The 72,089-nt window shown below is 28.9% G+C and overlaps 6 protein-coding genes across 6 annotated transcripts; 3 read left to right on the top strand and 3 right to left on the bottom strand.

Moving 5' to 3' along the window:
- The first annotated feature begins 24,122 nt into the window (after nucleotides 1-24,122).
- On the top strand, nucleotides 24,123-24,757 carry LOC124940087 (pathogenesis-related leaf protein 4-like). Its single transcript, XM_047480568.1, has one exon. The coding sequence runs from the start codon at nucleotides 24,150-24,152 to the stop codon at nucleotides 24,645-24,647; it is 498 nt and encodes a 165-aa protein (XP_047336524.1). The 5' UTR covers nucleotides 24,123-24,149; the 3' UTR covers nucleotides 24,648-24,757.
- Nucleotides 24,758-29,203: 4,446 nt separating this feature from the next.
- LOC124940223 (pathogenesis-related protein 1B-like) lies at nucleotides 29,204-35,610 on the bottom strand. Its single transcript, XM_047480713.1, has 2 exons — nucleotides 35,400-35,610; nucleotides 29,204-29,493 (listed from the first exon to the last, which is right to left on the bottom strand). The coding sequence occupies exons 1-2, from the start codon at nucleotides 35,608-35,610 to the stop codon at nucleotides 29,204-29,206; spliced, it is 501 nt and encodes a 166-aa protein (XP_047336669.1).
- An 8,155-nt stretch (nucleotides 35,611-43,765) lies between these two features.
- On the top strand, nucleotides 43,766-44,266 carry LOC124940245 (pathogenesis-related protein PR-1 type-like). Its single transcript, XM_047480743.1, has one exon. The coding sequence runs from the start codon at nucleotides 43,766-43,768 to the stop codon at nucleotides 44,264-44,266; it is 501 nt and encodes a 166-aa protein (XP_047336699.1).
- Nucleotides 44,267-46,181: 1,915 nt separating this feature from the next.
- Nucleotides 46,182-46,697, top strand: LOC124940111 (pathogenesis-related leaf protein 4-like). The gene has a single exon (XM_047480596.1). The coding sequence runs from the start codon at nucleotides 46,182-46,184 to the stop codon at nucleotides 46,695-46,697; it is 516 nt and encodes a 171-aa protein (XP_047336552.1).
- A 2,323-nt stretch (nucleotides 46,698-49,020) lies between these two features.
- LOC124939000 (probable xyloglucan endotransglucosylase/hydrolase protein 10) lies at nucleotides 49,021-50,544 on the bottom strand. Its single transcript, XM_047479519.1, has 4 exons — nucleotides 50,355-50,544; nucleotides 50,189-50,289; nucleotides 49,906-50,099; nucleotides 49,021-49,405 (listed from the first exon to the last, which is right to left on the bottom strand). The coding sequence occupies exons 1-4, from the start codon at nucleotides 50,542-50,544 to the stop codon at nucleotides 49,021-49,023; spliced, it is 870 nt and encodes a 289-aa protein (XP_047335475.1).
- A 3,039-nt stretch (nucleotides 50,545-53,583) lies between these two features.
- LOC124938111 lies at nucleotides 53,584-55,295 on the bottom strand. The gene is made up of 2 exons (XM_047478486.1): nucleotides 54,617-55,295; nucleotides 53,584-54,524 (listed from the first exon to the last, which is right to left on the bottom strand). Exons 1-2 carry the CDS (start codon nucleotides 55,141-55,143, stop codon nucleotides 53,762-53,764), a joined length of 1,290 nt encoding a protein of 429 aa, XP_047334442.1. The 5' UTR covers nucleotides 55,144-55,295; the 3' UTR covers nucleotides 53,584-53,761.
- Between the last annotated feature and the right edge of the window lie 16,794 nt (nucleotides 55,296-72,089).

The raw sequence follows: 72,089 nt of genomic DNA, 5'->3' as shown, positions 1-72,089 counted from the left end.
GGTTTAGGAGTTTAAAAATTTTGGACAGCGGCCTGCTCGGAAACAGGGAAGAACAAGGTGGTAGGTCACTGTTTTGTCCATTTTCGAAAATATTTAAATTGCAATTTAATCCAAAATCTAACAAATCAAACTAAGTATAGAAAGATTATTAAGGTATGTTATCAAGTTAAGACTCAAGATCAAAGAGGAATCCAAACAAGTTCCAAATATAGATTTCTTGTGTAAGTTGAAAATATTTTTTTTACTTAAATTTCTCAAACGAAAGTGGTGATAAACTCAATCGGTGAATGGGTGAGTTTGAATTTAAATAATAAATTATATATCGTGTATATATATATATATATATACGAGATTTTAAAATATAAAACTCATCTAAAATAAAATCTATATCTCGTTAAATGTAGAGAGTCAAGTAGTTTACAATAAAATGATCCTCTATTTTATTGTGAAGTTTCGTATTCTCCTCTATATTGTTGAAAATGTTCACTCAATAGTAGCGGTAAAAACATATAATGTTAAAAAATATGAATCAATTTAGTCAATTTAATATAAAATTTTGATCATCCATTTTTGATCAAATTATTTATACAACTCAACAAAGGTAGAAACTTTTAAATTTGTGGAAACAGTTTTATCGTTTCACTGAAATGAATTTCGTTATTAGAACATAGAAGAGAAAATTGAAATATTTTCAGTTAATTGATTTTGAATTTTAGAGTATGTGGACGTGGACAGAGTTTTCACTAGTTTAATGATTTTATATACCTATATATAATTTATTATAAAATATTATTTAAATAAATAATTTAATGTTAAACTCTCAAATTATGTTTATAATAAATTTTAAGATAAATTTACTATTAAATTAATTGATTAATTGAGTATTTTAATAAACAATTGAGGTAAAAATTACAAAACTATAGGAAAAAAATGAAGTAAATATTTTTATCAAATAATTAGAAGGCGCCAATGATTAAAAATATAATAAAAATTAATTAATGTTAACTTATAAATTCTCAAGGTTGTACATTCAATAAAATTTAAATATACATAAAATCAGTTATAAATATTATACACATAATTAAGTTAATGATAATACTAATTAAAAATATTAAATTAGAAAAGAAAATTAAAAAGAAAAAAAAATATTAAAAAGGGAATAAATTTTACCTAAGTAAAAAATTAGAAAATAAGTATTATTAATTTAGATGGAAATAATTAGTGTTAAATGAAATTAGTGAAATAAAATAATATAAGTATGATATTAGGGTATATATATGGGAAACAACTTATAAATTAACTATAGAAGAAATAAGACTTATGAAATTTGAATTTGAATTAGCAGGAGCAGCTATTCACGTGGAACACTATACACAAAATTATGGTACATCAAAAAACAAGAATTAAAAGAAGTTGTTGACTTTTTGAATTTATTTGATTTTATGATGGGATTTTAACCATTTCTTTTTTAAACATGCAAAACAAAACAAAGATTAATTTTCGGAATTTTATATCATTTACTTTTATCTATTTATTTATTACATATGATTTATTTATCTAATTTTGGATCTAATTGTTACGAAGTCGAATCAAATTAATTCTTTATTTTAGTTTCGTGTAACGAGTTCTTATGGAAATATTTTTACAATAATACATTGGTTTAAGATTCTTCAAAATTAAAAATTATGGTTAAAAAAAGGGTGTCTTCAGTTATGAAAATATTATTTTCTCAAACATTTCGCCCAATCGTTGATTATGTTTTTTTTTTGTGTGGATGCAGAAACATAATTACTTCAGTTATGAAACTATCCATAAAATATAGATTTTTTTAATATTTATTACCAAATATTTAGATATACTCATTTATATATTTTTCTTCCACTATTTATATATATTTTATTTATTTACCACTTATTAAATAATAGAATTTTTGTTCCTAAAATTATGCATATGTAGTTTAAATAAACTAAAGTGTCAATACTGTAGATAATATTTTTTTTTGGAAAATTAAATATTATAAACATTGTATCCAATTATAGACAGATTTCTCTTATACTCGAAATTCATTTTTGTTAAATGAGTAAAGCATTTGAGAGGCCTACCAAATTAAGAAATGGAGACTTCCTGATAAAATTACAGTACCAAGTATATATACAAATAGGTTGTAAAATTTACATTAATTGTAACTATAATGTTAGTTAAAAATATGTTATACATATATAATAAAAACACAATATTTGATGCAAATTTGATTACAAAGTCAAATAAGAGATTCACAATCCATGTTTCCTATATTAAAATTATAAGAAAAAGAATAATCAACTTATAATAAATACTTATAAAGGTTACAAAATGATTGAGAGTAATATTTGTGTTTTTAAGATAGCCAAAATCACATGTGCACTTGTCCATTACTAGTTTGTCTTGTTTCTATGGCTTATATTATAAATATGTATAATGTTAGGTGATATATATACCAAAGATTAAGTCTGTTATTTAGTTTGTATTAAAAAAAAAGTTTAAATAATAAGTTTATTCTTTTTTATTTTTTCTGATATATTAATAATTTTATTAAATGTTCTATAAATTAATCTACAATATTAGAATGGTGTATTTTTTGAAATGTTTTTATATGATGTATTCACTCTATTTGGTAAAGATAATAAGCTTTCTAAGAATTAAGAAGAATTGTTTATAAATAGAACAAATTATAATATACTACAGACTGACATAATTGTAAATTTTAATGGAAATGGCAGAATTGTGAGGGATGTGATAAAATACTAATAACAAGATCATAGAAATACGGATGTCGACTACCCCTCAAATCCTCGTTCAACTACTTCCCCTAAGACAAGTTCAAGCACAATAATATTTGTGTTAAAAGGTGAAAACATAATCGTCATTCTAATAATTTAAATTATGAGGACATAATAACTTAAATTTTGTATTGAATATAAGAACTTAAATTCAACACCAAAAATAAAAGAATGAACAACAATTATATATATATATATACAACATTACTAGGGTTTGTATTGAGCCAATCACATTTGGGATTTGTCGAGAAAGTTTGTTAACTAACAACTAACTTTGGAAAATCAAAGCATATAAAGTAGGGAAAAAGAATTACAGTTAGATTGTCTAATATGGAATCTCTCCATATATGTTGGAGAAGGACAAATCAAGTTGCGTTTGGGTCGTGTCGACTCGTGAGTGTCACGATCATATAATTTGTGATCGTCTCATGATCGTACAGTCTCTTGGTTGTATCGTGTCTAATCCATAACTCGAGAGAGATAACAAGAGATAAATGCATGTAAAAGAGAAACATAAACAAGAAACCATGCAATAAATTCTTTAGTTTATAAAAAAATATGTTACGAATTAAGAAAGTTAGGAGGAATTAGGATCATTTTATACTTCCAATTATTTTTGCATTAGAATTTGAGAACATTGCATATTTTCTTTTGAGAAAATAAGATAATTAAAATTGAATTAATATTACAAATAAATGATAAAATTAATTAAACCAATATACTGACATTAATAATACAAGCACGATCACATCCATGTGTATTTGTGTCGTGTCGACACGTGTGTGTCACGACCATATGAATTTGTGATTGTGTCACGATCATTATATCAATTTGTGATCTTGTCGTGATCGTATAGTCTCGTGCTTGTATCGTGTCTAATTCATAACTTGAGAGAAAATATTTTATCGTATCGATTCATAAGAATATTGTTTGATCATACTAATTCGTATTGATCCAACCCATTTTCATGTAATTTAAAAGTTTGAACCTACAAATACAATAGCTTTGTTAACAGATTCATATCGACTGATAGAGGTCAACCAAACTATTGTTACGCAATCCACCGACAAGTTCTAGCACAACGATGTTTGTGTTAAAAAGTGAAAACATAATCGTCTTAATGTACATTAAATTCTAATAATTTAAATTATGGGGACATAATAACTTAAATTTTGTATTATATATAAGAACTTAAATTCACACCAAAGATAAAAGAATGAACAACAATTATATATATATATATATATATATATATATATATATATATATATATATATATATATATATATATATATATATATATTACTAGATTTTGTATTGAGTAAATCACATTTGGGATTTGTCCAAAAAGTTTGTTAACTAACAATTAACTTTGGAAAATCGAAGCCTATAAAGTAGGGAAAAAGAACGACAGTTAGATGGTCTAATATAGTATTGTATCTTACAAGTTTACTGTCGTCAAATATCCAATACTTAATGGAATCTCTCCATATATGTTGTAGAAGGACAAATTAAGTTGCGTTTGTGTCGTGTTGACTCGTAATCGTGGCACGATCATATCAATTTGTGATCGTGTCATAATCGTACAATTTTGTGGTTGTATCGTGTCTAATTCATAACTCGAGATATAACAAGAGATAAATGTAAGAGATAAATGCATGTAAAAGAGGAGCATAAACATGAAACCACACAATAAATTATTTAGTGTATAAGAAAATATGTTAAGAATTAAGAAAGTTAGGAATTTATACTTCCATTATTTTTGCATTAAAATTTGAGAACATTGCATATTTTCTTTTGAGAAAATAAGATAATTAAAATTCAATTAATATTAAAAATAAATGATAAAATTAATTAAACCAATATACTGACATAAAAAATACAAGCACGATCATATCCATATGTATTTGTGTCGTGCCGACTCGTGATCTTGTCACGATTATATCAATTTGTGATTGTACGTCACGATCATCATATCAATTTGTAATTTTGTCGTGATCGTACAATCTCGTGCTTGTATCGTGTCTAATCCATAACTCAAGAGATAATAAGAGATAAATACATGTAAAAGAGGAACCTAAACAAGAAACCACACAATAAATTATTTATTATTTATTGTATAAGAAATTATGTTACAAATTAAGAAGATTAGGAAGAATTAGGATCATTTTATACTTCTATTATTTTTGCATTATAATTTGAGAACATTGCATATCTTCTTTTGAGAAAATAAGATAATTAAAATTGAATTAATATTAAAAATAAATGATAAACTTAATTAAACCAATATAATGACATAAAAAATACAAGCACGATCATATCCATATGTATTTGTGTCGTGTCGACTCGTGATCGTGTCACGATCATATCAATTTGTGATTGTATCACGATCATCATATCAATTTGTAATCTTGTCGTGATCGTACAGTCTCGTGCTTGTATCGTGTCTAATCCATAACTCGAGAGAATATATTGTATTGTATCGATTCATAAAAATATCATGTTTGATCATGCTGATTCGTATTGATCCAACCCATTTTTCAAGTAATTTAAAATTTTGAACTTACAAATACAATAAAGTTGTTAATAGATTCATATCGACTGATAGAGGTCAACTAAACTGTTGTTATGCAACCCACCGACAAGTTCTAGCACAATGATGTTTGTGTTAAAAGTTGAAAGCATAATCGTCATAATGCACATTAACTTCTAATAATTTAAATTATGGGGACATAATAACGTAAATTTTGTATTGAATATAAGAACTTAAATTTAACATCAAAGATAAAAGAATGAACAACAATTATATATATATATACTCACAATATTACTAGGGTTTGTATTGAGTAAATCACATTTGGGATTTGTCTAGAAAGTTTGTTAACTAACAATTAACTTTGGTAAATCGAAACATATAAAGTAGGGAAAAAAACTACAGTTAGATTATCTAATATAGTAAAGTATCTTACAAGGTTACTGCCAGCAAATATCTAACACTTAATGAAATCTCTCCATATATGTTGTAGAAGGACAAATCAAGTTGCATTTGTATCGTGTCGACTCGTGATCGTGTCACGATCATATCAATTTGTGATCGTGTCATGATCGTACGGGACGGGTTGTGTCGTGTCTAAACCATAACTCGAGATATATAACAAGAGATAAATGCAAGTAAAAGAGGAACATAAACAAGAAACCAGCAATAAATTCTTTTGTGTATAAGTTATTATGTTACGAATTAAGAAAGTTAGGAAGAATTATGATCATTTTATACTTCCCATTCTGTTTGCATTAGAATTTGAGAATATTGCACGTTTTCTTTTAAGAAAATAAGATAATTAAAATTGAATTAATATTACAAATAAATGATAAAATTAACTAAAACCAATATAGACATTAATAACATTAATAATAGCACGATCATATCCATCTGTATTTGTATCGTGCCGACTTGTGATCGTGTCACGATCATATCAATTTGTGATTGTGTCACGATCATCATATCAATTTGTGATCTTGTCGTGATCGTACAGTATCGTGCTTGTATCGTGTCTAATCCATAACCCGAGAGAAAATATCGTATCGTATTGATTCTTACAAATATAATGTTTGATCATGCTGATTCATATTAATCCAACATATTTTTCAAGTAATTTAAAAGTTTAAACTTACAAATACAATAGTTTTGTTAACAGATTCATATCGACCGATAGAGGTCAACCAAACTGTTGTTATGCAATCCACCGAAATGTCTTAATCGAGTTAAGAAAGATTAGAGCATAGTTGTTTTAAATTGTTAGTTTAGTTATCGACTAGATTAATTGTAAAAAAAATTCATTTTTAAAATGCTCACCTGAATTGTAGTAATTGGCTCTTGTAGATAACCTGTGGTATATATATAATTAAGTTGTTATAAGATAATTCTCTGTAAAGGTTCTCAATATTTAGTTAAGTTGACCGGAGATCCTTAAATATTTAGTAAACCAACAATACTTACATAAATTCTCAAATTTGGTATATCAGCCCATCTCGAGGGAATTAATTCAGTCAAATTATTGTTCATTAAATCTCTACAAAATAAAATATCTATAATAATAATATAAAAAATAATTACTAAGGAAGTAACTTATATATGTCGAAGTTGTATCAACTTCGAAATGGATTGGTATATCTCCATACAATTCGTTCAAAGATAAGACTCTAATATATCATTATGCCTGTTGTTATTTTGAATAAGAAAATTAAATAAATGAACAATTGAAATAATTAACTTACAATCTTTTCAAAGAAGAGCAGTCACTGAAATCAGTATTCATAAAACTCAAGTTAAAATAAACCTAAAATAATCTTTGGAAAAATAAGAATTTTCAAATAGGTAACACTAAATGTAAACAAATAATAAAAGCACATACATGGATTCTAAACTTTTTAGTTGCCCAATTGCATTAAATATAGTCACTTAAAGATTTACCCTGATAGATTGCTTAAAAGAGGAACATAAACAAGAACCACACAATAAATTCTTTAATGTATGAATAAATTAGGTTACGAAAGAAATATGAAAGTTACGAAGAATTAGGTACATTTTATAGGGAAGTATTTTGCATTAGAATTTGAGAACCTCTCATATTTTCTTTAGAGAAAATAAAATAATTAAAATTGAATTAATATTACAAATAAATGATAAAATTATTTAAACCTATATACAAATATTAATAATACAAACACGTTCATATCAATCTGTGTTTGTGTCGTGCCGACTCGTGATCGTGTTACGATCATATCAATTTGTGATCGTGTCATGATCATATCAATTTTTTATTTTGTCGTGATCGTACAGTCTTGTGCGTGTATCGTGTCTAATCCATAACTCAAGTGAGATAATAAGAGATAAATGAATGTAAAAAGAGGAACATAAACATGAACCACACAATAAATTCTTTAATGTAATAAGAAATTAGGTTAAAAATTAATAAAGTTACGTAATAAATAAGTTCATTTTATACTTACCATTATTTTGCATTAGAATTTAATAGCTCTCATATTTTCTTTTAAGAAAATAAGATAATGAAAATTGAATTAATATTACAAATAAATGATAAAATTAATTAAACCACTATAAGAATCATAATAGTATTTTTTTTTTTTAAACTGATCAAATATTACTTATATGTTTAAAAAAAATAAGTAAAATTAATCAAACCAATATACAAACATTAATAATACAATCATATCAATATGTGTTTGTGTCGTGTCGACTCGTTGACACGATCATATAAATTTTGACCGTGTCGTGATGCTTGCATCCTAGAGTAGCCCTATTATGCTACTTGTCTTTTCATATTTATTTTCTATTTGTATGATTTTTAGGTTAAAAAAAGAATGAATTAACTAACAACATTTAATACAATTAAAATTCAGTTCTAATCAAATATATCAATCAATCTTATTTGTTTTAAGATTTTAAGAAAAATGAATTTATAGAAATAAAAGTGAGAATTTGTGTGTGTGTTTTTAAAAAAAATGTTCTTATTTTATAACTTAATTTATTCACTTAATCTTTCACAACAAACATTACCTAATTTGGAAGAATATTTTTTTTTCTTTTTCTCTTTATATTTACTCCACCCGTCTTTATTTTCTATTCTGAAACAACATTTCATAATCCTTAACTTTTTTATCTTAATAATTTCATTTTTATTCTGTCCAAATAATTTAGTCATGTTTTACTTTTATAATAAAAAAATCCAAACAAACCTAATATTGAAATTTGCTCTTTGTATATAATATGTTATTACTTATTAACAACTCAAACTCTCTTTCTCTTTGTCTTTCTCTCTTTATATATAACCGAATTTCATAGAATGACTCTTCAATATTTTATATTTTTCTATAGTTTGATCGGTATAATTGAATTGGACCAATTATTTCTCTAAATTAGGTAATATGTGTTTTAAAAGAATAAGTAAAATTAATCAAACAATATACAACATTAATAATACAAGTATAGTCATATCAATATGTGTTTATGTCGTGCCGACTCGTGATGGTATCACAATCATCACGATAATATAATTTTGTGATCGTGTCAAGATAATATCATCAATTATTTGAACAGAAATAATTAAGAAAAAAAGTTACAGATTATGAAATATTTTAGTGAAGAAAAATTTGTTTCAGTTAGAAAATAAGTTCTTATGGGTCAGTTTAAAGAACTAAAGAAAAAAATTATATTTCTCAAAATTAGGTAATATTTATTTTTAAAAGAATAAATAAAATTAATTAAAACAATATACGAACATTAGTAATACAAGCACAATCATATCAATATGTGTTTGTGTTGTGTCGACTCGTGATCGTGTCAAGATCATATTAATTTGTGGTTGTGTCGTGATCGTACAGCCTTGTGCTTGTATTGTTTCTAATCCATAACTCGTGATAGATACTATCGTATCGTGTCTGTACAAATATCATGTTTGATCATGTTGATTCATGTTGATCTAACTCATTATCTAATTCATAATGATTTGTTGGAGAATTAATCCATTCAAGGAAGGGTAATATTATATATAAAAAATGAGTTCTTTGTAAATTAAAAGATTATTTAAGTAAAACAATATTACCCTTGTCATAAGCTGAAGAATTAATATAAAAATTTCTCTCAAACTTGGCATTACAAACATCAACCTAATCTAACAAGTGTCACATTTAATTTTTTATTTATTTATTTCTTAATAACGGTTGGGTCAAATTATTTTGACTAACGGTATTTTGATGATAAACTTGTGTAAAACTTAAATAAGAAATGAAACTAAGCCGTCTAATTGTTTTTGTGTAGGTGCATCAAAACGTGCTAAGTTAGACTTAGTTTGAATCAGGCTCATTAAACGTATTAGATGTTAGACGCGCTGTCAGTTAGACGTGTAGTCTAACAAATACGTAGTTAGACGTGCAATCTAACATATACGTAGTTAGACGTGCAATCTAACAGATACGTAGTTAGACGTGTAGTCTAACATATACGTAGTTAGACGTGCAGTCTAACAGTTGAACGTCTAACTCCTTCAGACTAGTCTGAAGTGACCCATAGTTAGACGTGTCGTCTAACTCCATTAGATTTGGTGGTCTAATGGATTCTGCTATTAGACGTTGACGTCTAACTCTATTAGACTTGGCAGTCTAATGGAGCACGTCTAATGCCTTGTTTCATCAGTTGCTTGAAGTCAGCATTCGTCTACCCACGATCAACTAGCTGTACGCTACTCCTGCTCCACTCATCCGTGCAGATCAGTACGACAGTCAGTTGCATCCAATGAGTAAATGCCACGTAAGTAAAATTTTCTTCCCACTACTTGTTCCTTATAGAATAATCCTAGAAGAATATTCGGCGCACTACCAAATTGGTACGACCACAATCTTTGTGCATAGAGTCTGTTGTACTTGTCTACTATGGAGGCTCTCCAATGGGTGCTTGCCACGTTTCAATGCAGAAGATTCGACCGTTGGTACATGTTCTCTATTTAAAGATCTTCAAGGACAACGGACGAGCTGTCGGACTGATAATCTATCTTTCGAATTGCTTACTTGCTTACTGAATTTGTATATCAAGAGAGAGATAAAATCAAAACACTGTCTAGCTGAGTGATATTCTTAAACTTTCTATAAGTTGAACAAAGTCTATTCTGTTCAACAATTAGCTAGCTCCGAAACTGTATTTAATTCAAAGAAAAGTATAGTGAATCCTTCCGGTGGTTGGAAGAAGGGATGACGTAGGAGAGTTTGTTCCGAACATCCATAAATAACCTGTTGTGTCTTTTACATTCTGTCTTATTCTCTTTCATTGGTTCGTAGCTTCAAACTTGAGCAAACGTTTCCGCACTTGAATCACTTCAAGAGTTTGCAAAGGTTTGTGAATAATAGAAAGTGATATAAATCACTAACAAGATTTCTATCAAATCGTTTTTGCAAGAAGTTGTCATCAATAGTTAGACCTCTGTCTCTATTGGTTCCACCGATCCTTTCAATTAGTATCAGAGCTCTGTTTATATTCTCAATCTATCATAAAGAATGTCAACCATAACCAAAGATGTCAGTGCTACCGCAATCCCCACATTCTTAAAAGAAAACTATATTGTATGGAAGAAGAGAGTTCATGCTCACCTTTCCTCTCTTCATGACGACATGTGGAGTGTTATCACAGATGATCCCATCAAGATTGAAAAGGAGAAATCCAAATGGACTAGTGAAGACAAGAGAAAAAAAACCTCAACAACAGGGCATTAGACGTCATGTACAGATCTATTGATGACAGTATGTTCAACTACATCATTGAGTGTGAAACTGCCAAGGAGATCTGAGACAGACTCACTCAACTATGTGAGGGTAATAAGCAAACAAAGGAGAACAAGATTATGGTTTTCACTCAACAATTCGACAATTTCAAAATGCGTCCTGGAGAAATAATGACCGTGTTTGACGCAAGGTTCAGCAAATTTGTCTTCACTCTATCTATTCTTGGCAAGACCTATAACAACAAGGAGATTGCTATCAAGGTCATGCGAGTTTTACCAAGGGAATGAGACATAAAGACGATGGCTATGAGGGAATCTAAAGACCTCAACAAGATCGTGCTCTTCGATTTATTTGTTGATCTCAAGGCCTACGAGTTTGAGTTGAACTCAAGGATTGAAGAAGATCAATCCTCATCCATCATCATTGCCAAAGCCTTAGTGACCGCAGAAGAGTCACCAGTTACTCGTGATGTGAAGACAGCTGCCCAACAGCTCAGCAGCGATGCCATGTATCTCTTCGTGAAGAAGTTTGGCGACTTAATGAAAAATAGCAACTCTAACTCAAACTCTTCAAATTCAAATGATAATAAGAAATCCAAAGTTAATGTTAAGTGTTTTAACTGTGACATCTTAGGTCATTACCAATCGGAATGTCGGAAGCCGAAGCGTGATGAGAAGAAGAAGGACGAAGAAAAGGAGATAAAAGCTCTCTTGGTAGGGGACGGAAAAAACAAGCAAAACTATAATGATTCTTACTTTTCATCCAACGACAGTGATGATGATGAGGTTGCCTGCTTTATGGCAAGAGAAGAATAAGAATATAATCCCTAAACGAAATAAAATCTTCCTTTAAAGTGTCTCAACCTGTTTTGTCTCAAACTCTAGAATCAAAAACTCTTAAAAAAGAAAAAAAGTCGAGATCTCATTTGAGAATGAGATGTTCAAGGAACAGATTCAAACTCTTTTTCTGAAAATAAAAAGTTAAACTATATTTTTAGTTCTTGGACAAAGTCTGAAGAAACTGTCAAATATCAGATTAGTCTGTTGAAGCCTGCTGGAACAACTAGTAGCTGCACTAGATGACATGGTCATAGAGTACAGAAAGCTAGCAGAATTCCTAAACGAAATAAAATCTTCCTCTAAAGTGTCTCAACCTGTTTTGTCTCAAACTCTAGAATCAAAAACTCTTGAAAAAGAAAAGGTCGAGATCTCATCTGAGAATGAGATGCTCAAGAAACAGATTCAAACTCTTTCTTCTAAAAATAAAAAGTTAAACTATATTGTTAGTTCTTGGACAAAGTCTGAAGAAACTGTCAAATATCAGATTAGTCTGTTGAAGCCTGTTGGATCCAAATCCAGTTTAGGATTTGATAACAATGACCCAAACCAGTCCTGTAAGCAGTTAAGCTCAACAACTGACAAGCTTAAGCCAATAAGCTTTGTCAAAGGGAGCCTAACTGACATTGAAATGGATCCAATTCATGAAGAGTTAGTTTTGAAGAATGAAATAACTTATGTTCTGTCAATTGTTAGCTGACTGAAAATTAAGTTAGATGCAGCCAACAAGTATGACAATTTAAAACCTAACTCAAAGTCAAGTAGTTTTAAAAGAAAATAATCTTCAAGAGCTAAGGGATCAGTGGCTAGCAGGAATGCGTCTACTAAGTCAAAATCATACGCATTAATTACAACACAAAATGAGAAATCCATAAGAATAAGTCAAATATGGATTCCTAAGGGACTGATTCATCGAGGACCCAAGTGAATGTGGGTACAAAAGTTTGTAAATATTTTTCTGTGTAGGTGATACGGGGAAGCTGCAGGAAGAAAGCATGGAGTATACTCTTCTGAGTATACATCCTAGAAGATCAACAATGGCCTTTGCCATCACTACGGATTAAGTGTTTTCTGTCTTAGGAATATTTTCTCAAAACATTTATTTATTCTTTTTATACTTGCATAAATTGAAAAGGAAATTTATTGTAAAAATAAAGATGCACGTAGACAAAATGCTTTAATTAGTCTATTAGACGAGGTCGTCTAAAAGAAAAAGCATGTACTTAGACGTATTTTTACTTACACACTCTATGCATATAAGTCAACGTGTCTTGGTTAATAACCTACGCGGTTAGACGTCGACGTCTAATAGACGTTTATAAGACAAGAGCAATTGGAAGCTCACGTCTAACCAAACATACGTCTAATACGTGTTGTTCATGCGTAATTAGACGTCGACGTCTAATAGACGTTAGACGTCTATAAGACACGTGATTAGACGCTTGCGTCTAATAGACGTTTAGATCACATAGATTGTAAGAGTAAGAAAAACGTCTAACTACGTGTGTATTAGATTGATCAAAGACAGTTGTCCCACTTGCCGTGTCATATAATTTTTCCCGTTCAAACATAAAACAGTCATCTTCAAATAACATGAAGACACATGTCTTTCAAGTTAAGAGCGAATGACTTATATACTCCGAAATTAATGATGACTCTATGGGAAAAGACGTATAACATTAATTAATGGGCCTACCCTTAGAAAAAGTGACGGTTAAGCCATGCGACTCTTCGAAATCTATTTAAGAACATCTTGCATGTGATTGAAAAGTTTTTCACTCTCAAATCTCTCAAGAACCCTAGATTTCTTCTAACTTCTCTCAAAGAACCTTTGTTCATCTTGTGTCTGTTCATGTTCTCTCAAAATGGGCAACAAGTAGATTACCCTCGGTCATTGTACTTTGCAGGTGGACTTTCCCTCTGTGTATACATTCGATCAACAGGAAGTGGTCGACACATTCAGATCTCTGGAATATTCTAGTCTCGGAAAGTATCTCGACGGTCCGTTCATTTTCTACGAGAAGGAAGTCCGGGATTTCTTTAAATCGGCAACCATGGTTGGCGATTCTATTACAGAAACGGTGTACGAAACAATTATCTCTTTCAATGAGGCGTCATATGCGGAGTTTTTCGAACTTCTATCGGAGGGCCACACATTCAATCTACATCTTCCATCAGAAATTATTTCGGAAATGAAGACTGTTTTCTCATCCGACGGTTCAGAAATCAGGTTAAATGGGAGTAAGAAAATTCTCAAACCCCATTTCATCATATTGAACGATGTTATTACGAAGGCTCTTCAAGGAAGAACGATATTTTTCCATCTCTATACTGAGGATCGTTTTGACTACATGATGGCCATCTCCAAGGGCATTCAAGTCAACTGGGCTTCAACGCTCTTCTTAAATCTGTGTGGGACGATTGACTCCAAGGATAAAGAGAGCATGAGCTTTGCTGCTCAACTCAGTCGATTGCTGGAACACTTAGGAGTTCCTATGGGGGATAGAGAGGATATAAATTCTTGCTGAGTGTTCAACGTCTTCACCATAGTCAACACTCTCACTCGAATGAAGAACTCCAAGGATTCCCTTTCTAGAGCATCTAGCCAACAGACGGGTGGAAGATTCGTCACCAGTTCTAAGTGACCTACTACATCCATTCTTTCGACGGGAGCCAAAAGAGCAAGAACAATAAATGAATCAGAGGCTAGTTCTAATAGCCAGAAAAGCTCTTCGAAGAAAGACTCTAGGGTAGTTGATTCTAGAGTAAAGCAAGGTCCTTCCGCACTTGCTGATATCCCGATGTCTCCCCTGTCTCCCTCTGCCAGCTAGTTAAAAAAGTCGGCAAAGTCCTCCGTTTTTAGAGGAGAAAAGTCAAAGGCGCCTAGGGCGTCTAAGACTTTGAAGGCTTCATCTAAGGTAACCCCTACTCCATCTCAGGCCGAAGTGCCTAAGTTTAATGTTCCTGTGTTGGAACAAGTTTTGTCTGTTTTTGTTCCTGAAGTGGAACATGCTGCCGGGCCAACTGTTGAACTAGTTGGTCCAAATATTGAAAATCTTGATAGGATTTCATTCCCTGTTCGTCAAATTGATCCAGTATCTACTGAAGCTACTGTTTTTGCTGAAACAGAGTAGGGTGCGGTTCATACCCCTGCTCCTATTGTCCTGTCTGAACAGGTTCTCTCTTTTCCAAATGAAGAGCCACCAACATCTAAACGTATTCAAGAAGAGTCTGTCGTGATAGGAAAGATAGTCCAGTCCAACGTCTCTTCCGGACTTTCCGCAAAACCCCTAACTCCCCACGAGATAATGAGAACCACCAGAAGAGCTGCTGGCATAACTATCGGAGAACCGAGGCCCACTCCAAAACCTGTTGAGGTTATTGGAAACGACAAGGCCATCGCAACCAACTCCAATGAAGAGATTTCAGAGACGACCTGTATCGTGAATTTAATGAAGGATTAGGCCAACGTGAAAGCCGTTGTAAAGATTAACATCTTCGATACGTGGGTTATGAACAGGATGTCCAACAAATATGATCTGGTCAACAAAGAAAAGGGTATGAGCGAAAAGTGGTTGAAGTTAGTCAACATAGAAAAGTGAGTCCTGAAATGGGCTAAAACTTCTGAGGTATATAAAGCTCTAAAGAGAAAGGAGCTAGTTGAAGCAAATCTCAGAGGTCAGGCTCTTTTTCTAGTGCTCGAAGCAAGAAAAATTAACTTCAATCCAATGAAAAAGAATGTTGATGTAGAGGAAAAGGATTTGAAGAAACTTGACGAAATCATGCAAGACTATATCTCAATCATACTCAGATATGTTCATGAAGCAGACTACTCAGGGGTAAACCCATTCGGAAATTCTTCAGATGAAGACAATCCGATGCAACTTTCTGAAAATTTTTATCTGATCCTACCAGAAGATGAGAAAGCCGCTACTCATCTCATTGAACTAGAAAATTTGTTTGTTGAAGAAAAATTCTTTATGGCTCAACCCAGAATTGAATAGACTCAGGATCTAGTTCAACCTAATCCAATCATTGAAGAAGAAGAAATCAATGCCGAACTCGTTCAACCGAATATTATTCAAGAAGCTGACACGCTGGAATCCCCTGTTCTTGAAACAGAGGCATCTCCAGTGAAGGAGGCTGAAGCCAGCCAGCCTATCGAAGCACGTTCTAAGGGGGAACCCTCAAAAGAAAATGAATCTGATAAGAGTTCTTCCGCTGAGGGGGAACAAGACAACAATGATGCGTCATCAGAAAGTCTTCCACTATCTCAATGCTTTATTCTCAGTTCACCAATTCCTCGATCATCTCCGAAAATTACTGTTGCGAACATTTATGATAAGGTTGTTGACCTTCCTCTTCACTCTGAAGGACCTTCTGATCAGATTCACAAGGTATGTGAAGACATTATAAGAGACGAAGATAAGTCTAAAGATGCTTCTGAGGCGGATGAATCAGAGCAGTCATTACAAGTTCACACTCATGTCAGTCCAATTCAAACCGCTCATGTCGACTCTCATGAAGTTTCATGAAATGAAGAAACCTCTCTCGGAGGGAGAAAGCTGTTAAAGTCTATGGCCAAGATGATGAGAATTCTTTAGAAGAATGTTTTGGACTTGCAATTCAAAATGATAAGTATCGAAAATAATCAAGGATCAAACAAGAAGGAATTCGCTTCTCTTCTTGAAACTCATAAAGAAATGGAGAAGACCATGAAGAGGAACACGTATGAGATCAACATCCTCAACAACACCTACACCAAATTCGAAAATAACTTCTTTAAACGACAGTCCTAAATGTTTGATTGTGAAAGGGAATTCAACATTGATCTTCATCAAGAAGTTATGGCTGGAGTAAATATGGTTCAAGGTCAAATGGTTGAGTTAACCAATCATATGAACAGAGCTGATGCTGAGCGAATGGAACACGCTTATTCCTTTGCAAGACAAATTCAAGCCGTTGAAAATGCTAAAGTTGCTGCTAATAAAGAGAAGAACCTCATTTCCCTTGACATTGATAATGTTAAAAAGGGGGAAGGAAGTTCAAGAGACTGTGGAAGCAGTAGAGGAGGTGTCTCGACATACACCAAATCCAAAAAGAAACCCGTTGATGAAGATGGTTGCAGACCAACCAAAGGAGGTGGAGGTCGCAGCGGTGACTGTGATGGTGGATGTTGTCGAAGCGGTGGAAGAGGTGGTCGTGGTGAAGGGTTTAATTACCCAATCGTGAAAAGGGAAGAACAATAATCTCCTCTCTTTTAAACTATCTTTTGTTGGTTTCTAAACTTGGTTTTTGGAACATTGGTCTTTGGAACTTATTTGTGTAGCTCGTGAACAAGTATCATTTTTACTTTAATTTGATGGTACTTATCTTATCTAATTAATGGTACAAAGTTTTAACATCATCAAAAAGGGGGAAATTGTTGGGTCAAATTATTTTGATTAATGGTATTTTGATGATGAACTTGTATAAAACTTAAATAAGAATGAAACTAAGACGTCAAATTGTTTTTGTGCAGGTGCATCAAAACGTGTTAAGTTAGACTTAGCTTGAATCAGGCTCATTAGACGTATTAGACGTTAGACGCGCTTCTAATTAGACGTGCAGTCTAACATATACGTAGCTAGACATGCAGTCTAACAGATACGTAGTTAGACGTGCAGTCTAACAGGTGAAAGTCAGACGTTGGACGTCTAACTCCTTCAAACTAGTCTGAAGTGGCCTATAGTTAGACGTGTCGTCTAACTCCATTAGATTTGGTGGTCTAATGGATCCTACTATTAGACGTTGACGTCTAACTCTATTAGACTTGGCAGTCTAATGGAGCACGTCTAATGTCTTACTTTAGCAGTTGCTTGAAGTCAGCATCCGTCTACCCACGATCAACTAGCTATACGCTACTCCTGCTCCACTCATCCGTGCAGATCAGTATGACAGGCAGTTACATCCAATGAGTAAATGTCACGTAAGTAAATATTCTTCTCACTACTTGTTCCTTGCAGGACAATCCTAGAAGAATATTCAGCGCATTACCAGATTGGTACGGCCACGATCTTTGTGCACAGAATTTGTTGTACTTGTGTACTATGGAGGCTCTCCAATGGGTGTTTGCCACGTTTCAATGCAGAAAATTTGACCGTTGGTACCTGTTGTCTATTTAAAAATCTTCAAGGACAACGGACGAGCTGCCGGACTGATAATCTATCTTTCGAATGGCTTACTTGCTTACTGAGTTTGTACATCAAGAGAGAGATAAAATCAAAACACTATCTAGCTGAGTGATATTTCTAAACCTTTTGTAAGTTGAACAGAGTTTGTTTTGTTCAACAGTTAGCTAGCTCTAAAACTGTATTTAATTCAAAAAAAATATAGTGAATCCTTCCGGTGGTTGGAAGAAGTGGTGACGTAGGAGAGTTTGCTCCGAACATCCATAAACAACCTGCTGTGTCTTTTACATTCTGTCTTCTTCTCTTTCATTGGTTCGTAGTTCAAACCTGAGCAAACGTTTCCGCACTTGAATCACTCCAAGAGTTTGCAAAGGTTTGTGAATAATAAAAAGTGATACAAATCCCTAACATGATTTCTATCAAATCGTTTTTTGCAAGAAGTTGTCATCAATAGTTAGACCCTTGTCTCTATTGGTACCACCGATCATTTAAATAACTTTCCACTCATAAAAAAAAAATACTTACAAAAATAATAATACATGTTTAATTATAAATGTCAGAAATTTATGTTTGTTGGTGTAATTGTTGGCGTCTAGCTTCTAGTTGGTGTCTAAATTTTGTGGTTTGGTGTCTTGCCTAACAGTGTACCTAATAGTGTGTCTGATTGTTTTGTTTTTTTTTTAAATTATATTAAGAATATAACTCATTGTATATCCTAACATTTACTTTTAACATTTCTTTAATTTTTTTCTAAACATTAAAATAACTCTTCTCTTACACATTTTAAAAAAGAGTATATATATATATATATATATATATATAAACAATATCTAAATTCTAAAATTTAATTTAATGTAAACATATTCAATTATTAAAATTTCATTATTTAGAGATTTGTAATTACATTAAATAAATATTGTTATATTATTATTAGGAAAACAATTAATAACATATTAAATTTAAAATTATATACAAACAAAAATAATCGTTGTAAATAGTTGTGCTCGTGTTGTGTCATATTATTTCGTGTCTTATTGTTCCGTGTCTTGTGCCTAATAGTGTTTCAATATTTTCGGTGTGCCTAAAATTATGGAAAAAAGTGTTGTACACTTGCTACATTATCTCTTTTGTGTAGCTGTTAAAGAAAAGAAAATTATAAGTTGATTTTAAGGTTTTTATTTATTTTTATCACTCCAAATACATTATATTCATGTTTAGGGCTGACTAATAGCAATCTAATGTATTTGTTTTTGTTTTATTTTTAATTATTTTTAAAAGTATAAAGATTTGATATGTTAATTAAAAGTTTATTTATTTTGATAAAATAATATTTTTTTGAGTCTAATTAATAATATTATATGTATAATATATATATATATAATATTATATATATAATATATATATATATATATATAATATATTATATATATATATATATATATATATATATATATATTATATATATATATATATATATATATATATATATATATATATATATATATATATATATATATATATATATATAATATGTTATTATAGTTTCAGTTTAAGAACATAGATGGAATTTACATATTAAGTATATAAATGAAAGAGATAAAATTTGTTAATGTCCAAGTCTGTGAAACATTGAATTGTTTGTTTTCAATTTTTGTTCAACAAAGAATTAGAATCTCATGTACTTTTGTACAAGATTTCTTCTACCTATTTAAAAGAAATTGACAAGTTTCTAATTATACAATATTTTGAAGGATTGTCTTAAGTAGGCAATTTTCTAAGCAAAAATATTATAATTTTGTTGAACTTTGTTTGACTACTCTATTTAATTTAAATATGTTTAAGTGATATTATTGGATATAATTATATATATAATTTATTTATATTTAAATATTTATTAAATTATAATTAATATATTAAAATAGGAATTAATAAATTAATTGAATTTATTTAAAAAATTATAAAATGTGTGAAAACAAATGTGTTTTAAAAATGTTATGTTATAACATGATCAATTTTACAACACTGAATGCTATAAATTACAATATATATGTTCTTGAACTTATATCTAAAACAAAATTTATATGATATAAAATAGCTGTAATATGTTGCAATTATTGCAAAATATTTGTGCAAAACATTATAATCTTGTAACTTTATTCATGTAGTAAATTATGTTGATATAGACAAATGTGGCTAAACTCTACAAGTTATTATCACTAGTGAAAAAAGGGTTATTAGCGACCAATATCAGCTACAACATTGCTTTGTCGTCACTGATATTTTTATCAGCAACGGTGCAACCAATTAACCGGCGTTGATTAAAAATATCAGGGACGACACGTTCATAACTAAAATCGTCACTGATATTTTTTTTATCAGCGACGGTAAAGTAACGAGGTAATTATTATAAGTGACAACAAAGTAATATTGTCCCTTACAGTCGCTCATAATAATTATGAGTGACAGTTTTAGTTTTAAACGCCGTTCCGGATAATTATTATTAACTTCTTATTTTTTCGCCACATTTTTTAAACGATTATCGCTGATAAGTTATAATATCAACGATGACACATGACAATACTGTCGCTGATATTCGGTTAAATAACACGTTTTTTCTTCTCTTTTTTTTCCTTCGTCGTCGTTTCTTCCACGTGTAATGAAATCGATTTCTACTCATTTACTTCTATCCGATTATTGAAGTCGTCGTTTTCTTCTTCTGCAAATGTTTTGATCGAAATTATCCGGATCATTTTCAGCACGTTAAGTTTCTAGGAGACCTAAGATATGCGAGGAAATAGGAGAAAGAAATAAAGCGGAGGAATCGTATGAGCCGGACTGCTGCCAGTTGATCCATAACGTAGTAGTGAGTTCAAATTATTTCTTAAACCCTAAATCTTATGCCTATTTCTTTGAAATTAATTCGTTTAGGTCGACTTCAATAATAATAGGAGCAAAAGTCAAAGAGAGGGCGAGAATCTAAGACAAGAGTCTTTTTCCTACTCTTATTCTAGGAATAGCATGCGTCACCGAACCAGTGAACTCAACAAATTCGTGCGCTTTTTCCTGTATATAAGGCAAATCCTCCTCTACTTCTTCAACCTCGTATTCTTCATCTTGAAATTTAATTAAGAAGATCCAATCATCTTGAAATTTTATCAACCGATGGCGAATGGAGATTTGCGTCGCTGATATTGTTAACTATCAGCGACGGCGGGGATTTGACGCTGATAATTATTGTCTTTCAGCGAGGACATATTTAGTGACAAATAAAGACGGTTTCATTCGTCGTCATTAATATTTATTAGCGACAGCGTTAAGGCTTTTAACGTCGATTTCTGCCGTCGCTATTGATGAATTTTCCACGTGTTGTAAAATGTTGTGAGAATTATTTTTATTGAAACTATTTAGAATATAAATTAATTTGTTAATAATATTGTAAAAAGAGTTAAAATACTATTTAAGTTGTAAATTTACCAAATTATATTTAGAATAAAATATGTTACATTATATGTTGAAAATTAAGTTTGAAATAATTTTACAAATTAAAAATGATAAGATGAGTTGCAAAATAATAAAATAACAAAATTATTAAGTTACAACACGTGATGCAATTTAATTATAAAAATTCATCATTTAAAAATTGAGGTAATGTGTTGACCTATGCTGCAAAATTTTTAACCGGCCCTTTAGTGTAATATTTATATTACATTACACTTTATGTTATAAATTATTTAAATATTTATTGCGAAACATATTTTAGGTTACTAATTGAGTTGTAAAATCAGTTGCAACATGTTTTTATTTTTATTTTTTGTGGAGAATCTCTCACAAAGTAAACTGAAAATTGATATTTATTTTTAACATTTTACAAATATTTAGGATGGACCATCTCCAATAATTGTTTAATGGTTTGCTTAACCTTGTAATAATACACATTATATAATATATTTCTTTAACAAAATTTTGTTTAATTTAAAGGAAAATAAACCGTTATTATGTACATAAAAAAATACAAATATAGTGGTGCCAAACCCCAATAGATAGAACTTCCTAATGGCTAGCTAGTTAACATAAGCTATCCATTGAAATCTCTAAGCAAATTAGTTGGAATCAAATCAATTATTTCTCCCTCTCGTTAAGAAACAATGATACATTTAGTCGATGTAACAATTTTCCTATCCGAGTTTCATCAAGATTTGTTAGTAAAAAACTCTTGAGACAATACACCAAATTAATTATCAGCAAGATTGAGATCAACTTTTTGTCGGATAATGTTAATTAGTCGTCAACATACGTGTTCAATTCTAAGAATACTCCACAACATGCTCCAAATAGCTAGGTCTAACATCATATCAATGAAGGATGAATATGTGTGATGTCGTCCCTTCCGTCTTGCCACACAAGTGACATTTTCTTACCTTTATTATCCCTATCTTGCAAATCATATTGATTGTTCAATTACCCTATTTAGAATGCATCATCTAAACAATATTTTAGAGGTTCTCATTGTGTCAAGTGTTGTGCCATGTGTGTATGTCCTAGGATTGAATGAGGGATTCATAGTAATTTCTCACCGTGAGGGATACATTGTAATTTCTAAGAACACTGTATTGCTGTATTGCTCCGAGTTTTTCCATAACACTTGTAGTCTAATTTAGGTTCAACATCATCCCTTTGCTTTGATCATTGAGTTTTTCCAACAACTCTATTTCTTCTCTTGTCTGAGTTTGAAGTTAAATCTAAACTCATTGTCCTCTTAAGCAAACATATCTTTCACATTATTTGATGACAAATTTTTGTTTTCATTTGTCTCGAAAATCTCACATTATTCTATTGAAAAACTTCCGCCTAAAAAATCCTTAGCAAAACTATTGTACCCACAAAGCATTATTAATTGAGTAAAAAATCATTTTCAATCATCATGTCATCCAAAACACAATCCATTCAAAGAAAATGATCATGTCATCCATAACATAATCCATTCAAAGAAAATATTAAACCTTAACAAGCATGAGATTAGGAACGGATTCAGAATTTAGATTTGGGATGAGTTTGAAAAAAATTTATGGTGAACTTAAAAATTAATTAGAAAATTTTGGATAAAACGAATAAATAAATATAAATTTTACCATTTTTAAATAATTAAATAAACAAACAGTAAATTATTTTGAAAACTTTTAAGAAACTATGGTTGATGTCATATTTCTATCGTAAAACAAAATTCTTTTTTTAGATGGGCTAAAACTCCTCCATAGATCCGTCTCTGCATGGGATAACCTCAAATGCGAAGTAATATTAGAAGTATTTAAATTCTCCTATATCAAAATTAATTAACTTCATGAAATTACATATATTTATATAGAATGGAAGTAAAAATAGGGTGTATGGTTTAGAGTTTAAGAATTAGTGGTTATGGTAGCATTAATACACATAAATGAATACTTATAATTTATTAAATCAACTCAACAATAGTCTATTTTTTTAAACATTTGAATTTAATTAGAGATGAGAATAAAGTCTCATAAAACAAATCTATACACAAAAGAGGCAAAGTTTAACCATTAAAAAGTAGATGACAAAAATTAGATCCATAAAACAATTACTAATCAACTAGTTAAAATGTATTCTTTCAATCTCCTTCTTATTTTTTTCATCTCAATCAAATTGTAAATAATTTTACTTATAGTTACACATTTGGTGACATTACTTAAATATTTGATAACTTTTCAAAAAAAAAGAAAAGAAAAGAAAATTGCAATTGCAAATAAATTATGAGTTATATTATTGTATCATATAGTTGAGATTTGGAAAGCATTTAATTAACCTAATCTTAAGATGATCAAATTAATTGCCAAAGTTTGGTGACCCTATATGAATTAGTATTTATTGTCTCTTATATTAAGTTCTAAAATGCACCTTTTGCCTATTAAATGTTTAAAATTGACCTCAAATGCCAATTATAAATAATCCGTTAGTCCACCGTCCATTTCCTACAATATAATCCACACAAATTCAAAAGTGAAAGAACCAAAATGGGAATCAACTTGAACATCAAACTAGCACTTCATGTGTGTCTTTTGGGATTGTTCTTAGTTATAATTCCATCATATGCACAAAACTCCCCTCAAGACTACCTAAATGTTCACAATGCAGCCCGAGCCCAAGTGGGCGTTGGTCCCATGAGATGGAACACCAATCTGGCTACATATGCCGAAAACTATGCGAAGCAAAGGCTGGGTGACTGTAACCTCGTCCACTCTGGAGGGCAATACGGAGAAAACCTAGCCAAGGGTAGTGGTGCCTCCTTCACTGGAGTGCAAGCTGTGAACCTTTGGGTTGACGAGAAATCTTTCTATAACTACAATTCCAATAGTTGCGCTGCAGGTAAAGTTTGCGGACATTACACCCAAGTGGTATGGAGGAGATCTGATCAACTTGGTTGCTATAGAGGTCAGTGCCGAAACGGTTGGTGGTTCATTATATGTAGCTACTCTCCTCCTGGTAATTTTGTCGGACAAAAACCCTATTGACATCCTTATATATAAGCTGATGCAAATTAAAGCCCACTACAAAATTAAAGAATAATATATTATTTCTGTTTAAAGTTTCTGCATCAATAAATAAGCTTGGGCTGCAAGGAGATATTGCGTATTTCATATATATATAACGTGCATGTGAGTCTATATATGTTTTTCAATAACTTGGCAATAAAACCACACATGTTATAAATTGGATTCGTCTATGAGTCCCTCTATGTGTTCAGGGGCGGAGCCGACCGGCAGCCCGGGTAGCCTCAAGTAGCCTGTATGTATTTTATCAATAACGACGGTAAATTATCGTCGTTTTTGGTTATTTTCCGTCGCTAAAAGGAATTGGTGACAGCAAATTATAAAACTAGCCCGGGTAGGTTTCAAATCCTTGCTCCGTCCCTGTATGTGTTGACATCAATATATAGTATTCATCCCATATGTGAATATTGATTTTCAATTTCACTGTAATTTCACCTCATATAATTTAAAATGGTGCAGCTCAAATGATCAATATATACTAATCATACCAAAAATAGCATAAAATTAAAATATATAATCTAAAAAACAAACTTAGATATTATAATAAAGAGAATAATAAAAATTAGTAAAATAAACCAACATTAAAAATAAGACAAGACAAATATTACCTAATTTAAAATAAAAAACATGTTCTTCTCATGTGATCAAGGGGTTAGCGGATTGATCATTTGTATACGGAAATTCACAAAAAGAGTGTTGTTGATTGAAAAAAGCTTAAATAATTCTTTCGGTTTATTGGTCGATTCAGTTTGGTTATACTAGTTATATAGAAATTATTATTGGTTTGTTCAGTTTGGTTATACTAGTTTTAATTTATATATAATTAAGATATAAATTTTGATTAAAAGTTTATTTCATTTATATAATATATTTAAATAATAATTTATATATTTTACAAGATTGAATATTTAGTGGTATAAAATTAATAATCAAATATTAAATATACTAAAGGTCCGTGGAATTGATCCAAGTAAATTAAGTTGATTACCAAATCAATTTAAAGAAATATTCTTAGGTCAATTTGATTTCAAAATGAAGTAGGTGTCAAATTTAACTCAATGTTAAGTTAATGGACTGTTTTAAATAATTTGAGATGTTTGGAAAACAGAAAACAAAATAAAGATAAAAGATAAAATTATAACACCCATTAGGTATTGGTCAATCACTTATAAATATGATAAAAATTGTTTTACAAACAAACAATGTAAAATTTGTAGATGGATTGTAAAGTTAATAAATATATTCTGACAGGATTTTGTGGTGGGGATTAAAAAAAATTATGCTACTTTAATAAATAAGGAAATTTTTTTTGAATAAAATAAGTAAATTAAATTAAATTTTTTTATTTTTTTTTAATGATAAGATAAACAAAATAATAAATTATATTTAAAAATGTAAAAAAATTAGTTATAAATATAAGTTTTTTTATACGGTGTAGGTGGGAAAACATGAATTCATGAACACCATACCATACAAATTTTAGTGTAAATAATATTATTAATTTTTTGTTTGTTTAGTATTTATGTAAAAAACTATTTATATTTATATTAAAACGTTAAAAAAATTATTTTTAAGACAGTTTTTATCATATTTATAAATCTTGAACCAATCCTTAATGGCTGTTATATATTTTTATCTTTATTTTCTTTTTACATTTTATTTAAGTTTTCTCAAACATCTTAAGTTATTTAAAACAATCCATTAACTTAACATTGGTTAAATTTGTCAGATACTTCATTTTGAAATTAAATTGACCTAGAGTATTTTTTTTTTTTAAATTGATTTGGTACTCAACTTATTTTTCTTGGATATATAATTAATATTTGTTTATTAATTATATACCACTAAATATTCCATCATTTAAAACATACAAATTATTCTTTAAATATATTATATAAATGAAATAAATTTTGTATTAAAATATATCACTTATATATAAATTAGAGTTAATATAAATTGACCAATAATATATAAAAAAAATTGATCCATTGATTAAGAACATATCCCGCAAACACACTAAGCAATTTAACCAGACGCAGAAATTGTCGTCTGACGGGCTCGAACTCAAGACCTCTCAAAAAGGCTAAATATATCCACATCTAGTTGCCGCTAGTCTAAAAGAGGGGATAAAATGTGGTCACAAAAAGGTTAAACATATATCCCGCAAACACACTAATCATTTAACCAGGCGTAGAATTTGCTGCTTAACGGGCTCAAACCCAGGACTTCTCAAAGAGACTGGAGATATCCACGTCTTGTTGCCGCTAGACTAGAAGAATGAATAAATGTCTTATAAAAATTATAAGACATAAATAATGTTTTATTAATACATTATTTACATCCACAATATTAATTAATGTGTTTTTAGTAAATTAAATAATCACTCTTATTTTGAATATTCATGTGAGTATAAATGAGTATGAATATTATATTATCAATATATATAGATTAATCCGTTGATCAAAAACTTAAATATAAAAAACATATATACATACAAAATTATAAATTGAATTCAACAGCTACAAATAATCTAATAGTTAAAGTGTTTCAATTTCATACTTGAGACAAGAGATCGAATCCGAACTAATTTGAATTTGATAGTGAGTATATAAAGATTAAAATAACAATGAGGATGTTGTGAATGATAGTTCGAATTGAAACCACGTTTACCTTCTCTCTTCTCTATTTTCTTCTCTCCTCTCTTACCTATACATAACCTTAGAGGGAAGTATATTTTGGTTGTGAACTTAAGGAATGCACTTAAATATATATATATATATATATATATATATATATATATATATATATATATATATATATATAATCATAAAATGATTTTAACAATTACCATTGGTATCTTATATTTTATACTTAGGCCTTGTTCTCTTTGGGTTATTTAAAAAATTCAAAATAAATCAATTTTTTAATTAATCACTTCTCAACAATCACATCACTCATTTCATTAATCAAAATACTAAAATACCCTCTAATTTAAATTATTATTTTATGTTTTATTTATATATATCAATACCCTTTAAGTCTTTTTACCAAAAATAATCATTATCTCTTCAAAATCATCACTCATCAATCAATTTTTCTCTCTCTTGATTTTTTTAAAAACCCATAACCGAACAAGGCCTTAAGATTAAGGCTAGCTAATGTGAAGTTGAGAGTAATATTATAACAATTAAATTTGGTATACATGATTGCGAAATTATTACTAGTATTGAAATGATAGAAATAGTCATTAGAAAATGTATTCAACTTGGTTTGACCTATATTTATTTTTATTCATATATATTGATGTTTTAACTCTAGTTGATTCGTCTCACAAGTTTTATTATTATTTAAAAAAAGGTCCATGATAAATTAAAAATGTGATTCGTTTAAGCACACAACAAAATAAAGCATAAAGCATGACATTAGAAAAATAAAAAAGACAAAAAAGAGAGAAAAAAAAAACAAAGACAGTGACTATATACAACAAAATAATTAACGTTCATGAATGTCTTCAAGAAGGACGATGATCTCCCTAAACAACTTCATAGTTTCATAATAATGACTTTATGAATTATACGCATCAATCAAATACAATAATTGAATGTACACCGATTCATTTCTAGCCAAATAGTCTATTAAAATATAATAGGAATAGTAACCCAACGATTCAGACATACTATATATGTTACCTCAATCTAAACCTCTCAATAACTAGTAACAGACTTAGGCATCACTCATTGAATTCATTTCATGTTCCAAAGAAGACTTCAAATGTCCGCCACCCCACGTCAATACAGAAGAATGTACGTGAGACGCTATTTCAACCTCCATAAGGCACCTTCGACTGGTTATAATATAACATTTGTTCACACACATATGTTGTCTGTCAAAGTCTCATCATGAATAACATTCCAGCCAAAAAAACAAATCTTAAATGATATCTTGGATTCTCACAAGTTTTATTGGATATTTTCTAACTTATTTTATATTTGATTTTGTACTGAAATTATTAATTGCATCATTATGATATTTGATGCTGTAAAATCTAAGCCTCACAAATATTTGAAGTCTTATTTGTTCTTAATGCTGGTTTGTTTTACTATTTTTTTTATTCTCACTATAATAATATCTAAGTTTTGTTTTTTTTTAGAATATATATTTTAATTTTATGCTATTTTTGGATATTTATAAATTACTTTGACGATTTGATTAGTATATAAGGATCATTTGAACTACAACTTTTAAATTATATGAGGTGAAATTACAGTGAAACTGAAACTCATTATTCACATATAAGATAAATAATATTAACATAGTGATCGATGTCAACACATAGAGGGACTCAAACAAATCCAATTTACATGTGTGGTCTTATTGCCAAGTTGATACACACTCACACACACATACATATATATATATATATATATATGCAACACACTTGATCTCAAGCTTATTTATTGAAGCAGAAAGTTTAAACACAGATAAATATATAATTCAACAACTTATATATAAGGAAGTCAATATGGGCGTTGTCCGGCAACATTACCGGGAGGAGAGTAACTACAGATAACGAACCAAAAACCGTTCCGACACTGAGTTCTATAGCAACCAAGTTGATCAGATCTACGCCATACCACTTGAGTGTAATGTCCGCAAACTTTACCTGCAGCACAACTATTGGAATTATGGTGATAGAAAGGTTTCTCTCCAACCCAAAGGCTCACAGCTCGCACTCCAGTGAAGGAGGCACCACTACCCTTGGCTAGGTTTTCTCCGTATGGCCCTCTAGAGTGGATGAGGTTACAGTTGTTGAATTTAGACTATGTAGATTATTTCCATTATATGAATGGAAATGAGAATTCAAAAACAATTCTGAGAATGGGTGAGTCCCAAGAATAAAATCGAGTTAGTGGATTTGTCCACATTGGTAAAATAGCAAAATGTAGCATTTTTCCATTAATCCAAGTGGGGTTTAATTTATTTACATAATGCATTTTATTGCATAAAAATAAATAATATATTTGGATTAAATATTAATTGAATGAGTCAGTTAAATGGGTATTAATATCAATGTGCAAATGAGAAATTTTCAATCAAATGCAAGTTTAATTTATTTACATAATGCATTTTATTGCATAAAAATAAATAATATATTTGGATTAAATATTAATTGAATGAGTCAGTTAAATGGGTATTAATATTAATGTGCAAATGAGAAATTTTCAATCAAATGCAATGATAAATGCATACGTTTGAAACCTTTCACATGCAATTGATGAGAATGCAATTGATTGCATTAATTGATTTTATTCCTACGTTAAAAAATTAGTCATTATGTTGATTGGCTAATTTATCTTTATATATCTCAATTGATAATACGTTGTCAAGAAAAGATATATAACAATGGCAGAATTACATAGTTTATATCTTTCAATCACTCTAAATAAATTTTAATTTGGTTTTATTTTCAACATCACAAGAAGCTAGCTACTTCTTAGTTTTTCAGAAAAACCTTCCATTGATCATTTTAATTGTGGCTTCACACAATTCTGCTTTGATCCCGGTGATAGTTCAGGTACGTTGGTCAAGTTCGTTGTGTAGTGATTCTGGTGCTGAATCACTACTAGATTCGTTGTACCCTGGGAGACAGCCATCTACGATAAGTTCCAGCACAAACAGGAGACGGTGGAACTATTTTAAGGGAAATGTGCTAAGCACATGCCTCGAATCAACATCACAATCGGTGATTTCGTTCTTTGTATATCTTATTTATTTTTATTTATTTGTAACATCATTTTATATATATTTTCTGTTATTTCAAAACAAGAATACTAACAATCTTAAAACAGTTTCTTTGTGCTAAGCTATTTAAGAGCTTCCGCCATCGAATATTTTTTTTTTTTGTCTTTGATGTTTCAGAAATACGAGTCGCGGTGTTGCGAAAGAGATGATGCTCATTTCGAAAAATGCAAAAAGATTCATATTAAGAAATCAACAAATAAAGATAAGTCTATATTGTATATAAATATATTTGATTATTAACAAATATGTTTTTATGTTGTTAAAGCTTAAATTTATAAGCTAATTTATTTTGATATAAATTTTTATGTATATTATTATACAAATGTTATATAGAAAATAAATTAGAACACAATAATTAAATTTGTTCTAGTTTTATTTTGAAGATTTGTTTGGTTATTAAGTTATTAATAATAAGGAATGAAAATAAGAAAGTAACTAATATGTTAGCTTTCAGTTTTTAAAAAAAATTTATGGTGTTAAAATTAATTATAATTGAAACATATAGTTTCAGTTTTAAAATAATTAATTATAACATATACCTTCTTTTTAATTAAGCAATATAATTAATGAGAATATGGTAGGATGATTTAATGAATAAAGAGATGATATCTTTATTTATACATTGTTATATATATTACATTTTATTATGGTAATAAGTTATCGTTTTAAATGTGTATATATTCATTTATTGACAGAGTCTAATCAAATATGAAGTATAAGTTGTCTCTAGAAAGAAGACAAAAGGTCATAAAAGCGGTACAATAACAAAATGGCGCATTGGCGCAGTGGTTCAAAGTTCATATGCAATGGTGCGTGACGGAAGGGAGGTTCCCTGTTCAAATCTGGCTGATGAGATGATTCCTTTTTTTTTTTTGTAAAAATCTGACGTGATAAAATGACATTAGTCATTTACGTTAATTTCTTTTGTAGAAATCAGATGTGATAAAATGACATTAGTCATTTACGTAGATTTCTTTTGTAGAAATCGGATGTGATAAAATGACATTAGTCATTTACGTTGAAACCATTCCAATTTCTTCTATAGAAATTATGAGATGAATGGAATGATCAATGATTTCTTTATAGAAATCTGACTAGTTAAAATGATTTTAGTCATTGATATTGAAACCATTCTAATTTCTTGTATAGAAATAATATGAGATGAAGGATAGTCAATGATTTTTCTTGATAAAAATCAGACTTGCTAAATTGACTCTAGTCATTGATGTTGAAATCACTGCAATTTCTTGTATAAAAAATTGTGAGATGAATGATATCTGATATATGATTTTAATCATGGATGTTGAAATCATTTTAATTTCTTCTATAGAAATTATTAAATGTGAATTGACACACTTAACGATTCCTTAAGTGCTGGAGCCATTCTAATTTCTTGTGTAGAAATTATAGAAATTTAATTTGCCAAAATGATGTTGTTATTAATATTTTGAGGCATTTAAATTTCTTGAGATTAAATAAGTTATTTGTGTTAGAACTTATTATAATCATGCATTTAAAAAGACACGACTATGTTAGTCGAAATTGTCTTTGCAAAAATTGCCTCGGTGAGAACAATTTACCCAAAGTTATTTCTGAGCATGCATAGTCGTTTCACGTCGATTACTGTTCAGAATATGGCAATGTAAGTGTTTTAATTAAGATATAAAATATATTTATAATTATATTTTATTTGATTACGTTGCTAAGTGATTATTTGTATATATATCATGCATATTAGTTAATAATATGATGATTCGTGTTCATTCGTAATATGTTTATATAGCCATTATTAGTATACATATATGAATAACGATCAATTATAAATGCATTTTGTTTTAATATAAAATTTTAAATTTTTTTTTTTCATAAAACTATTTGTCTTTTGGTATGCAAAAACTTTTATGAAAAGTTAAAGTCATGTAATTAATTAAGAAACGGACGAATTGATGACATGAATAATTATTTATAATAATTAGTTATTTATATTTGATTAAAGATAAATTGTCAATTAATGTATTTTAGAAAGATATTTGTTTAATGATATATGAAGAAAATTTGTGTTTCATTTGAGAAATAATGTGGCAAATGTGCCGATATTACGGGATGCAAACGTGCAACCGGAAATAAATGTTTAAGCGACTTCGGTCAAAGATGCTTGAAACATTATGATTTCTTTGGTAGAAATCATGTGATATGGTGAATATTTATTTGATTAAATATTCTAATTTCTTTTATAGAAATTAAGTGTTGAAATAAATATTTTAATTGATTAAATATTTTTAATTTCTTATGTGGAGATTATGTGAAGAATGATTTATATATGAATAAACATTCTAATCTCTTGTATAGAAATTATATTTTATTCAATTAAATATTTATGATATAGTTATCTTATTCATTGTATGATGAGTATAACAAAAGAAATCTGTAAAAGAACTATGTGACAATTTCTTGATTAGAAAATCATTGATTTAAATCATACAAATGTGTGTGATTTAAAAAGGATACCAACACGAGTGTGGGGGCAAATATTTTTTATTGATTATAACACAAAAATAATTGTGTATATTATGATAAATGTAAAAATTATTTGTTGTTAGAGAAATATGTTCTCTATAAAAGATAAAGTTGCGCAACTTTATAAAAAGAAATAAAATAACAAGAAAATACTTTGTTTATATTTGCTGAGTTGGTGTTCAAATTGATATTTTAGATTTGAGGATTTTGAAATCAAGAGACGTGTCATATTTTGACATTATTTTCATAAAACTTTGAAGAACCAATGTCTTCAAAAGGATTTTATATAATGGATGTGACAATTATATCATGAAGACAATGAAAATTATTTCATTACGTGTCTTTTGTACGATATTTCTATCGTTGAAAATTACGATAAAAATGATTAAATCCATAAAGGATATGAATTGCACTAAACGAAATATCATGTTGTTATCAAATGATATATTGATATTATTAAATGAAAGACTTTACGTCTTAAAGTGAATATGTTTACACTTAGAAGTGCAATCTACGTATGGAAATCTTCTAAGAATCTTATGATGGATAGATTAAACGTTATAATCTATATTTTTGACTTATGTCAAAAAATAAAATATTTTTATGTAAAATATATAATCGTTTACACGAAGGCAGAATAGTTCAAAGACATTTTGTCTACTAGTTAGCCAAGTAAACAATATTTTCATAAAAAAATTAAATGATAAGCATGTACGAATGATATGCTTCTTATTAGAAGATGTTCCAAGGTTAACTAAGAATGTACCAACATAAATTTCTAATTATTGTGATAGTAATTAGAAATTGGACAAGCTTAGAGTCAGTGACAAGTCTAGACATACACGTGTTAGACATAATGTCATTAGACTATACTCTCTAATAGAGTTATCAAATTTGACTATGTAAGTCAAAGATAACATTGTGGATCCACTAATCAAATTATTGAATAGAGAGATAGTTTGAAGTCTTTTGAGACATTAGCCTATTATAAGTTGGTATGAAGGAAAACCCAACCTATGTAGACTGGAGATCCCAAGAACTAGGTTCAATGGGACAACCTAACTTGGAAAGTTATTGTTGAGGAATAATCCTATAATAAAACAATATATATTTTGACGAGGATAAGCATATCGCTTTTAATGATTCTTTGTGAGCAAAGAGATCACCTATGTGAGGGAGAAGTGGGGCCGCTTCGAAGGAATTGCACGGCTCAATTCTAGACCCTCTCACAGAACCAGGCGCGTGTTCCATGGCCACAATGGACACAACCATGAGAGCTTGACATGTATCAGGGAGAATTCTATGTGAAAGTGTGTAATCGTTTACACAAAAGGCAGAATAGTTCAAGGACATCGAGTCTACTAATCAGCTAGTAAAGTTATATGCTTTCACAAGGGAAGGTTCAAAGGGTTACACCTACCTATCCTATGTACAATTCAACTGTTGAACCTTCACCGGATTAATCTTTCAATTTCCATTCATGTGGGGGATTGTTGGAATTTAGACTATGTAGATTATTTCCATTATATGAATGGAAATGAGAATTCAAAAACAATTCTGAGAATGGGTGAGTCCCAAGAATAAAATCGAGTTAGTGGATTTGTCCACATTGGTAAAATAGCAAAATGTAGCATTTTTCCATTAATCCAAGTGGGGTTTAATTTATTTACATAATGCATTTTATTGCATAAAAATAAATAATATATTTGGATTAAATATTAATTGAATGAGTCAGTTAAATGGGTATTAATATCAATGTGCAAATGAGAAATTTTCAATCAAATGCAATGATAAATGCATACGTTTGAAACCTTTCACATGCAATTGATGAGAATGCAATTGATTGCATTAATTGATTTTATTCCTACGTTAAAAAATTAGTCATTATGTTGATTGGCTAATTTATCTTTATATATCTCAATTGATAATACGTTGTCAAGAAAAGATATATAACAATGGCAGAATTACATAGTTTATATCTTTCAATCACCCTAAATGAATTTTAATTTGGTTTTATTTTCAACATCACAAGAAGCTAGCTACTTCTTAGTTTTTCAGAAAAACCTTCCATTGATCATTTTAATTGTGGCTTCACACAATTCTGCTTTGATCCCGGTGATAGTTCAGGTACGTTGGTCAAGTTCGTTGTGTAGTGATTCTGGTGCTGAATCACTACTAGATTCGTTGTACCCTGGGAGACAGCCATCTACGATAAGTTCCAGCACAAACAGGAGACGGTGGAACTGTTTTAAGGGAAATGTGCTAAGCACATGCCTCGAATCAACATCACAATCGGTGATTTCGTTCTTTGTATATCTTATTTATTTTTATTTATTTGTAACATCATTTTATATATATTTTCTGTTATTTCAAAACAAGAATACTAACAACAGTCACCCTGCCTTTGCTTCGCATAGTTTTCGGCATATGCAGCCAGATTGTTGTTCCATCTCATGGGACCAACGCCCACTTGGGATCGGGCTGCATTGTGTGCATTTAGGTAGTCTTGAGGGGAGTTTTGTGCATATGATGGAATTATAACAAAGAGAAATCCCAAAAGACACACATGAAGTGCTAGTTTGATGATGTTCAAGTTGATTCCCATTTTGGTTCTTTTACTTTTGAATTTGTGTGGATTATGTTATAGGAAATGGACTGTGGATAAAGAACTATTTATAATAGGCATTGAAGGACAAGTTTATAAACTTGCTAGGTAAAAGGTGCAACTAAGTCTTATCAAACTTAACAGATTAGAGAAAATGAATAATTCAAATCGTGTCATTCCAAATTTAATTTTATCATCTTAAGATAAAGTCAATTAAATGTTTCACAAAGGTCAACTCTCATATATTTTTTGATTATATACAATATAAGTAACAATTTATTCTGAATGCTAATCATTCAAATGTGTAATTTAATAAAGATGACTCTTCAACGTGGAGAATTTGAACACTTCCAATACTACTTGGAATTTGGGGTCATTCGGCTTATTTTTGAATTGTGTTTTGGTTCATTTATGTTGGTTGAGCTAATCAAAATACTGTTAAAAAATGTAATTAACCATTTATTTCTTCAAATAGTGTTGAAGTTGTAAGATTAAGATTATATAAGTACGGACTACCTAGACAATGATATATATAACACCTTTGGTAAATTGTCCTTTATATTGGCTCTAAGGTGTCCTTCTCAAAAGATTTTATTATTTGTGTACTTTTAGGTGAGAACTAATTTTTTCTTTCTTTTTATAATCTTGAATTCAATTATCCTCTTTCTGATGTATATTCCCCGTAATGCAAGGTTTGTTTTTGTTAGAGTAAATATGTTATTAATAGATTATTAATGTGTGAGTTGCCTATAAAATTTAAAACAATTAAATTTAAAAATTAAAATTAAAAATAATATATAAAAATATTAAATTTCGAACTTAACAATTTAAATACAACACTTTAACCAATTAATCTTTTCGAATATCTATTTTAAATTTAATATCAACTTTGATATTAAAATTTTTATTATTAATTTTTAAAGACTTAAACTATATTTTATTATAATATATTATTTTTATTTTTTGAGAATGCTGAGTTTCTGCAACTTTTTTGGAGTGCGACTAATCCCCGCGGGTTAAACACATAACCGTAAATGTACACAACCAATTTAACCAGACGAGCGTAATTTATCGTCTGACAGACTCGAATCTAGGACCTCAGATAGCTAGGTTAAAGACCTGAGATATCCACCTTTTGTTTTTAGAAAAATGGTTAAAACCATTTCATTAAAATCCCTAAAGTAGAAGGATCAAGAATAAAATCTAGATAACCCTTAGCTATGATTAAAAGATACAATCAAACGACCTTAAAGAACCTAATTAGTAACAATCAAACATACAAGAAACAAAAGTTACAAACAAATATTACAAATATTACAAACTATATCAAATCCTAACACTAGTAAAGAAAGGGATAATAGCGAGCATTACCACCAATTGCTTGAGTAATGCAAGTATTGGTGATAAAACTAAGGATTTGTCCATGAAGGGTGATTTAGAGCCTAAAATAATTCCTAATGGTGTAATCTAATATTTAAAAATGCACCCTGAAAATCGCAAAGTTCTTCACGGAGGGTGAGGCAAAGTCAAAAATGTTCAAGACATGTTTAACACGTTTTGAAAAGTTTTAACACGTTTTTGACACGTTTAACACATTTTTGGTATGTTTAACACGTTTTTGGCACGTTTAACACGTTTTTTTGACATGTCAACACATTTTTAATATGTTTAATACATTTAACATTTTTTTGTACGTTTAACACGTTTTTGACATGTTGAACACGTTTAATATGTTTTTAGCTCATTTAACATATTTTTAGCACATTTCACATGTTTTAGTACGTTTAACACGTTTTTCATATTTCTGGTACGTTTAACACATTTTTTATATTTTAACACGTTTTTGCACATTTTACATATTTTGACACGTTTAACATATTTTTTGCACGTTTAACACGCTTTGAAAAGTTTTAACATGTTTTTGGCACGTTTAACACGTTTTTCACGTTTTTGGCACGTTAACAAGGTTTTCATGTTTTTGGCACGTTAAACATGTGAAAAACGTATTAAACGTGTCAAAATGTGATAAACGTGTCAAAAATAGTAAACGTGTCAAAATGTGTCAAAACATGGAAAACATGGAAATGTGTTAAACATGTCAAAAATGTGTTAAATATGTCAAAACGTGTTAAACGTGTCAAAAATATGAAAAACGTATTAAACACATGAAAATGTGTTAAACATGTAAAAACGTGTTAAACGTGTCAAAAACGTAAAAACGTGAAACGTGAAAAATGTGTTAAACGTGCCAAAACGTGAAAAACGTGTCAAAATGTGTCAAATGTGTCATAATTGTGAAAAACGTGTCAAATGTGTCGTAGTCGTGAAAAACATGTCAAACGTGTTAAACATGTCAAAAACATGAAAATGTGTTAAACTTGTAAAAACCGTGTTAAACGTGCCAAAACATGTTAAATGTGTGAAAAACGTACTAAACGTGTCAAAAATGTGAGAAATATAGTAAACGTGTCAAAATATGTTAAACATGTCAAAATGTGCCAAAAACATAAAAAATGTGTTAAACGTGTTAAAAATATGTTAAAAATATCAAAAACATGTTAAACGAATAAAAATGTGTAAAATTAGTCAAATACATAATAAATAAAAAATAATAATTTGGGTTACAACTTACTAATATGGGTTGAGTAAATTTAATTTGAATTGAATATGAGTTGAACGATAAGTTCAATGCTACATTTGTCAATGCCCCTCTACTTCCCATACCTTAGGCCTGGCTAAGTTCCTATAATATCCAGATCTGCACGAGCCCTAACCCAAATCTCCTTCTCCTTCTGATTATGTCCAAAGCAAGCATGAGGCCTAAGCCCAAGCCTGCCTTACGACATGTTTGCTTCCCAATTTTCATATTTTATCCATTTTCAATTATTCGATGATCAAATGGTTATATTAAATTTCGAAAAAAAAATATTTTTTTTAAAATATTTTTCTATACATTTCTATAGGTTATTTCAATTTTAAGACAAGTAAAATATTTTCTCAATTGTTTTCATTTTTATGAACTTAAAACTTAAGTTTTATAACTTAGACAAAGATTAGGAATATTCCTACACGATCCTTGTAATATTCTTGATCATCTTATATTCAAACTTCAATTTGTGGAATTGTTTTAGATTTTGACTATTTTTTGCCCTCTCCCTACATATATATTTTATTATTATTTGTACGTATTCTAACTATGAATCCTTCTTCAACCTTAGAAGTATACACATGTGTTTAAATTATCATTGTAGAGTAAAATTTAAAAAAATGCTCGATTTTTATAGGATTTCTGGTATGTCTTTCATATAAAATGAGTAGTTTCTTATTAGAGAACGTCTTTTAGACATGCATGTGGGACATAACTTTGAGATTATTTCTAACGTGTAATTAAACATCGGATTTAAAAGAAATTGTGTAATTATTCCTTTCTAATTTTTTTTTAAAAACAAAATTAGGTGGCAACTCTCGAACGAAATAAAAAATAGATTTGAAGGACCGATTAAAAACAAACAATTTTACTCTGACCAATTTTAGTGCGTACAAATGTGTAAAATAGTATAACACAAAAGGAAATAATATTAAGACAAAAGTAAATATGATATTTTGTTATGGTAGTAAAACTAGGAAAATATTGTGATAATATTTTGGAGATTCTTTGTCAAAATATTGGTGTTGAGATAGTTGAGGTTTATTTAAATGTGTAAATAGGCACTTTAGAAAACTGAAATTTTTACTTGAGAGCATCACTTCCAGTTATAATTTTGTATAAGTTAGGTTTTCGAGGGACCGGATGTTATATAAACGTGTGTTATAATCCCAGTCTCTCATGATGTAATATTTGTTTTGATCTTCTCAATAATATTCTCTTTATCTAGTGGATATATAGTCATTTTTATCTTAATGAATCACCTTAAATTTGTGTATTTCTTTACACTAGTAAAAAAAGGACCTTTACCGACGGTTTTTTTTCGAAGGTTTTGTAAAACTCTCCTAAATACTCCCGAGAGGAACAAATCCTTCGATATTAAAAATAGATTCCGAAGGGGGTGTAAAACCTTCGGGTTTATTAATTATTACCGAAAGTTCTTTGTAGAACTTTCGGTTTTTACCTTCCCAAAAAATCAAAAAAAATTCTAAGTGTTGGATGTGGGTTAATTGCGAAGGTTTTTACAAAAACCTTCGGTTTTGAAATCCCGGGGATTTTTAATTGCGAAGGTTATTCAAAGAACCTTCGGTTTTACCTTTTTTGAAATTCTCTTTTCCGAAAGTTTTACAAAGAATCTTCGGTTTTACTCAATTAAAAAAAATTCTAAATTTGGTAATGGTTATTTCCGAAGGGACTTTAATAAACTTTCGGTTTTGACTAATATCAAAACCGAAAGTTATATGAAAACCTTCGGCATCAACCTCTATAAATACAAACCCTAACCCTTCTCTTTTTCATTCCACTCATCTCTCCTTTCTCTCTCTTCCGCGCCGCAGCCGCCTGCCTCCTCCACGCCGGTTCTTCTCTTCTCTCGTTCAGGTTTGTTTCATTTGGATTTTTTTGTTTTGTTTATTATGAGATTTAGATTTCTTAAGTTTATATATATATATATATATTACCTAGATTTATGCTAGTTTACGTTATTTTGTTTGATTAATATATATATATATATATATACATATATCTGAAATACATTTAGGATATGGGTGATTCATGGAAGAGACTTCGGCGTACACCGGAGAAACTGCATCCGTGTTACCAGAATCTGATAGCACAATCAGAAATTGCGGCACGTGAGGAAGAGGTAAGACTGATGACGCTGGAAATGGAACAAATCCGATTAAGGGATGCGGAAAGAGGCCGTTTGCTCAGTGAAATTAAAGCGGACAGGGCCGAAATGGCCCAGAGATTAGAGAATCTCGAACAGGAACTTGTATTGTTGAGGAGTCGACTGAATCAACCACCCCCTCCTCCCACCCCATCTAATAATTTCTAGATTTATTATGTGTTTATTAGTTTTTCGTACGGACGATGACAATATTTCTATGTGTTTTGTTTTAATATTCATGAATTATTATTATTATGTTTGGTTTGGTTTGGTTTTAATAGGCTGTTAATGAATTGTTTTATTATTGTTCACTTTTCACCTTATTTTTTAAAAAAACCAGCATGGCCAAAACCGAAGGTTTATTTGAAAACTTTCGGTTTTGACCTTCGGATAAAAAAATCTAACTAAGGGTCAAAACCGAAGGTTTATTTGAAAACCTTCGGTTTTGACCCTTGTTTAAAAATATCTTAGAATTTTCTAAGTATGGGGAAGGGTAAAAACCGAAGGTTTATTTGAAATTCCCGCATCGAACGGGAAGTAGACCGTTTGCACAAATTGAAGACGAGTTGGTAAGTACATTATTTGTAATAACTTAATCTAAAGATTGTTATTAATTATATAAATCATTTATTTCAACAGGCGATTGAAATGGGACGGGCACCGTCTGTAATTGAAGTATTCAAGAGGACCCGTACCCCAAAACCGACAAAAGAAAACCCAACACCCGTCCCGGACGAACACGTGCAAGAGAAAATTGTAAGTGAATTGAATATGCCTAGTTTTTTATTATAGAAATGATATTTTATTTGAATTGTGCAAGTTGAGATGGAGGAGGTTGTTAGTAACGAACCGGGAATATCGGATTTTGAATTGACGGAGAGGATGTTCGGACAACAAAAACACGGGGTAGTGTTCGGAATGGGATCAGGCGTCCGGCCCACACACTTTCGTGAGGATCGTCGAAGTGGAAACAGTTCACAGCGAAACAATGAGCGATTGTTAGAAGAGAATCAAATAATGAAGCTCAATCTGGAGGAACTAGAGAAGAGGGATGAAGAAAGAAGGCGCAAAATGGAAGAAATGGAAGCGGAAAAGGAAGAAATGGTGACAAGAATGGAGAGGGAGAAGTTAGAGATGAACGCAAGAATGGAGAGAATAGAATTGTATATGAGGCAACAACCACCTCCTCCCCCCACAAGCTAAGGTTGTTTCGATTATGAACATGTTTTCATTAGTAGTTGAATTTATAACAGATTGTTCGGAATATTAGTTTGGTTTCGAATTTTGTAATGTTAATGATCAATTAATGTGATCGTTTAATGTATGTTGCATTTCTTTTATCATTGATATATTGGTTTGGCTGAACAGGTTTTGGTTGCGAGCAAAATAATCCGCACGTTTTTAAAAATTTACGGGAAAAACCGAAAGTAATATTGAAATCTCTCGGTTTTTCTTCAAATGGAAAAACCGAGAGATATTAGAAAACTCTCGATTTTTACCCAATGAGAAAACCGAGAGTTATATGACAAACCCTCGGTTTTTACCCAAAAGAGGAAAACCGAGAGTTATATGAAAACTTTCGATTTTCCACTTCCTGTAAAAACCGAGAGTTTTCATATAACTCTCGGTTTTCTCAATTTGAAGAAAAACCGAGAGTTTTCATATAACTCTCGGTTTTCTCAATTTGAAGAAAAACCGAGAGTTATTACAAAACTCTCGGTTTCTTCAAATGGAGAAAATCGAGAGTTATTAGAAAACTCTCGGTTTTTATCCGAAGAGGAAAACCGAAAGTTAAATCAAAACTCTCGGTTTTTCCACAAAGAGAAAAACTGAAAGTTATTTGTAAAACCCTCGGTTTTTCCACAAAGAGAAAAACCGAAAGTTATTTGTAAAACCCTCGGTTTTTCCACAAAGAGAAAAACCGAAAGTTTTCATATAACTCTCGGTTTTACTCTAGGGTATCTAAACCGAAAACTCTACGATATCTCTCGGTAAATGCCCAATTGTTTTTAACGAGAGAGTCAATACCGAGGGATGGCGAGAGTTACTAAAACCTTCGGTAAAGTGTCTATACCGAAAGTTATAGGGTCAAAACCGAGAGTTTTTACTCTCGGTTTTGACCCCTTTTTCACTAGTGTTATTTCACAAGTCATGTCTCGTATTTCTGTCCCTGCGATTCAAAAATAAGCATGGAATAACCACAAATTCCAAGAAATATTAGGCCGTGTTCGGATTGGGTTACTGTAATAACCTAGAAGGGGAAAATATATAATGATTTGTGATGATTTTGAGGAGGTGAGAATATTTTTATAAAATTACTTAAAAAGGAATTGATATATAATAATAAAATAATAAATAATAATTTAAAATAGAGAGTATTTTAGTATTTTTAGTAATGAATTGAGTAATGTAATTGATGAGAAAGAATGAAAAGATGTTTGAATGAGTTGAGTTATTTAAATAACCCCAAACGAACGAGATCATATAAGTGTTCAAATTCTCATCGGGTCAAAAGTATTTATTAAATTACATATATATATATATATATATATATATATATATATATATATATATATATATATATATATATATATATATATATATATATTATATATTAAAGTACAATTGATTAACTTAAATTCACACAATTGAAAGCTCAAAATAATTTGTTAAATCAATTCAATAGTTGTCTATTTTATTTTTATTGACATTTCAATTAAATTAAAGATGAAATTGACACAATTAAATATATTAAAGAAACCAACTTGGGCCAACTAAAAGTTTATATCAAATTTTAGATCCATAAACAAATAATATTATATATAAAAAAAATCACAATCAAATTAATATTGTTATTTATTTTCTCTCTAACAAATAGTAAATATCTATCTTTAAATATATTTCGTGATATTACTTAAATTTAAGCCAAATTTTCAAAAAGAAAAAACATTATATTAAATCAAATGTCATTACTACATTATCGTTATAGTTCCCTAAATTAAAAAAAAAAACTAATTAAATTGAGAATAAATTGTTACTTATATTGTATATGATCAAAAATTTATGAGAGTTGACATTTGTGAAACATTTAATTGACTTTATCTTAAGATGATAAAATTAAATTTGGAATGAGACAATTTGAATTATTCATTTTGTCTAATCTATCAAGTTTGATAAGACTCAATTGCACCTTTTACCTAGCAAGTTTATAGACTTGTCCTTCAACCTTTTACCTAGCAAGTTTATAAACTTGTCCTTCAATGTCTATTATAAATAGTTCTTTATCCACAGTCCATTTCCTACAACATAATCCACACAAGTTCAAAAGTAAAAGAACCAAAATGGGAATCAACTTAAACATCATCAAACTAGCACTTCATGTGTGTCTTTTAGGATTGCTCTTTGTTATAATTCCATCATATGCACAAAACTCCCCTCAAGACTACCTAAATGCACACAATGCAGCCCGGTCCCAAGTGGGCGTTGGTCCCATGAGATGGAACAACAATCTGGCTGCATATGCCGAAAACTATGCGAAGCAAAGGCAGGGTGACTGTAACCTCATCCACTCTAGAGGGCCATACGGAGAAAACTTAGCCAAGGGTAGTGGTGCCTCCTTCACTGGAGTGCGAGCTGTGAGCCTTTGGGTTGGAGAGAAACCTTTCTATCACCATAATTCCAATAGTTGTGCTGCAGGTAAAGTTTGCGGACATTACACCCAAGTGGTATGGCGTAGATCTGATCAACTTGGTTGCTATAGAGCTCAGTGTCGGAATGGTTTTTGGTTCGTTATCTGTAGTTACTCTCCTCCCGGTAATGTTGCCGGACAACGCCCATATTGACTTCCTTATATATAAGTTGTTGAATTATATATTATTTGTGTTTAAACTTTATGCTTCAATAAATAAGCTTGAGATCAAGTGTATTGCATATATATATATATATATATATATATATATATGTATGTATGCATGTGAGTGTGTATCAACTTGGCAATAAGACCACACATGTAAATTGGATTCGTTTGAGTCCCTCTATGTGTTGACATCATTATGTTAATATTATTTATCTTATATGTGAATATTAAGTTTCAGTTTTCTGTAATTTCACATAATATAATTTATAAGTTGTAGCTTAAATGATTCTTATATACTAATCTAATCAAATGGTCAAAGTAATTTATAAATATCCAAAAATAGCATAAAGTTAAAATATATATTTTAAAATGAAATAAAATAAAAACTTAGATATTAATACAGAAAATAAACAAAAATTGCCGAAAAAGTTGAGTAGCTCACCGAAACATTACGAATCTTTGTCTGAAACAAGCTCCGTAACTCGCAAAATGATATGTTTGACGCTTTTAAGAACTAATAAGGTTTTGTTTTGATTGGGTAAAATGTTAAATGTTTTGTTTGGAGAACTAACAAGGTTATGTTTTATCAATATTCAGAAAATAAACAACGATGTCGTGGTATCCAATAACAACATCAACTATAATAATGGGAGGTAGCATATTTCATTAATATTGTGTTTTTAATATATCAAGTTGACAATAATGGTTGTATGTTTTGTTTCTAGTATTTAATTTGAAACGCTTAACATGAGAGCGCACATCGCCTGAGAGCGTACATCAGTTCTCACGTGAATCCCGTTTCATATTAGAGTTGTTGTGTGATACTTGCTTCACATTAGAGCCAACTACGGTCAATTTATCATTAGCGACAATAATTTGAGCAATAATTATAATTACTAAGAAGATTCCCTATAAATATAAAAAAATAATAATAATAAATAAAATTATAATAATTTAAAAATATATATTCAACGTTTAAAATTGTTAATAAATCACAAATAATATATTAAAAAAAACACTCACATTTCACATTTTATTCACTTTGTTTAAACAACTCATCTTCTCACATATTTTTCTCAATGGATATCTCATCTCGTGACCTTACACTTTCACTTTGGTTAAATAAAAAATCTTAAACATTGTCAATCTCTTTTTTACCCTCACTTTATCCCATTAATGCTCAATCGACCTCTCACCTCGAGACTTTAAAGTACTCTGACAGCTGACCAATCATCTCATTTCATATTTATCTACCAAATCAAATCAGACTTCTAATCTCGTGAACTTAACTTTCACGTCAATCAAACAACTAATCTTCTCGTATCAATTTCCTTCTCAATCGACATTTATCTCTTTACCTTACTTCCACTTCGACTAATCAAAAAATATTTATTTCCACATCTATTCACCAATCACAATCGACTATGGCATGAGAATTCCATAAACATCTTCAACAAGGAACTCTTGCCTTCCTTAAGACCACTTAAATTTGCTTCTCTTATATAAGAAAAAGCTATTAAGATCTAACAGTATTAAATTAGAAAGAATAAGACTATAATTTTTCTTTATATATATATATATATATATGGCCTCAGTACTCCTTTTTTTTATATATTATCTTAAATGGTCTTAGAGTTGACATTTCGAATATTAATGATTTGGCCTTATCTTAATGATGATCACATTAAATTTCTGTCACGTTGTGACGACTGCTACTAATATACTAAAGAAATTATTTTATTTCTCTTATTAGTTCCATAAGGACTTTAAATATACTTCCCCACAACAAGTGTGTATTTTTTTTAAGTAGAAATCCCTCTTATAAATAGTCCCTTAGACACCCTCCATTTCTTACCAAACAACAATCCACACCAATCCCTAAAGTGAGAAGTACCATTAATATGGGTTCCAGCTTCAAAATCTCATTTTCTCTTCTTTTGTGTCTTTTGGTTTTGGTTCTGGTTCTTGTTCTTCCCTCTTATGCACAAAACTCCCCACAAGACTACCTAAATGCACACAACGCAGCCCGAGCCCAAGTGGGTGTTGGACCCATGACATGGAACAACAATCTGGCTGCATATGCTCAAAACTATGCCAATAAAAGGTTGGGTGATTGTAACCTCATCCATTCTGGGGGGCCCTACGGAGAGAACCTCGCCAAGGGTAGTGGTGCCTTTACTGGAGTGAATGCCGTGAACCTATGGGTTGGAGAGAAACCTTTCTATGATTACAATTCCAACACTTGTGCTAGTGGTAGGGTTTGCGGACATTACACACAAGTGGTATGGCGTAACTCTAATCAACTTGGTTGTTATAGAGGTCAATGTCGGAACGGTTGGTGGTTCATCATATGTAGTTACTTCCCTGCTGGTAATATTATTGGACAACGCCCTTTTGACTTCCTTGAAGATATGTAAATTGATTAAAGAAGTTGTTAATTATGTGTATTTAAACTTTCTGCATCAAGAATTAAGTTTAAGCTCTAGGGAGATGTGTGGTACATGACATGTCCCATATGAGTCTTAAGCTTTTCAATAATTTAGCAATAAGATCACATACAGTTGTAAGGTGGATTCATCATTGAATCCCTCTAGCATGTTATAATGGAATGGTGTAAAATTTATAGTGCTTTCAAATTTCTCTTATATCTCAATATTAGATTCAATTTGAGCTACTAATCTCAAATTAGAATATAAGTAAAGTTTCTCTTATTTATCAATATTAGATTCAACTAGGTAAGATCTCATGCGTTGAAGAGCTGTTGTCGTTATAAATAAAGTTAAATAAAGTTATACACGATACAAATCAGAAATGACTTTGATAAACTTCTTCCAAACAACTAAGTTTTACACGCAAATTTATTAAATTATAAAAAGAGACATGTGACCGTAAACAAAATGTGTACACTCATCAAGTTTAAGAAACATAAGCTATAAAAATCTAGATAGACTATAATAATGATTTAAAGTGATGAATTTTAGAAGTTTTTGTTTACTTTTTTCATTAAACACATTCTGAATAGTTGAGCAAACTTTTTCAGACTTATTAAAATTTTAACAATGTTGAACACATTAATCAAACGCTGTATAATTTTGATAATAAAATTAATAATATGTATATTTAGACAGGGAATCATTCAAAATTATTTATTTCATAATCATATTCGATGTTGATGTATTAGATATGTTTACACTTCACCTATTTATTTTTATTAAATGTGACCAATACTTCAATTGATTAAACAAGAAAAAACAAACATGTGCTAGGTAACAACTTCCATTTAATTATTTTCATAGGAACTGACGCATTTCACAGAAAAAGTCAAGTCGCTCTACCAGATCTCTTTTCATTTAATTATATTTAACTTGTTTATTTTGCGTGAATTAACCGATTCCTTAACCCAACTCGTTTAATTTCACGTAATAGATCTTGCGTTGTGATGCGGAAATTCATAAGCAATATTATTATTATTATATATATTTCGTTTTGTAAAACAATAAGAAGATTACCAAAGAAAATTATATTTAGAACTAATAGAAAGTTGTCTAAAATTTGTAAAGTAGATAGATGAAAAGTTCAAAATATATAAAAGTCTCTATTAAAACTTATATAAAAGTTAACCCATTATAACTTAAGGGAAGAGTATGTTTAAGAAATCAAAGGTTTTGAGTGAATTTTACTAAAAACGTTAAAAGTTGGAGTGAAGTAAGATTCATGACTCAGTGTTAACTTTTTAAATTAAAAAAACTTATTTGAAAGTTGAGATAGACTAAAATTATTTAACAAAAATAAATTTAATATTTTTCAATCAAATAAAATTGATTTATTAGTTATGATAATTTCTTATATAATGGGACAATTGTAGTAAATCGAATTGAGGTTAGAAAGGGAAATAAGGAAAATTGAAAAATATTAAATTATGGAGGAAATAATAGCATGCCAATTATTATTGAGATCTTTGTTTGAACTTATTCATGTGTTGGTAAGAATTTATGGCATGAAAATATTTATTACTTCCTTAGTGTTGAATTATTTCTTATCACTTAGGTTGAAGATGTGTTGGATTATTTATGTATTGTTGAAAGGTATGACTTTTCCTTGTTATGTTTTTTAAAACAACTTTTCATTCTTTTTCTTTACATGTATATACAATTTTATTTATGGGTTTGTTCATTTGTACTAAGTGACAAGATATTCTATATTCATAGCATTTTGTTCACTAAGAGTCAGTTGATGTTGGGTTTTAAAGCCTTTTTTTATTAGTATGTTAGTTTGATGTTGAGTTTTAAAAGATTTTTATCCAAAATGCATAAAACTTCTCCATCAAACCTTTTAATTTATCAATTTAAATATCAAATTATCATTATTATTACTTTTTAAATGGTCCATAAAACATTAAAAATATGAATAGTTTAAACACGATGAAACAAATCATGACATCGGAAAAATTAAAATACTGAAAGACAATAAGAGAGAAAAATAAAGATAGTAAGCCAAAAACACTAATACAATTAACATGTACGAAGATCTTAAGAAAGGAGATAACTCACAAACCAAATTTTAAATGTCTTAATTGGGAGGTCCAAATTTTTTATTTGAGTATGTTTAAGTATTTATAAAATGAAATTAAAAATGTTAAGATTTGTGACATGTAATTATTAATATAAGTAACTTCTTCCAAAAAAACAACTCAAAGAAACCAAACAACACTTCTTTGTACGTAGATGGATCGATCAATACTTAGAGAGAACATTCTGGTGGAAATTTGTTTTGGAACCTTTTATCGTCTTCACAATAATCATAAATGAGATGATATTTCCTAACCCATCTGAGCAGCCTCCTTTGGATCCATGACATGTTACCTATTCTATCTTTATTCCGAACATTACTTGTTCGACAAGAAACCATATTATCGTCGCATGCAAATGCATTGGTTTTATAGTCTCTAAATGAAACGGTGAATGGGCCTCTTGACCAGTTGATTTTGTCGTGCCCACCTCTTGTCGCCCAGCTTTCTCCGTCCCACAGGCTAACCAATAGCCTCATTGGTTGCCATCCCGGAAATACCACTCCTTTCATAGAATTGCTCCTATATGACCTTATCGGCACCCAATCCACCATAAAACTATACAATGGCATGATTAAGATTGTATCAATTCATAGATTCGTGTATTAATTTGCAAGTTCTCAAATCACGACAAGTTAATACAATAGTTGACATAAGTTATATGAGTCAAAACAATTCAAAAGAACATCACAAATTAATATATTCAAAAAGGAATAATCATAATTGTTAAAGAATATCAATATTGAATGATCATTTCAACAAAGGAAGAATGATCAACAGTTGATGATTGCTTAATTGTTTAAGTTGCAACTACTCTTATCATTATTTGTTGTGCAACTTTTATTTGGCCCACAAAAAGCTTGAATTTGTCATATTTCGTGGACAAATGAAAATTGTCACTTTTAAAAAAAAAAATTGAAGAAGGGTTCTCATCTCATTTTCATTTTTTAGGTTTGTGCATTTTTATTATGTTTACTAACTATACTTGCTAACTAGATATTACAATATATCTTATAAGATTCAATTTGGGAGATTGAAAGTTAGAGTCATTAGCTTACATAATTTGGTAAATGTCCCATATTATTGAGTAAGTATGGAAGTCTTCTGTGGGATCAAACCATAGGTTGATCCTCTCTTCTCTGTTTCCAACTCCACTGACAAAAACATTTGTTTGAAGAATGTATGGTTTTCCCAACACATTTCCAAGAAACTCGAAGTCTATCTCGTCGTGTTTTGATCCATTTGATTGAAGCTGAAATATCGAATCAACATACTTCTCAACCGAATTTTAAAAAAAAATGTTGCGATTATTATAGCTAGCTTTAGTTAAATATTGCTTACATAAAAAGCAACTACTGTGCCCGCCGAATTGCCTGGTATTAGCCGAATTTGCATGTCAAATTGTCCAAACAAGAAGGCATCATTTGAAGCAAACCCGGATCCTATAAAATGGAAACGTCAAAAATCAAATCAACTAGAATTACTTTTTAAATTTGCCAATGTATACCTGAACTTTTATCGAGTTTTAAGGTCCTTAAATGTCCATCCAATGAGGTGTTGATATGATTAGGAGACCATGTGATGTAGAAATCCTTGTTGAAGTCACCCACAGAAGAAAATGAAGCCACCGACGAGCAAAGTAAACTAAACGCGAGAAAATCAATAATAGATGCATAAGTTCTCGAGTTTCTAGGCATGATTTGTTGTGTCATGAACCGGGTAGAGCAAGTTGAGATGATTTAAAGATACTAATGAGAAAGAAGACATTAGATGCATGTTTTATAATAAGTACTCATAATTAAAGTATGAAAAGAACATAGGTAGGTTTTTTGGTAAGCAAAGAAAGGTTATGATAGGCTTCAAGGGGAAGCAAAGAAGCATTTAACTAATTAGTAGATGTTGGTGGCATCTTATCTTATATTAGAGCTAGCTGTAAGTTGTTAGGTTGGTACTTAAGGTCTATTATCTTTAATTTTAGTTAGTTAAAAGTATAATAATGTCTCATAAGATCAGATTAAAATTTAAAAATCAAATAAATGAATGAGAGTGAAAAAAAAATTAAAACACATGTATATACATCCTCCACACAGACCACCAAGTCAAAATGTACAAAGAGTTAAAAATTTTACAAAAAAAAGATAAAACCAAATTTTATTGATTCCTTTTATCTCCTAGATTATAACCAAATGGGTGAAAATCCATCCAAAAAAAATTCAATTTGGTGCAATTACAAGTCACAAGTATTGAAAAATTGAACTCACTAGAGTAGTTCAAGGGACAAGTGTCGGTGCTTAAGAGATACAAAACACGGGTTCAATTTTCAATTATTATTTATAACGTCTTAAGTGGTTATGACTATTTAGAGTCGTGCTAACTTTCTAAATGAAAAAAACAGTATTAAGAATTTGATGAAAAGCTAACTATCAAATTAAGCTTCTCCTAATTATTCAAATCCATAAATGATCTCTTTTGGGTTTAAATCAAGTAATGTTTGTTATCATTTAATTCATTATCTCCTTTATTTTTGGCATTGTTATAGAAGGCCTTGGCAGAATTATGGCTAAGGAAGATGTCAGTGTATGATCCTGTGATTGAATAATGGGAGATCTGTTAGTATTTCACAAACAATAAAATTTAATTGAGTTCATAATGGGAAAGGTCTATAAAGGCAGGAGGTTTGCTAAAAACAACTTTCATGACTATTAATATCAAACTGAAATTGGATTGGTGTTCTCTTTGTATGATCAAAGCTAGAGCTTCAAACTTCTTATCTTTGATTAGGGATCTTAATCTTTTTTAGGCATGCACCAAACTAAGAATAAATCTTGATAAATCTTGAATGTTGGAAACAGTCATGAGGTGGATAATCATATTGGTATTTTAGCCTTCAATCATGGTTTTTTTTCATCCACCAATTTGGGTTTTCCCTTGGTTCTCATGGCCAAAAGCAAGGACATGTGGAAGTCGGTTTTAGCAAAGATGGACATGCAAATCCTTGTATAAAGGTGGGATGTTAGTTTTGATCAAGAATTTATTGTCATCTTTTCTAACTTGCATGTTTTCTTAGTTTTGTGTTCCAAAATTGGTGATGATTATGCACCAGTATGGTCTAAACTAATTGAGTTAGTTCACTTATCACTTGAATGATCTTCTTCACTTCAAAACTTGATAAGTGATATTATATGGCAGAATCTTTGGGATATGATAACTGGTTTTTCAAAATCAGACACAAAGTTGATGAATGAAATAAGCTTCATTAATCTTGTATTACTGGGATTCCTTCTCTACATAATGTAAAATTTTTAATGTATTTTATTAAATCCCTTTCATTTTCTACACAAAAGATCAAATGTTTATCATTTTTTATTGGTTAAATTGTTAAATTGGAGCTCCAAATTTAAGACAATTTTATTTCAAACATCATAGGTCTCTTTATTGTTAAAATTATACAAAAACGAAATTTTTCACTATTTCAAACACATTTAATTTATTATTTTGTGACATTTATAAGTAAATAAATAAATAAATAAAATATTTATATCACTAATTTAATTATTGAATTTCACCGAATTCGCTAATATATTTTAGAGAATCGATTTTCAAGACCCTCAATTCAGTAAATCATTAAATTAGTTAATAGATATTTTATTTATTTATAAATGTTGAATAACAAGTTAACTATATTTAAAACAATAAAACATTTGTTTTGTATTATTTTAACAAAATAAAAAGCTCCAAATTATAAAATTTGAAATCCCAATACCCAAATAAGGCCACAATTCAACCTTTTTTTTTTATATTGAATTTAAGAACTGCACTCAACATATCTATTTAAGAACAAGGACAATATGAAAAATTAGTTTTATGCTATAAATGATAATATTTATAGTCGGAGTCTTTCTTCTACTTCCTAGAAAATGAGATATAGATTGTTTTTGCTTGTTTTGAAAACGAAACTTTAACTTTTCCCCGAAAGTGTATTTATTTGTATTAATACTTAATTGTTTGTTCATATGTCCATTATTTCAACTATAAGAATTGAATTGTTCAATAAAACCCAATTTAGACCAAACTAAAACAATCAATATAGGGACAATCAAGTAGAAACTTATGCCTAACTATGTCTAAAAAGTAGTTTGATCAAATTTGAATTTATTAATTAAATTATTATTAGTTAATAAACTAATAATAATTTAATTTTGTATTGATAAATTAAATACAGCTGTTTTCGTTACAGCTGTTTTTTCCATTGTCCTTGCCAACTTTATTTATTTTTAATCAATTAAATCAAAAGAGAGTATTCAATTTACAATTTAAGTTTTTATTTAATGGTTGAGTGTTAAATACTTAATTGAAAATATTTTTGTTTTTATTATTAATAAAATGAGCTTAAAATACAATGAGATTAATCATTTAAAAAAATAATAAAACGATCTCGAAAATCTTAAAGTGAGATTAATCATTTAAGAAAAACAATAAAACGATCTCGAAATTCTTCAAGTTCACCGACCGACCATCTCTACCGACTTTTTAGAAGAAAAAAAATCAATTTTATTTATTTATTTTTCATCCAAGAGTGTATTCAATTGAAAATTTAAGTTTTATTTCATTATTGAGTGTTAATTTAAATTCTTTTTGTTTTTATTATTGATATGTAAGAATAATTTTAAAATAATAAGTTATTTGATATTTCATTTTATAAATAAAATGAGAAACACTTCTAAGAACCTTTCAAATGAAAAACATAAATTTAATTATTTTGTCAGTAATTTTCTGAACCTCATAAAATAAAATAAATAAAAAAGAATTAAGAATCAGTCACCACGTGTCTGTCAAATACAGTCCTAGTCAGCAACATATCTCTCTCTTTCTAACTAAAAACATATCAAAAAATAAAAAGTTGATATCTCTCTGTCACGCATAACCTCGAGATCCGCTTAAAACGACGTCGTTATGACTATCCTGGCGCGTGAGTTCTTTCCTTAGTTTTTTCGAGAACGGCCTACAAGCATCCACACTAAGATTCAACGCCGCCGCCAAAGCCACAAATCCAGCTGCATCCTCCGTGCAACTCACGTGCCTAACTCCGACCACCACCTCCGGCGCCGGCAACTTCCTCCTCTCTCCTTTCACCATCGACGACATCACAAATCCACTGTACATAAACTGCACCCACGATCCCGAATCCGATCCCGAACCATACCCAGACCCAGAACCAGAACCCATGTCGCAGCTACTCCCCGGAGTTGATATCGGAGAAGAACCCGAGTTAATATCCATGGCGAATTTCCCACCACTTTTAGTGTTAAGAGTGGATTGGTATAAAATTACAGGCTCAGCAACAGCTGTTGTGGTTGGATCAGGGAGGAGTTCGAATCTATACCCGATTCGATCGTCGTTTCCTTCTCTCCAAGCCTCAAGACGGCCCCATGGCTTCCAGGTACTGTCGCCTGGAAGTAATATGAGCCAGGCTCCAGGATTTGATTTGTTGACTCGATCCGATCCCGGGGAAGGAACGAACGGAGTCACCATTGAAGCTGCAGCCACCGGAGAACCGGAAAGGTCGTGAATTGTAATAGCCCATCCTTTTCTTTCCTTACGCCGATTCTTACTCTCACCGTTTCTCAATGAATCCAATCTAAGCCAGCTCTTTGATGGGGTTTCCTCTGAAACTAATCTGTATAAGCAATTCAAATTTATTAAGCAAAAATTTGTGGGTTATGACTTATCATCAGAATGAAAATGATTCGATAGATGAAAATAACAAACCTTGAATTGAATCTACAAGTGAAGACAGGCTGTAAGACTTTGTCATTAGTTTGAAGAAATACTTGAGGACTACATTCAGGTTGTCCATCAAATTGAAACACAAATCTTGGATCTGGTTCAGCCTGGACTCTTAAATTCAGCATGGTTTGAGAACCTGTCTTAATCAATGTCGAGCCGTTGTGAAAGACAACAGGTCTCGACATAGATTCAATTCCTTTGAAATCCAGCGGTAGTGAAATGGAACCCAAAAACTTCTTAGTACAAAACCCACCACGAGATGCATAAACCTCAACCTTCAAATAACATGATTTCGATACCAACAATTTATCCATCTCAGATTTGCTTAACGTGAAGCAAGCGGCGGCGGCCGGAGATGGAATTTGATCGTTTATAGGGAGAGGAGCTGTTTGTGATGCAAAACCCTTGAGCTTGATTTTGCAGAAACAGGATGATGACGATGATGAGGAAGATGGGAACTTTAAGGATAGGTTTCCTACAACTATACGAAGAAATCGACATGGATCCATGGCCGGCTTGTTATACGACGACGGCGACGGTGAAGATGGAGATGAAAGAGAGAGAAAGAGAGAAAAGGATATTTAAGGATGAATTAAGGAAAATTGTGATTCATGGTTTGAAGAGCTGTAGAATGTGCTGGAATCTGAGGGAGATTGTAATTTGCAGGTAACAGCCTGGAATGCTTGTCCCACTTCAAAAGCCTAATAATAATAATAATAATAATAGTCAAATTACAATATTATGTTATGTTTGGCGGTTGGTTCAATATAGGCTCAGTTTGAATGTAAAAAAATTAATAAATAAATAAATGGAAAAGGAAAATCACTAGTGATCCTAAAAAAACCAAAAGTGAGATAAGGTCTTGTTTGAATATCTAGTTATTTAAAAAAATAACTATTTGGGATTATTTTTTGGAGTTTGGATTATTTTTATTTATTTTTTAAAATTATTTAAAATGTATTAATATATAATGATTAAAAAATAAAATTAAGAATATTTTAGTATTTTGATAATTAATTGAATGATTTAATAAGAAGTGAATAAAATAAAAAAATTATTCAAATAACTCAAACCAAACCATACTCTAAGTTATTTGATTTGTAAAAAAAAAAAAACTAATAAAAGGAAACAAATTTATAAAGTTATTACTATCTCAATAATGGTAATAATGCATATATTGATATATAATATAGTAATATATTTAGTGCATTAATAAAAAAACAATTATATACAAGCAAACAATTATTATTGAAGAGGAGAATTAAAAATTGATAAAAAAAAATAGTGCAAATAATAAAATAAGATATTAATAAAGTTATTACTATCTTAATAATAGTAATGATCCATATATGGATATATAATATATTAATATTGAATATTTTTAGTGTGTTGAAAAATAAAATAAGAAAAATAATTATATACAAGCAAACAATTATAAACTTTAATATTGTTTATCAGTAAATTATACTCTAATATATATATATTAATTATTATATAAAGTGGATAATATGAATTTTCAGATAAGCTCTTTAAAGATTAAAAATACTTGAAGTATCAATATGAATTAAGAAAACAATTATTAACAAATTTATATATATAATGATGCTTAATTTTTAAAGTGTTCGGATTATCGGGTCGAGAGTTGGGATTAATTTGGATATATATGTGAGAGTAATGAATATTTGAGTCGAAAGTTGGGCAATGGGTTAGCTAAATACAAACTGACACAATCCAACACGATATTTGTACGGAACGACACGATACGATATTATCTCACTCGGATCTTGGGTTGACACGATACAAGCACGAGACAACACGGTCACGACACGATTATGAGTTTATACGATCGAAACACAGTTACGAGTTGACACGACACGAGTATAAACACGACACAAGTATAGACACGAGCACGAGTATACACACGAAACGACATAAACACAATTAGTCAAATGACCTAAACTACTCACTTTAACATTCTCTACCCCTATTACATTTTTATTCAATTAAAAAATTATTTAATTTCATAAATATAATATTTATAATTAAAATTAAACACACTAAAATATAATATTAAAATAAAATATTAACTTAAATAATATAAATTAAAATAAAATATAAATAAAAAATAAATTATATAAAAAAAATGTGAGTCTATTAATAATTATCTTCGATATTATTTTATTAATTACTTATTAAATTTTTGATTATTTATAATTTCAATTATTATTAATACATTAAATAATAAATATATGATAATAATTTTAATTTTAATAATATAATAATATATATTTATAAATTTTACCACCTTTCTCACTTTCTCTCCCATTTCTTTCTCAAACTACCCATTTTTACATTATCAAATGGCCACGTCTCTATAAATATATTTACATTTTCATTAAATTTATATATTATTTAATTTTATAAATGTAATATATATAATTAAAATTAAATATACTAAAATATTAAAATTAAATATTAAAATTAAATATAAATATAAAATAAATTATATGAATAGAAATTTGAGTCTCATAATAATTATCACACCTATTACTTTTATTAATTTACATATTATTTTTAAAATTTTAAATTATTTTAAAATTTTAATTATTATTAAAACATTCAAACAAAATATATAATAATAATTTAACTTTAATAATATAATAATATTTTATAAGTTTTATTAACAATATAATTTAATATATATAAATAAATAAATAATTAACATGAGTGTCAAGACACACGATTGTGTTGACACGATAACAAAATCTAGTCGGAATAACACGAAACACGCTTTTAAACACGAGTTAGTACGACACTAATAAACTCGTGGACACGAATAACACGACACGAATGAGTCCGTGAATCATAATATTTTGAGTGAGTCAAGACACGATACAACACACATAAGATTTAGACATGATACGACACGACACGATTGAGAGTTTAACACAACTTGCCCGAGTCAAATACGAACGTTTATGTACGATGCCTAGCTCTAGGTCGGATTGTGGATTGACCTGCCTATAAACTTAAAACGGTTAAAAATAAAATTAAAAATGCTATAAGTATGGTTTGAAATTACAACATAACAAAATAAGTACAACACTTTAACCAACTATGTTAATAACATTTTATGTTTTAAATTCAACATCAAATTTGATAAACGTGGTAGTTCATTAATAGTTTTTAATCGATCATAATTCTCTTTTGACTCTACGCTATAGATTTCACTATTATTATAATTAGTTAGCAATAATGAAATAATTACGTCATATTTATAGAGATATGAGACATAATTCATATGGATATAATAAGTCTCGTCTAGGCTACTTTAATGGTAGTCTTTACATTTTTTCTTTCATTCGTAGTATGGGGCAGAAGCGGACTCTAGAGGTCAAACTAATTGAGTTAAGAAATCAAACTGTATCAATTGTTTTAGAGATCGTTCTGCAATATGAGAGTTAATGAATACTTGAGTCGGAATGTGGGTTGACCCGCCTATAAATTTAAAACGATTAGAATTAAAATTAAAAATGTTATCAATTTTTACAGTAATATTTTTTTTACGATTTTTTATATTATTAGTCGTGCATTTTGCAAATGCTCGAGATAACATGCCATATTCAATATTATAATTTTTATAAGAGTAATGTGCATTTATATCTTAATTAAAATTTGAAATTTGAAATATCACATGGTATCAAATTATTCATTTAATTAATAATATACTATTTTCATTAAAAATGTTTTAAATTAAAATTTTATTTTTTAAAAAATTAAAAATAAAAATTAATAAAATGTTATAAATGTATATTGTTTTTTACAACAGTGTTTTGAAAAGGGAGGACAGTAAAAATTAATGACAACCTACATAGAGAGAGAATCATGCTGAAGGCAAACAATTAAGGGTGTCACATGCAAATATATCAGAACATTGTAACAAGACAAATCAATCTCCATCAAGGTTCAAAGTATAACATATTTTTACATGATTCATAGTTAAAAGTAACCAGATTCAAAAGTGATTATCAAATGTTAAATAAAAAATAAATAAATAAATACTTGAGTACATATTAATTTTTAAATAACATTATTCATAACTTAGGCTAAAATAAGCATGATGTGTAGACTTGTTTGATTTAATTAAAAGTTTTATTATGTATAAATAAGTGTGTAGTAATCTAATAAATTGAATAACAAAATTTTAAACTTGAGTAAAAAAATATAAATTAATTCAAAAGGTTAGTGTAATATATTTTTGATAAGTCGTTATTGTATTTGTCACGAGAATGTAGAATCAACGACACACTTAAATTTTGTATTGTCGAGGGAAGTATTATTGAGATATATTAGTTGTTGCCCGAGTCTTTAAGTAGTTGTTGAAAAAAATGGATTGAGGTGGATGATATGACAAACATACATATTTGAGTTATCATCCTAAATATTTTCTGTTGGATTATCTAGTTTGAGAAAAATCGTCGAACCTTTAATAGTCGTAGTCATCCCATAAATATCATTCATAATGCCAATATTTTAATGTTTTCTAATTTTTGTTATGAAAAAACAGTGTAGTCAGTCGGGTAGTTAATCGTTTTTTAGTACGTACGAGCTCGATAACTTATTGACAACGTGGTTGTATTCTGATTTTTTTATGTCATGTTTTGTCGTTATGTGATTAAACAATTTTATCATTTTTAATATATACAGTTAAACATTTTTAAAGTAATATATTTAGGACCGAAAAAAAAAATTACTTTATTAAATTTATTAATTTATCGATATAATAATATTTTATTACTTTATCGATAAAATAATATTTTATTATTTTACCGAAGTTTTATACCGTATTTATGTACAATATTACAATACATTATGTTTAAAAAAATAATCAATCACATACAGTGCATTTGATCTAAAATTACTTTTATTATAATTAATTATATCTAAAAACTAGATTCATGTATATAAAAAATTACCCCATATACATGAATATGATAAATGTTAAGCATCTCTTAAATTATCCAAGCGAGAATTATATGGTTATGGAATCACTTATAGATGAAAAAATCATTGAGTCGGTAATGAACATCGATTAAGGAACTGATCCTGAATCGAACGATAACAATGTTATTCCAAACGTGTCATTAAAGGAAACATTTTAAACAATTACTTGTTGAGCAAAACATACCAGGAGTTTATGCTTTATATAAAGTTATTTATGAAGTTAATTTTGAATTTAGTGAAAAAACAAACAAACTATTATATATTTATATTTTTTAAAAAATTAAATTTTTTAACTCATATACTATATATATAAGTCTTGACATTATTATTTTACATATTATTTGGATTATTATTGATTTTTTAATTTTTTATTATCTTAAATTTTTTGCGAAAATATTACTTTAATACATTGCCACAAGTTGGGACTGGCGAAATTTAATACTTAAGCGAGTTTATTACTTTATTGAAAATCACTTTAAAAAGGTTTAACTTTATATATCATTTTTTTAAATATATATCTCTAGAAGTTAAAGTATGATTAACTGATATATTATCTTATTATTTAAATAAATATATAATTAACTTTAGTATTAAGGTTAAAATAAGGATCACTATTTCAAATATATATATATCCTACTTTAGTTTGAATGATATATATTAGTTAATTTATTGTCCTTATTAGCAATAGTACTAATCAATATTATTACAATAAAACCATTTGTTCGAATAAATAAATAAAAATATAAAATTAATTTTTTTTTAGTAATATACTATACAATTGAAAATCATATCAAATTAATTATTCAATCTTGAATAGCATGTCAAATATTTCGTTACCAAATAAATTAACACACTAGTTTATTATCTAAATGAGTATAAATAATAATAGATGAATAATATATTTAAATAAAATATAAAATATATTATTATCATTGTCATTGATTCAACATCATTTAAACAAAATAATAATTTTTTTTTTTAATTAAATAGAACTAACCTAAAACCTATCCCCAAATAAATAAAATAAGAATATTGATATATATTATTTAAAAATATATAAAATTTATCAAAAATTACATTCTTTTATTTAAGATTTTTCTAATTCAATATTAATTCATACATCTTTTTATCATTCCCATTTCAAACATTTTTCACAAATAACTGAATTCTCACTTATATAATCTTAACTAATATAAATATTTATAATTTCTCTAAATTTATATTTGGACAATATATTTTCTAACACAATATTCTAAGTATTAATTTATTGTCATTGATCTCTTATATAATGAATCTATATAGAAAACGTAATTTATCTTAGGCCTTGTTCTAATTGGGTTATTTAAAAAATCCAAACTAAATCACTTTTCCAACCAATCACTTCTTAACAATCATATCACTCATTTCATTAACTAAAATACTAAAATACCCTCTAATTTAAATTATTATTTTATATTTTATTTATATATATTAATACCCTTTAAGTCTTTTTACCAAAAATAATCATTACCTTCTCAAAATCATCACCATCAATCAATTTTTCTCTCTCTTGATTTTTTAAAAAATTCCTAACCGAACAAGGCCTTAGTATATATTATTTATATATTATAATTAATCATGTTATTGCTAGACGTACAATTCAATTAAAACACATCAACATCACAAATAAATAAATAATTATAGTTTACCAGACTTTTCTAAAAGAATTGCCCAATATTATCACTCCATTTTGTCTAGGGAACTAGTCATTATAAATCTTATTTTATTAATCTAATTTGTCACAACATTTAATTAGGTTTAAAAGATTATTTCCAAAGTGGGCTATAATATGTCTTTCACTCTTTAATGTCAAACATATTTTGTGTACATGCATTAGATCAACAAATTCAGAAAGAAAAGAAATGTGTTTTTAAAATAATGCCAAATCAAACAGGGTCATAACCAGGAAGAGAAAGCCGTTAGTATATCTGTCAATGAGACAGCTCATAGCTTAGGTAAGCTAATTGAGATTGTTTGGCTTAAATTAATTAATCAAGTTTTTTATATATATAATTAGAAAACTTGCATCAAATATTGTAACAATAATGTGAAATAAAATTAACTTAATCTTATAATAATGTAAAGCTGGTTCGGATTAAATTATTTAAATAATTTAATATAAAAATATCATTTCATTCTCCTTTTATTTATCATTTAACTCAATTTATTAATAAAAGTATTAAAATATTATTTATTTAAAATTATTGTTTTTATTTTATTATTATAGATTAATACTTATTATTTTAAAAGTTTTTTTTGAAAATTTTAATGAAGAACATTAGTATTATTTTAACTCCGTTATTTCAAATTGTCATCCCTAGTTATAATTCATCACATTTAATTCATTAATCAAAATATATTATATTTAAAATAATTATTTTTTTTTAATTTTATAATTATATATTATTACTCTTTAAATTTTTTTACCAAACAAAAATAATCATCTTATTAAATAATTATTTTTTAAATAATAATTATTTTTAAACTCAATTTGTTAAAACGGTAATATAATATATATAAATAATAATTAAAAACAATTGTTAAGACTCGTGTGAGGAATATTTCTTACTGGATGGGCAGGGGGATGATGGGGCCCATATTGAACTTCGGATTCTCTTGATAGACAGCAATACAGTGGGACCCACTCTTGTTTTACAGCTAGGATTTAATTAAAAAGGTGGGACCCACTCTTGTTTTACAACTAGACAGCAATATATATATATATAGTTGAGTTGGATTCGGACTATAGTTCGGAGTTTGCGTACGATGTTAGTAGTCCAAAATGCATTTAATAAAAGATGGGTCAATAATTCTTTTTATTTTAATATATTCATTTCCATTAATATTTTAATTTATCCTATATTTAAGGGGTTAGTTTGATTCGGCTTCAAAAACAACTTTCTTTTATACACCATACTGTTTATAATATTTATGTAATTTTTTCAAAAGTAATTAATAAAATATTTACATTTATGTATAGTGACTTTCTTTTATTTATTCTTTACTTTTTATTTTAATTAAATTTTATAATTATATATTAATAAAAAAAATTATAGAAACCAATTTATTAGATATAATTATAAATACAAAATTGAAATGAGAGTAATTAAACATATCAAGCATAAACTGAGTACAGGCTTAATAAAACTAAAGTACTTATAATAATTTCAACATTGCATTTTATGTATGTCAATAATTTTGTATAATTATATATATTAATTTAAATAAAAAATAAAAAATAAAAAAATAAATAATTTAATAAATAATTTTTATATTTTACCTTTTAGTATAAATGACTTGATTTTGATTGATATAGTATGCTCTCAACATAATTAGCTCATACCAATAATTAAAGAAAACTCTTAAGTACTCGTGAAGAACTTGGAAGATATTCTTTATATATGGAGTCTAGAGATGATATAAACAAATTATTACTTTTCAATTAGAGTTTATATTCATACTAAATTAAATACTGCAGAAAATTTCAAACAAATATGTATTACTTACTACTAAAATGAAATATATTGGTCCTTAAAAATATCAAAAGGAAAGTATTTTTAATGTACTTTTTACAATGATAGAGATGAGAATTCCTTGGTTTTCATACGAGCGAATGCTTACGAATATGATGTTCTTCAATCTGAGCCATATAAACAAAAAATTGCATTGAGGGATGATCATAAATCATAATAATAACATTATATACTGATCGAAAGATTCCTAAGGATATTAGAAACAAGAGTCGAGTGTTTGATTTCAAGTTGGTATACATGAACCTAAATAAAATAGTAATTGCTATTTGAACAAGCTGTTATATAATTTTCAATAGTAAAATATAAAATTTAGTAAACGTTTATACTAAAAAAATATCAGAATAACCTAGTTGATAGAATATCGTCAGGCTGCCAGTTATTGTGTTCAAGATCTAATATATATTTTCAAAATCTAGATTCACAAATTAAAATTCATATATTCAACAAAGAGGATGAAAGAAAGAAAGAATGTTACAATGTCATTGAGTTGAGTTGTAGGCATACTATCATACAAATCGGGCCGGCCCAACTTACCTTGGGATATGCCAGTACACTGCAGCCCATTTACTAAAACTAATAAGATATTTAATAATTTTTTTTTTTTAAGATAAAATATTGTATCATCATTGTTTAAGATAAAAACTTGAAACTTATCATTTTTATCAATTCAAATTTCATTAAAAATATTTTTTTTTATCAATTTTTTAAACTTGAACTAGGATAACAAAAAAAGAATTACAATTTTTCTACGTGGGTCTAGGACAACCAAAAACACGGAGTCAGCTCTGCATAACACTCTTAGAGAGTTGTTGTTTTAGAAAGACAACGAGAGTTGTTTAAATGTCCTTTCTGGATATGGTATCCGTATTTGCTTTGGTTTGTTAGCCCAACCAACAAACCATGTTTTATATATGACACATATGATAACATTTGGCTTTAAGATATATAGATACTTAACTATGTTTATTTATATATGACACCATATGATAACAAATATGAATTTTGTATTCTATTCACATAGGATAAAGTAGTTAACTTTTCTAAGATAATTTTCAAACTCTCTTAACAAAAACAAACTGTTGAGAATATAGAAGGTGCAAATTGTAAATATCTCCTTGAAATTATTTTTATAACTGTGCAGATCTAATCAAAAACTTGCATGATATACAAAAGGTAAACAAAATTAAAATACAAACAATGAAGTTATAAACATCCCTAGAGGATATATAGAGACATTGGAAATTTTCAGTTTGCATTTTTAATTGATTTTGTTTTGCACAAAAACATTCACTAACCTTTTATCCAAGGACAAAGAACAAAAAACAATATTGTACTTCTCGAAATACCTCAAAGTAGTATAAAAATCTTGAACATCTTAGAGCTAATATTTGATGTTTGTACATACTTAAAAAAAGGAAACTTATTAGCATGGATATCCATAACAAAAAACTATTTTTTTGACAAATATTAAATTCTGTCTTAAATTTTTTAAAATACACACAAAGTAGAGATTAGTAATTAAATAACCAATACCACTCAAAATTCAAAGTCTTTCATTGGGGTCGTCATCTCCATAAATCCATATGCTTGCATTACTAGAATGATAAAACCTGTTATTAAAATCCTGCAATTTGTGCATAGAAATACAAGTACAGACAATTGATTAAATAATGAAAATCTTGAAATGATTTATATCATGTAAAATGTCCACTAACTCACTCACTTAAATCCTAGCATTAAATTAGTTGAATTCCTCTCACCTTATATCATATTGGATTAGCTTTCACTTGCATTTGTGTAGGATATTCATCATCTGTTATCAACAAACAAAATAGACCAAACATATGGAGTTCTCAAGAAGATCTTAACAGCTGTAAGAGATCCATTTCTGAACACTAGTAAAAAAGTCATTTTTATCGAGAGCAAACACTTTCGGAGAAAAACAAAATGCTTACATCAAATTACCATAGTTGTCAATAGCGTGTAGCGCTTCGTAGCGTCAAAGGTGTTCATGACTATAACGTAAAGCGAATGTCATAGCAAGGACTATTTGAAAATAAAACGTAAGAAAAATATAAATAAAAAATGAAAAATATAAATAAAAAAATGAAAAACATAACAAAGAAAATATAAGCTCAAAACATATAAATCATCCATTATAAAACTAGTAAAAGTAAAAAACATTAGTCTTCATCAAAATCGAGTACATCTTTTTCATTTGAAATTACATAATATTCGACATCAATCTTCTCTTCACCTTTTTCATCTAAATCAAATTCATTCAGGTGGCTTACCAAACAATTGTAAGAGGTAGGCTGGAAGAGGAATACAAATACTAGACAAAAAAGAGAAAGAAAATGTGGAACAATGAAATTGTCAGGGAAAGAGAGAAGTTTAAATAAGAAAAAAGAATATACAAAGTTAGATAATATGAAAATACAATGAGAGAAATTTAAATTTAAATAAATAGGAAAGCTTCGCTATCAGTGCTATAACTTTTATAGTTATAACTCATTGCGATGAAAGAATTCGCTTTTACAAACCGTGTAAGCCATAATATCCCCTAATAGCCTTTCATCCTCGCCAAGGCCGTTAAAAAGAGGTGGATACTAACCTAAGTTCTTGGGTTCGAACCTGTTAGGTGACAAGTTATGCGTTTGATTAAATAGTTGAGTGTGTTTGCGGGTTACATACTTAATCCGTTTTCCCATTTTTAAATTCCCCCAAAAAATCTCGAGTTAATTATTAAAACACTTACGATTTTAAATTTACGATAATAAGATTTTACGATTTTATAAATTATTTCGATTTTACGATTTTATATCATTTTACGTTAAAATAAATAAATTTATATTTATAAATTAAAAAAAAGTTATTATTTATTCAAATAAATAAATTAATATAATTTATTTTGTAAATATATTTTTATTATAGTATTATTTACTTATTTTTTTTTATTAATTTTATATTTAAATATATAAAATTTTAAAATTGACTTTCGTATAAAATAATTAATTATATATATATAAATATTAATAATATCTGACTAATATTTTTTCAAAATAAACTTTTACGATTTCATTTAAACTTTAGTTTTTATGAGTTTATAATAATTATCGATAATATGTAAACTCTCGATTTTGACGACTGTAATTTTTGTGTGATCTTTGTGTGACAACTATGCATCAAACAAGGCAAATGACCCACATATCCTGGTATCAAAATGTCACAGTGGATAAGAAAAGTATAACAAAGAGGAGGTCCATTTCCAGCATATCTGATGTATATTATATTAGAGAAACTCATCATGGGCCTGGCCTTTCCTTAATCAGGTCTATGGCAATATGTTTCAGAAAAACATCAAATGACCCACATATAGTGCATGTCTGTATTTTTTTTATTCTTAGGTAATATTATTGTACATAAGACTCATAGAAGTCACCTAATAAATTAACCAAATACCAAACAACTATGCAACTTGAAAAGAAAAATCATACTTTTAGAAAAATGCAAATTAATGTCTTGAACCATTACAACAAATGTAAGTGTCATCTAATAGGATTAATTTCAAATTGACCAAACTAGATAAAATAATATAAGATGGTGCATCTTCTTTCCCAAGAAAATTCATCAAATTATTTGAATGGTTCTAACTTTCATACTGTTGTAAATTGTAATCAATCTCTATGTCCAAATTCTAATTTTCACCTGAAGTGGACAAACATAACCAGAAAATTCTCCCATGAATTCACAAGATTTATAAATATTGTAGATAACCAACATAACCAACAGACTCAACAGTACTATGGATAATCAACAACCAAGCAATTTATAACTGTGACGGTAAAATGATCAAAACCATATGCAGTCAAAAGAACATGATGAATTTGCTTCCCACTGTCCCTCCTGAGCATTTAAACTTCTCAAGAGCAAATCATAAAGGATTATATACCTGAAGTTGCTCAAGTATCTTTTAAATACAAGTAAAAGTCTTAAGAAGGACTAGGAAAACTCGAGCTCTTCCACAATGTTCTATCACTCCTTTTCTCTCCCTTAGTTTTGAATTTTAGACTATAAAAAACACATCGGTAGGACTAGAAAAACATAACATATTCCTCCTGCTCCCAATCAAAGACCGCTATATGTGTAAGATGTTTAAGTACTTCTTAGGGATTATATTAATTTCCTCATAAGTAGAATGTTATGTCTATATAATACAATCCAATACAATTTTCTTTTATTCTAACATGGTATCAGAACTTTGTTATCGTTCTTGAGTATATCAAGTGATAGTGTTCTATTGCTTCCATCAATAGTTACCTTAGTCATATTAATGGAGGGCTCTAATAATTTATTATTATTATTTTTAATAATATTTTTTTTCTTTAAATATTTCTGTTAATGTCTTATCTTTTTCAACTATTATATACTATGAGTTTATTTCAGTTGTTGTTTTACCTCAACAGTGAATATCCATATTTTTAATCTAATAATATAATATTTTTTGCTAGTTTATTAATCAACACACTGTCATCCTTTCGTTAGGATATATTTTATTTTCAGGTGTTGTTTCACCCCAGCATTCTATGCCATGATATTTTAATTTCTTCGCTGATTTTCTTTCTAGGCAACACACTGCCATCCCGTCGTTGGATGGATCTCGAGACTCACGAGTAACTTCAGAGTTTTTTTCCGGTTGTTGTTTCACCCCAGCATTCAATGAGATTTTACTTTCTTCGTTGTTCAACACACTATTCTCCTGTTATTGGATAGATCTCAACACTCATGATTTTATTATGTTTGAAGAACAAAACATCAATATTTCATAATCTCGTCTTCAACATCAAATTATTCAAACCTTTTTTTATTGAAATATTTTGAGCCACGTGTCTGATTGGGTTATTTAAAATTAATTTGAATCTGATGACAGACTTTAATAACTACCTTTTTATCATTTATTTTTTATATTAATTATTAGTAAGATTAAATATTTTATATTATAAATACATATAATTATACGTGTGCTATGATGGTAGTACATGAGTTTAAAAAATTAATATATTGAATGAACAAACAATTTATATAGTTTTTTATTTTGATTTTGGAATTTTATGTTTTAGAATTTTGATCAATAATGATAATTTAATGTTTTGAATATAATGTTTTGAAATTTTAAATAATTATGATTATTTTATATTTTCAATTTGAAATATCAAGTTTTAAATGTTGAATATGTATGAAAGTTTGATATTTTAATTTTAAAATAAATTTGGTTTGAGTTCGAGCTTGTGCTTGAGTTTAAAAAATTAATTTTTGTTTAAACTTTTTGAGTCGAGCCGAACTTGTAGGTAATAGTCGAGTTCGAGCTCAAATTTAAAAACTCGTTCGAGCTCGATTTCGAGTGGAGCTAATAAATATTAAATCGAGTCGAGCTCTAACTCGGCTCATTTACAGCCCTGAAACCATAAATATTGAAATTGTCAATTACTTATATAACAGGTAAAGATGTTGATATAATAAATAGAATATGATGTTTAGAATATGATGTTTATTAAAAAATATAATCTTAAATAGATTAATTATTTTGGCTTGATACTTAAATATATTTATTATATTTTATGAATTATTATATATTAATGAATATTTAATAATTTTAAAATATAAATATAAAGATATAAAAAAAATATGGTGTTAATTATATTAATTTTATTTTAAATAATTAGCTTAAAGTTAATTTTTTATCATAAAAAAATTAATAATTAAATTATTATTAAAAAATTAATATAATATAAAATAAATTTAACAAAATAAATTAATAATATTTTGGTATATTTTAAATAATTAATTAATATTTATTACTTAAATTTATAATATTATTATTTAACATAAAAAAGGTAATATATATTTAATATTATTAAATAAAAACTAAACTAAAAAACAATGATAGAAAAAATCATTATTATTCTTTTTAAATTTTATAATAAAAAATTTGACCCATAACAGTTTACCACATAACCCACGCAAACACATATCCATTTAAACAGGCTTATAAATCTTTTATGTTTTATGTTTTCTAAACTAGGTAGTTGTTTAAAAAAGAATTTAATATAAATAATGGCATTTAGATTCTCAATTAAACCACTTATATAATTAAATAAAATATTAAATTGTATTTTATTTTTTACTTAAATTTAAATTTAAGTAATAAAAATAAAATAGTATATAATGTTTAAAATATATTCTGAATTAAATCACTTATATAATGTTTAAAATATATAATATTTTATTTTAAACATTTAACTGAAATAATTTCAAATAGTCTATAAATTAAAAATATCAAATTAATCTTATTTGATATAAAATTTAAATACTTATACAAAACAAAAACAATCCACTTTATAGTCAAATAAGATGTTTCAAAGACAGTGATTATTTAAAAATAAATAATTTTCCTATCAATTATATTAGAATATACTAATTAGAATCAAATCCCTAATTAAAATCAAATCCTATTATTTAATTTGTACTAATTAGAATACACCTTTGATATTTTCAGACAGACAAAGGATTAATAAATAATAGTAGCAGCAATTGATAAGGGTTGTCTAAAGGACTATTTATAAGAGGGATTTCTGCTTAAAAAAAAAATAGAATACACACTTTTAATAAGAGAAAGAAAATAATTTCATTAGTATATTAGTAGCAGTACTCGTCACAACGTGACAGAAATTTAATGCGATCATAATTAAGATAAGACCAAATCATTAATATTTGACATGTCAACTCTAAGACCATTTAAGATAATACATAAAAAGGAGAACTGAGGTCATAAAAAATCTTAATCTTTCTAATTTAATATGGTTAATTAGATCTTAATTTTTTTTTATAATAGAAGCAAATTGAAGTGGTCTTAAGGGAGGCAATAGTTCCTTGTTGGAGTTGTTTATGGATTTCTCATGCCATATCCCGTAGAACCTCGATAAATGAACAATTTAGGACAAAAGAATATTATTCATTTGGGATGTGAGATCAAAGATTATCGGCACGTTTGGCACAATCGACACGATCGACACGTTCGACATGGTCGGCACGTTCGGCACAGTTGCTCGGTCGTGCGATTCAGTTGATTTGGTAGTCGGTTACGAGAAACTTGGTCGGAGTAAAGATCATCGGTACGTCTGGCACAATCAGCACGACATGTATGTCTGGCACGTTCGGCACATCGGGGAAAATCGTCTAGGGTTTGAATAAGGTCGTTTCAAGATTGTTGTTTTGACTTTAATGCCCTGTTATGAAGTCTTATTGGAATATGGGTAAAAGGAAAAACAACAAGGCAAAAGAAGTGGAGAATTTTGTTCTTAAAGGAGTCAAGACCATAGAAGTGCAAGACTTTGTTCTTAAAGGAGTCAAAGAAACTGTAGAGAAGGAAATGAACAAACTAGTTGAAGAAGTTATTAACGAAAAAGTGCAGGACATCAGCAAAGACCCATTTGCTGCCCAAAAGCTTTTGGAAAGTAATGCAGGGATCAAGGAGAAGAAAGAAGGAGTTTGGATGATAGAGTATAATCAAAGGGCAAATTTATTTGGACTAAAAAACCAAATCACCAAACTCCTAATGCATGCTAAGAAAGGAGAGATTGTACTCAGCAAGGAGAAAATACAAAGCACAACCGTCCAGCTTATCATTCACTATCTCTAAGACTGAAATTTACTCAAGAATGGTGAATATGAAGTGATAGTAAAATGGTCTGTTGCAATAATGAGGGAGTTAATGAATACTCCTAAATCAAAGACCTATACTATCATAAGTAATTCACATGGAAAATCATTGAAGTCTAGAAAAACAACATTGGGAAAAAGACTGAAGATCATGCATACAAAGGAAAAATCTACTTGGGCAATGTACATACAAAAGTGGAGGTACTGGATTCTCCTTTTGAATTTAAATTATCTGCTATAGTAGAAGGAAATTGTGTTAGAGAATGGAAAAATGTAGTGGTAGGAAACAACATAGGAAAGAATAGAGTTTCCTTCATAGTCACCAAAGAGGCACTTATGAAACAATGAGAGGAAAAGGAATTGGAGAAAATTTCAGCGAATGTACATGATCTCTACTTTCTGAAATTTAAGAAGGGATCAAATCTGGATAAAATTCTGGAAAATGGACATACATATATTGGATCCAACTACATGAAGTTGGAAAGATGATATAAAGATTTGAACCTATTAAGCAAGCCTAAAGAAACAGTTCAGATATAGCTCAAACTTTGGAATATCCCTGCACACATGTATAATGTAGAAGCTCTTAGTCATTTTGCAGGTTTATTGGGTACGCCATTATACATGGACCCAATTAATGAAGGAGGAGAGCACCTATCATTTGCTAGAATTAACATTAAGGTGCATCCTAGAGGCACACTACCGAATTGTATGACAGTAGTAGACAGAAAAGGAAAACCTATTGTCATGGAAATCACTTATGAGTGGAGGTCATACAGATGTACTTTTTGCAATACCTTCCAAATGCAAGCCCAAATTGTGATTTGGCTAAGGAAGAAAATCAAAAAATTCATAAAGGCCGGAAAGTAAATATGCATGAAAATGAAATAGAGGTGTCTATTATTAAAGAGAAAATGTGGTTAAAGATCAGGAAACAGAAGAAAAAGAAAATTATGTACAAGACGAAAATAGTACGATGAAGGAGGTGGAACCTCAACCTAATCATATTGAAGAGATAATTGAGGATTCTCAATCCAATCAAGTTGAAGTGGTTGCTGATGAAAACAGAGAGGAATATACTCAGGATAATCAAGAGGAAGAAGAGAATTCTAAGGTTCATATAGAGGAATCCAAAGTTGCTGAGGATTCTAAAGCTGAAA

Source organism: Impatiens glandulifera, chromosome 5, assembly GCF_907164915.1.
Source record: "Impatiens glandulifera chromosome 5, dImpGla2.1, whole genome shotgun sequence".
NCBI classification, from domain to species: domain Eukaryota; kingdom Viridiplantae; phylum Streptophyta; class Magnoliopsida; order Ericales; family Balsaminaceae; genus Impatiens; species Impatiens glandulifera.
This window is presented reverse-complemented; position numbering and strand designations above follow the sequence as displayed.

Coding starts and splice junctions, on each gene's coding strand:
- LOC124940087 (XM_047480568.1), top strand. CDS start 24,150: ATGGGAATCAACTTGAACATCAAACTAGCACTTCATGTGTGTCTTTTG.
- LOC124940223 (XM_047480713.1), bottom strand. CDS start 35,610: ATGGGAATCAACTTGAACATCATCAAACTAGCACTTCATGTGTGTCTT. Junction 29,494..35,399: donor TGCGAAGCAAAGGCAGGGTG/ACTGTTGTTAGT, acceptor CTAAATTCAACA/ACTGTAACCTCATCCACTCT.
- LOC124940245 (XM_047480743.1), top strand. CDS start 43,766: ATGGGAATCAACTTAAACATCATCAAACTAGCACTTCATGTGTGTCTT.
- LOC124940111 (XM_047480596.1), top strand. CDS start 46,182: ATGGGTTCCAGCTTCAAAATCTCATTTTCTCTTCTTTTGTGTCTTTTG.
- LOC124939000 (XM_047479519.1), bottom strand. CDS start 50,544: ATGCCTAGAAACTCGAGAACTTATGCATCTATTATTGATTTTCTCGCG. Junction 50,290..50,354: donor AAAACTCGATAAAAGTTCAG/GTATACATTGGC, acceptor TCCATTTTATAG/GATCCGGGTTTGCTTCAAAT. Junction 49,406..49,905: donor TGGGACATTTACCAAATTAT/GTAAGCTAATGA, acceptor GCCATTGTATAG/TTTTATGGTGGATTGGGTGC.
- LOC124938111 (XM_047478486.1), bottom strand. CDS start 55,143: ATGGATCCATGTCGATTTCTTCGTATAGTTGTAGGAAACCTATCCTTA. Junction 54,525..54,616: donor ACTTGTAGATTCAATTCAAG/GTTTGTTATTTT, acceptor TTGCTTATACAG/ATTAGTTTCAGAGGAAACCC.